The sequence below is a fragment of the Apium graveolens genome, chromosome 2 (genome assembly GCF_009905375.1).
Source record: "Apium graveolens cultivar Ventura chromosome 2, ASM990537v1, whole genome shotgun sequence".
NCBI lineage: Eukaryota > Viridiplantae > Streptophyta > Magnoliopsida > Apiales > Apiaceae > Apium > Apium graveolens.
The window spans coordinates 277,944,954-278,017,042 of record NC_133648.1 but is presented as its reverse complement, the minus strand read 5'-3'; the positions used below and the strand labels follow the sequence as shown (position 1 = coordinate 278,017,042).

At 39.2% G+C, this 72,089-nt stretch overlaps 1 protein-coding gene, 1 long non-coding RNA gene and 1 pseudogene across 5 annotated transcripts; 1 reads left to right on the top strand and 2 right to left on the bottom strand.

Moving 5' to 3' along the window:
* The first annotated feature begins 30,109 nt into the window (after nt 1-30,109).
* Nucleotides 30,110-35,748, top strand: LOC141708519 (uncharacterized). 4 transcript variants are annotated; one of them, XR_012569520.1, is made up of 2 exons: nt 30,110-33,269; nt 34,684-35,748. It is a non-coding gene; the product is annotated as an uncharacterized LOC141708519 (long non-coding RNA). The 4 variants fall into 4 exon arrangements; XR_012569519.1 differs by having other exon boundaries at nt 34,648-35,748; XR_012569517.1 differs by having other exon boundaries at nt 30,110-33,306.
* A 9,904-nt stretch (nt 35,749-45,652) lies between these two features.
* LOC141701219 (uncharacterized) lies at nt 45,653-47,331 on the bottom strand. The gene is made up of 2 exons (XM_074504911.1): nt 46,398-47,331; nt 45,653-46,143 (listed from the first exon to the last, which is right to left on the bottom strand). The coding sequence occupies exons 1-2, from the start codon at nt 47,329-47,331 to the stop codon at nt 45,653-45,655; spliced, it is 1,425 nt and encodes a 474-aa protein (XP_074361012.1).
* A 1,238-nt stretch (nt 47,332-48,569) lies between these two features.
* Nucleotides 48,570-52,134, bottom strand: LOC141701212 (fe(3+)-Zn(2+) purple acid phosphatase 12-like; annotated as a pseudogene).
* Between the last annotated feature and the right edge of the window lie 19,955 nt (nt 52,135-72,089).

Sequence of the window (72,089 nt, the reverse complement as noted above, 5' to 3'; positions counted from 1 at the left end):
TATACATTTAATCTTTTGAGAGTAATGATGTACAATAGTGATTTCAAAGGATTTTACATGAAATAAGAAATCACTAATGTAGAAAGAAGTTTGATTTTGTTTTTTAATATGAATGAGTTTTTGATAAAACATTGATCACTTAGGGTAAAGTCTAAGTAATTCTCATTCATGTCAAAAGCTTACAAATATCTGCAACATAATGTTAACAACATATCATTGACCGATACTTGTCAAGTACTTTAGATACTAATTGTTATGTTGCATAATATTTAAAATAAAATAAAATAAAAATAAAATAAATAAACATAATAATACAATACAAATAATAATAACAAAAACAAATATCAATGAATTAAATACCAAATATCTATCAACAAGATATCAACATTCAATTTCATATATCATACAATATTTATAATTACAGAAAATACAAATAAAAACTTATATAAATATAGCAAAAATATAGAAACTATTTACAAGTTCAATGATAACATTACCAGCTTGCAAACAGCCATATCCCTCAGATAAACCTTTGCTGTTATCTCCAAAGGTAACCAGGGGGCCAGCTTTCTCAATCCACATTTGATAGCAGGGCTCTATCTCCGGTCATATGTCTTGATGATCCACTGTCAAGAATCCACACTACTGGTTTCACCTGATTTAATGCCCTGCAACACAAATGGATTAACCCTTCTTCGGAACCCAAACTTGGTTGGGCCGACATACTTGTAGAACTGTCCTTTGTCAGGCAAAACAACATTTTTAATTTTAATTGTCTCAACTTTCTCAATGACTGAACATTTGACCTTGTAAACAGCCTTAACAAAATTCTGTTTAAGCTTAGGTACAAATGTCTCCTTTCTAGCCTTAGAAGGACTAGCAGTCTTAGACCTATCATGCTTCTTGTTATTCACATGTTGACGAGGAGTAGTCTTGTCATTAGAAACATGCTTACCATTAAAATAAGCATACATCATATTAAAAGCACAAGACATACAATTAGAAACACCACATGCTTTATGAGAGTGATTAATAGCAGGCAATTTATGCATGGCAGACATGGCATTTTTGTTATCCAACTCATGTATGTCTGAGTTAGTCTTAGTTGCTTTCACAACTTTGACTGGAACTTTCGACATACTTGACTTGGAAACAACCTTCTCATTAACATGATCTTCAGCACGTATTTCTTCCTGAATAACAGAAGAGGTCGCATCAAATGGTTCAGCAATTGATGGTTTATAGAGGGGTTCATCAACACCCTTAAGCACATGTGGTAATTCCCTCCCTTTAGCACAGACACGAGGAGGGGAGTTTATGCCTAATTCTCCAATAGCAGCATTATAATCATAACCTATTCCAGATGTTTGATTAACAGCTTGCTTACTGTAGAACTCTTTAGCCTTCGAACAAGAATTGAAGTAGGCTCTAACCTTAGTCTCAAGACCGGTGATCTTGTCTTTGAGAATAGTTTCGAGTTTTCTGTAACAGTCAACTCTATTCTCTAGAAAAGATACTTGTTCTTTTAATTTATCTTGATTAATATGCACAAGTCTTAATTCATTGACCTCTTTCTCAAGGTCTTTGATCTGTAAACTTAACAGTTCATTATCACGACGTGCATTATCTAAGTTGCCTCTTAGATGATAAACCATTTCAGCATCAGAAAGTTTTACCTCTATTCTTGACGATGAAGCATTTCCATCAATAACCATAAGAGTAAGATTTCCTTCTTCTTCATCTTCACTGTCAGTATCATCCCAGCTTCTTCCCTTTGCCAGATAAGCCCTTTCAGAGTTCTTTCTTACTTGCTTTGGCTTCCTACATTCTGTGGTAAAGTGTCCCAACTCATTGCAGTTATAGCATCTAATGGTGCTCCGATCAACCATCCCTGTTTTGTATCCACCACTGCTGGTGTTAGAGGATGAAGATCCACCTTTCTAGAATTTGTTGTAGTTGGACTTGTACTTAAGCTTGGGATTCCTCTTGAATCTGACATGGGAGAATCTCTTGACAATTTGGGCCATTGACTCGTCTTCCAATTTCTCCAGCTCTTCCAAGGAATAAAAATCATCACTTGATTGATTTGTAGTAGGAGGATCATATTCTGCTACTAACATATTTTCCTCAGCCTTGGAACACTGTACCATTCTCTCCAATTGTTGAGATTGCTGTTGTTGTTGACCTTAAGCTACAAGTGCAGTAGATGTGCTGACCATTCTATCCTTCCCGTAGACTTCCTTCTGTTGAATCTGCTCCAACTCATAGGTTTTTAACACTCCATAGAGCCTGTCCAAAGAAATTTCACTCAGATCTCTAGCTTCTCTAATGGCAGTGATTCTATGTTCAAGATGAGTTGGCAGTGTTAAAAGGAACTTTTTGTTTACCTCCCTGATTGAATAAAATTTTCCATTGATGTTCAGGTTGTTGATCAACGCATTGTACCTCTCAAACACTTCAGTAATTCCTTCTCCTGGATTTGATTTGAAATGTTCATACTCAGAGGTTAGGATCTCCAACTTGTTCTCCCTAACTTCCTCTGTGCCTTCATTGATCACCTCAATAGTTTCCCACATGTGTTTGGAATTTTTACAGTTCATCACATGTCTGTTCATCAAGGGATCAAGGGAATCAATTAAAATTAATTGAAGGCTGGCATCCAAGGAGGCTTCTTCCTTTTCATCAGGAGTAAAATCTTCAGGATCTTTAGGATAGGTTCTGGATTGGTGATCACAACATCATCTACTATCACCTCCGGTTCAATAACCATCAGAGTTTTTATCCCCTTCTTTAACAAGTTTGTATATTTGGGATTTGCCACTTGTAAAAACAAGAGCATCTTCTTCTTCCACATAATATAATTCTCTTTATCAAATTGTGGAATTTTAACGGTTCCAACTTTTTGTGAAGTCATTATGAATTTTTGAATGAATAAAAATTCAAGGAGTTGAAAAATCACAAAAGTCTAGGATCTTGATTTGTTCGTTAATCAGAAGGCTCTGATACCAATTGTTAGGTCCCAATGTGTTTGTAGAAGGGGGGGTTGAATACAAACAGTATCGAATAATCGAATTAAATGCGGAATAAAAATATGAAACAAAATTCAAGTTAAATAAGAATATTATTAAACTTGAAAGGTGTTACAACAACTGTATCAATTACAAGGAATTAATCACAAATTAATTATCACAAATTTAGAATAAATTCGACATGAACTTTTTCTATTTTTGCAATAATTAGAATCAAATGCTAAACATGATTTGAGATTAAGTTCTAGGGATTTTGATCCGCTAGATTGTTACACAAGAACAAGATAAAGATTTCTAGTTGATTGGATTTAACTTTACAATCTAGAAATTGATCTTGAAGTTTGCAGATGAGATGAAAATTTTTTCTACTTCTTTTTCTTTTGTTCTCGGGTTCTGTTTTTGTTGGATGATTGAATTGAATGAATGACTTCTGCTTCTATTTAATCCAACAGCCGAATAGAATGAACTGGCATGACAATCTCTTTGGCTCAGCAAGACTATCGGTAGGACTATTGTTTAGAACTGGCAAGACAATCAGAATGAACTAGCAAGACTTTCGGTATGACAATCAATTGTTATACCGATTGTCATAGTAGTTCAAACAGATTGTTTTTACTGAATTAATAAGTGATTTTAATCTAATAATAATTCTGGTATGACAATCAACTGAATTAGCATGACTTTCAGTATGACTATTGATTGTCATACCGATTGTCATACTAATACAATCAGTTGTCTTGTTGAATTAAAACAGATTTTTAAACCAATTTAAATTCTGAAAATTCTTAATATTAATTCAGAATTAATTAATCAATTAATTTAATTAATCAAATAAATTAATCTTTTGCAGATATAATTTATTTTCTTAATTAAATTATATGACTTAATTAATTAATAGAGAATTAATACTAATCTTGAGCAGCATCTATTCTTCTGTATATCTTCTGAAAATCACTGAAATATATGAATCAATTCCACCACTTCAATGTTGACACTCGATGTACTGTCTGGTTCATGAGTGACTAACTTCCGTGACGTTTCTTCATGTCTTAACTTTGACACTTTGATTTTCTTCAGATTAAATCCTTGTAATTAATGATACTCTGACGAGATCTCTGTCACTTGATTAAATCCACGATCTTGATTTATATCACTGAGGCTTGATCAATTTCTTGAACTTCTTCCAGTGAATTAACTCCTCAAGTCTGTAGATGAACCTTGTTTCTGAATCCTCTGACAGATGTTACTTTGCGAGATCTCTCTGACGGTAGATCCACTATTTACTTATTACATTCTTATTTGAGTTGAGTTGAATCCTCGAATATACAAATAGGCTATGACATATGACTTACAACAACCAACTGCTAAACCCAAAGTCGATCAAAAAGTAAACATTTAAGCCAAAACACATTCACCCCCCTGTGTTGTATTCATATCTAACAAGTGGTATCAGAGCCAAATCTGAAAGTAAACATATTAGATCTTAGAAAAATGAATACACAGAAAATCAGTTGTATCAAGATTCCTCCCTTTGATAAGGCCAACTATACTTTATGGAAAAAGAAAATGTTGCTGTTTATAAGAATGGCCAATCACCTTTACATTCAGATCCTCCAGAATGGGCCCTTCACTCCTATGGTTAGAGTTGAGGAAACCGCAGATGGAGACATGGTTATTCCAGCTCATTATGCTCCCAAGGATGCCTCTGAGTATACTGAAACTGAAATAGAGAAAGTTTCCTTAGACAGTGCTTTGCAACTGATACTAATTGAGTCACTTGACAATGTAATGTATAATAACATTGTCAACTGTGACACTGCTAAACAGATCTGGGAAAAGATTGAGATACTCTGTGAAGGAACTGAGGAGGTTAGGTCAAATCAAAGAAGGATATTGATTTCTCAGTATGAGGGTTTTATGGCTAAACCAAAGGAAGGTATTACTGATGTGTTTGAAAGGTTTAATAAGCTGATAAATGACTTGCAGCTTCATGATAAATTTTATGATGTTGAAGAAGTGAATTTGAAGTTCTTGCTTACTCTCCCTGATCATTTGGAACAAAAGATCTCTGCAATCAGAGAAGGAAGGGATTTGAGTAGAATCACACTGAAAGTGCTCTATGGGGTTTTGAAAACTTATGAAATTGAAATGATTCAAAAGAAATCATTATGGGTTGGTCAAGGATATGTAATGGATGGCTTAAGTGCACTGATTGTGAATGATGACAAGACCTCTAATGATGAGCAAAGATCCCAAACTCCAGAAATTTCTACAAGTGAGAAAATAGTCAATGACACTAAAGAGCAAGTCATACTGGAATTGGATGAAGAAGATGAGTTCTACACTCTTGATGAGCTTGATGATCTAGACAAATCAATGGCTTACTTGGCTAGAAAATTCTCTAACATTAGAATGAAGAAACCAAGATTTTTCAAGAGCAAAGGACAGTCCTTCAACAAAGACAGCAGCTGGAAAGGAAAAGGGAAGTACACTCCAGATAGCAAAACTGGCTACAAAACTGGATCTGTTGATAGATCAAACATAAGGTGCTTTAATTGTGATGAGTTGGGCCATTTTGCTACAGAATGTAGGAAACCCAAGAAGGCAAAGAAAGACAAAGCCTATCTTGAATTGGAAGCAAAGTATGATGCTCTTCTAAAGAAGGAACAAGGGAAAACTTATATTGCTGAGGGAAAAAGCTGGGATGATTCAGATAATGATGAAGATGAAGAAGTTGGAAACTATGCACTCATGGCCTTGGAGCAAGGAGATTCTTTATCATCTAAATCACAGGCACCAACTCTTACCACAATTGATTTAAATATGAGTCAATATAAGGAAACTGTTAAAAAGATGAGCACAGAAATGTTCCACATTCATACAAGCATGGTTGCTGCAAATGAGGAAGTTAGCAGATTGAAAAAGATCAATGAAAAACTTGAGATTGAAAAACAAGAGACTGATTTGTTGCTGGTTGAGCTTGATGCTGCTAAGCAAGAAAATGCATACTTAAAGAACAAATTAAAGTGTGCAAGTGAAATTGAAGCAGTATTGAGAGAAAGGCTGGAGAAGAATGAAGTGAAGCTGAAATCCTTCAAAAATGCTTCTGAGTTGATTGGCCTAATATCATGAAAAGAATAAGCCATGTGCAAACATTGCCATTGGTCTTGATTATGAGGGTTTGAACAATAAAAAGAAGTCTGTCAGTGACAAAGGAAAATCAACTGAAACTGAGAATGTTCCAATTATTTTGAAGAAAGTTGAATCACCTTTGTTCAAGGCATGTGAGGTGAACTTTAGTGAAGAAGAGTTGATCATCAAATAGGAGATAGCTGATGAGGACAAGGAAAAGAAAAATGATGAGACAACTCAGTCTTCCATCTCTGTTGAAACACTAAAAGCCAATCAAGAAACTAAGGAGCCCGTGAAGGAGATTAAAGCTGAAGAGGTCAAAAAGAAAAAGAAGAATAAAAATGGAAAGATTGGGATAAAAAAAGCAATAATTTTGCTTATGTTGCAGATGCTCCTAGAAAGAGGTGTGAGAATTGTGGATCAATGAATCACCTAACTCACCTTTGTAAAAAGATTGTTAGCAATCCACCTGAAGGAGTCTGTAAGTACAATGAAGCTAAGGCTAATGACCCCTATTCATTATGTGACAAGTTTGACTGCATTCCCTGCAACATGAAAGTGATGAAGAGTTGCCACAAATTGAGAATTGATCTCATAGAATCAAAAGTTGGTTCTATATCTGAAAGGGAAAATGCTCAACAGTCTATGAATTCCATTTTATCTGAAATTTCTCATTTTACTTCTGTAAAATCAGTTAACAAGAAGAAAGTGCCCAACACAGCTTGGGTAGCTAAACACACTTAATCCTCATTGTGTGCAGGGCAAAGGAAAGAAGGTCATATGGATCATTGATAGTGGATGTTCCAGGCATATGACATGTGATAAGGCCCTGCTATCACAATTTGAGGAGATGGATGGCCCTTTGGTGACCTTTGGAGACAACAGCAAAGGATTCACAATGGGATATGGCAAGATTGTTTCTGGAAATGTTGTCATTGAAGATGTAGCACTAGTTGCTGGATTTGGAGTAAATCTTCTAAGTGTTATTCAATTTGCAGACAGAGGTTTTCAAGTTGTTTTCAACAAAGAAAATTGTGCTTTTATTAGCAAAAAGACTGGTGAAATTGCTCTTAAAGGAGTAAGAAAGGGAAGCTTGTTTGTTGTAGACTTAGACTCAACAAATAAGGATGGAGTGTGTTATTTCTACACCAAGGCATCAGAAGAGCAAAGCAAATTGTGGCATAAGAAGCTATCTCACTTGAATTTCAAAGCAATCAACACCTTAGTCAAGAAGGAGCTTGTGAGAGACATGCCCAGTCTGGAATTTGCTCAACTGGAAGTTTGTGAAGCTTGTCAGAAAGGAAAAATGAAAAGATCAAGTCACAAGTCAAAATCTGTGAATTCTTTAAGTGCACCTCTGCAACTTATTCACATGGACTTGTTTGGGCCAGTAAATGTCTTGTCCATTTCAAGGAACAAATATGCCCTTGTCATGGTTGATGATTTTTCAAGATACACTTGGGTTGAGTTCATGTACTCTAAAGATGAAACTCCAAACATTATAATTGAGCACATCAAGAAAATTGAGAAGCAAGCTGAAGGAAAAGTTAGTGTGAAAAGATTGAGGAGTGATAATGGAACAGAATTCAGAAACTCAACATTAAGTGAATTCTGCAAAAGCAAAGGCAGTGTTCAAGAATTTTCAGCAGCTAGAACACCTCAACAGAATGGAGTAGTTGAGAGGAAAAATAGAACATTGGTTGAAGCTGCTAGAACCTTGCTACAAGATGCTCAGTTGCCAACTAGTTTTTCGGAAGAGGCTGTTAATTCTGCATGCTACACTCAAAACAGATATCTCATCAACAAAGCTCATGGCAAATCACCTTACTCAATCATGTCTAACAGGAAGCCTACAGTGAAGCATCTACATGTGTTTGGAAGCAAGTGTTATATTCTACAAGATAACTCTGAATATGTGGGAAAATTTGACTCTAAAGTTTTTGAAGTAATTTTTCTGGGATATTCATTGGAAAGAACAGCCTACAAAGTTTATGTGATTGATCAAAAGAAAATTATGGAAAGCACATATGTGATTTTTTATGATGACAAGTGTCCAGACTTGGAATGCCTTGATGTAAATGATGTTGAAGCTCTTGCATTTGAGAATCTAACCATTGATAGTGATTCTGATGAGGAAGATGAAGTTTTGGCACAACAAATGACACATGGAGAGACCTCTGAACAAAATCATGGGAATGAAAGCTCTCTTCAGACACCTGAATTTGATGGCACAAACTCAGGGGGAGAAGGAGATAATGAAAATGACAGCCATGGTAATACTGAAGAAAATGATGAAGGCACTAGTCAACAGACACACACTAGAAAGTAGGATATGAGTCATACAGTAGAAGCTATTATTGGTAATCCCTCAGCTGGTGTGAGAACTAGAAGTGCAACCGCTAATGAATGCCTACATGCATGTTTTCTATCTCAAGTAGAGCCCAAGAAAACTGAAGAAGCCCTAGTGGATCCTGATTGGATATGTTCTATGCAGGAGGAGCTGAATCAGTTTAAGAGGAACAAAGTTTGGAAATTAGTCCCTGCACCAAAGAACAGAAGCATAATTGGAACTAAGTGGGTGTACATGAACAAAATGGATGAAAATGGAATTGTTACTAGAAACAAAGCAAGGCTAGTTACTAAAGGCTACTCACAAGAAGAGGGAATTGACTATGATGAGACTTTTGCTCCTGTTACAAGACTAGAAGCAATAAGAATTTTTTTGGCATTTGCTGCACACTCAAATTTCAAGGTGTATCAAATGGATGTCAAGAGTGCTTTTCTTAATGGTGAACTAGAAGAAGAAGTTTATGTGCTACAGCCACCTGGCTTTGAAGATCCAGAATTTCCTAACTTTGTTTACAAATTACTCAAGGCTCTATATGGATTGAAACAGGCACCTAGAGCCTGGTATGACACACTGTCAGAATTTCTACTCAAACATGGTTTTACCAGAGGTACTATTGATAAGACTTTCTTCTACAAGAAGCATGGTGAAGATATGATCCTAGTTCAAATCTATGTGGATGATATCATCTTTGGATCTACAAATGAAAAGCTTTGTCAAAGATTCTCTAGGCTAATGTAGAGTGAGTATGAAATGAGCATGATGGGAGAATTGAGTTACTTCCATGGCCTTCAAGTTAGCCAAAGAAGTGATGGTATTTTCATCAGTCAAACCAAATATGTGAATGACTTATTGAAGAAATTTGGTATGGTGGATAGCTCACCTGCATCTATACCAATGTCTACTGCAACCAGGTTGGATGAAGACAAGAAAGGCAAGAGTGTGGATATTTCAAGCTACAGAGGGATGATTGGATCATTGCTTTATTTGACTGCTAGTAGACCAGACATCATGTTTGCTACTTGTCTATGTGCTAGATTTCAAGCCAATCCAAAGGAATCACATTTGATGGCTGTGAAAAGGATTTTCAAATACTTAAAGGGAACTCCAAACTTGGGATTATGGTATCCTAAGGGAACTGGTTTTGAAGCTGTTGGATACACAGATACAGATTTTGCTGGATGCAGGGTTGATAGGAAAAGTATTAGTGGAAGCTGTCAATTTCTTGGTCAAAGACTTGTATCCTGGTATAGTAAGAAACAACAATCTGTGTCAACTTCCACAGCTGAGGCTGAATATATAGCTGCTGGAAGTTGTTGTGCTCAGGTGCTTTGGATTTGAAATCAGCTAATGGACTATGGTCTAGTGTTACATAAAATTCCTATTATGTGTGACAATACTAGTGCCATATCTATAGTAGCTAATTCAGTTAATCATTCTAGAACAAAGCACATTGATGTTAGGTACCATTTTATCAGGGAACATGCTGCAAATGGTACCATTGAGCTCATTTTTGTTCCAACAGAGAAACAATTAGCTAACATTTTTACTAAACCTTTGGATGAAGCAACCTTCACTAGACTTGTGAGTGAAATTGGAATGCTCAATTCTTCATCCTAAGGCAAGAACTCAGCTAATGTGTTGCAGCAGATTAATTTCTAATAAATCAACCTAGTTTGATTTAATTGGAAATTAACTGAAATATGAATTATAAATATTTCAGAATCTCTGTATATTTATTTTTTTTAAAACTAAAAAATTAACTTAGAATATTTCAAATTCTAAGTAAACTGCTTAGTTGTTAATTTATATCTTAAATGTGTAAAATTAACACAAGGCAGAATAACAGTACTCAAAGGTATAGAGAACTGAGTTCTCGATAAGTCAAAATGACTTATCGACAAGTCATTCTAGAGTTCTCGAGTGAGTCCTCGATAACTCTATTTACAGACTTCTCGAATGACTTCTCGATAAGCTCTATTATGACTTATCGATAAGACCATGTAGAGTTCTCTAATAGTGTTAATTCATAGAGTTCTCGACAAGGATATTTTGAGACTTATCAATAACTCAGAACTAAAATAATTTAATTCAATGAATTATTTTAGACAAATACTTTTGGAAAATTTATTCTGATTTCAATTTGATTCAATTCAAATAAATTAGAATCATTTTAGTCCATTTTCGGAAAAATTGGGCATTTATCAGAGTTCTCGATAAATCATTTATTAGTTCTCGAAAAGAATTAATAAAATGACTTATCGAATGTACCTTTTTCAAATTCAAAATTACTTCTCGATAAGTTTAATATCAAACGTTTATTTGACTTCTCGACAAGTCTTTTACTTTTTCTATAAATACCCAGACTTCTCGATACATACACTGTACTTACACTTTTTCGAGATCTCAAGTGACCTAGCTTTCAGACAAAAGACGATTTCTCTCTCGTTTTTGCTCCTTTCTCAAAACTTTTTCTTAACCACTACTTCTACACACTAAAATGGCACAAAATATTGTTAGAGCTATCATTCCAGAGAAGGGAACCAACTTTATTGCTTTTCTTGATGCTAACCAAGCCCCTGATAGTTTCAAGGGGTTTGTGAAGTTTCTTTCTGAATCCTATATTACAGGTGCTTTAACTGCAACTCCTGTGCTGTATTTGGACTGTTCTTCATGAATTTTGGACATCAGCTATAACTAGGACAATTGTTCTAGAGAATGTCACTTCTATGGTGGTCACCTGCACAATTGGAGGCCAAGAAATTGAGTTTTCAGCTGTTGATGTGAATACAGGCCTGGGATTGCCAACTGAAAACTATGGAGAGATGCCAACTGCAGATGAGCTGAGTGAATTCATGGACTTTATCAACTACAGTGGCTCAATCAACTTGGCAAGCCTGAACAGGACAAGCCTTAGGAAGGAATGGTCCTTTGTGTTTGATTCTGTAGTGAGGGCTTTCACCTACAGAAAAACTGGCTTTGACAACATCTCAAGTGTGATGTAGAAGCTGGTGTTCTCAATAGCTCACAACAGGCATTTGAATGTTGGGGCTCTAATTCTGGAGGAGCTGGCTACCAGGCTTACTATGCCTTTGAAGAATAGAGGTAAAGAAATCTTTTTTCCAAGGTTTATTATGTCTACTTTAGCTCATAAAGTAAATGACATACATTTGTTAGCTGGTATTGATAGTAGTAGAATTGGCAATTGTAAGCAAGTGTCCAAAATAATATTTGGCTCACTTACTACAAAGAATAAGATGAGTGTAAGTCTTAGAATCACTCCATTTATGTTGGAGAGATTCAGGACTTATCCTTACCCTATTCCAGACATGAGGGCTCCTCAATTTGCTAGTTCAGCTATGGTTCCTGAGCCTGTGGAAGTACAAACACAGGCACACCAACAGGGACCGTCCAAAGCTACAACCCCTTCTTCTAAACCACTAGATGTTAGCAAACCAACCACTTTAGTCTCTCAAAAGACTGAAGTGAGTAAAAAGAAGAGAAATGAACCAACCCTTGCTGTTGTAAATGAGAGTGAAACAGTTCAAACTGAACCAGAGTCACCCTTGGTCAAGAGACCAAAGAAGAGTAAGATACCTGAGTTGACCACTTAAAACACCTCCGTGTCCTCCCAAAAGGGCACAGTTGAACAAATGAGGAGTAAACAGTTACTAGATACATCCTCTCAACAAGGTGTAACTATTGAAAAGAGCATTCACCCCAATGCATCATGTACTGAGTCAGCACAACCTGCACCTAGAGTGTATGGTAGAAGAAATAAGGATGGCAAACACATTGAGGGCACATCATTTGAAGCTCCCTCATCCATTCAGGGGGAGCTGCCAACACTCACAACTGAGCAAACTTCTCTAACCTCTCAAATTTCTTCATCATATAGAGCACTTGAATCTGATTCTCAAGTGCACCAACACTCAAGTGACATGGTTCATAAAACTGTGATCACCACCCAGAACCAACATCTAGATGGTGAGAGGCTACTAGCTGGGGCAGACCTTGATGACACCATCAAAAACATGGGGGTTTCATCAGTTTTTACTGAAGACCCCGTGGTCACTCTTGCACCTTCATGTGTACAATCATCTTCACAGATGAATAGGTTTGAGGGTAGTACTCTTGAGGGAGAGCTATCTAAATCCTCTCCAATTCAATTGGAGGTTCCTCTAGAAGGAACAACTCCCCTCAAAATCCTAGCTGAAATTGCCTTGGGAGTTGAAGCTAGGAGTACAATTTCCAACTGTTATGGGAGAGGCAAGTTCATCACATTTATGTGACAGTGCTCTGCAAGGTGCACAAAGGTTTGAGGCTGGTGTACATGACAGTAACCCAGTCAAATCCTCTCCAATTCCAATGGAGGTTCCCACTACATGTGGTGAACAACAAACTGTCAAAACCACAGATTTATCTGTGAGTCAAACTGTGACTTCAGTCACAGGTGGTAATCTAGACATTTCTCAATAGCCATCCACATCTCAATCCAGCCAACCACATGTCATGGCTCAATGGCTACAAGATATAGAAGCTCAGCCTTCTACAATTGATGACATGTTGGTAGATCAAATCTCAGGCTTGGCCAATCTCTCTCATCAATTGCTCACTTCAAACATGGGGAACCAGGACTATCAAGCTATACTGCTATGCTCTAATGAAGAGGTTGAACAACAGAAGGAGAAGATAGTAGATGAGGCTGAAGAGGATGGCAATATAGATGCCTGGTTGTCTGATGACCATGTGGCAGAAATGGATGAAGTTTTGGCTAGATTCAGGAGGGAGTACATAACTATCATGGGAAGCAATGCTAAATCTCTCACTCCTCCTGAAGTCTATGATGCCATCATGGATGTGCACAAAGCTCAACTCAAGGCTTTCCATCTCTTTGGAAAGGCCCTTGAAGTTAAATTGACTGGACATGAAGATAAAATCAGGAAGCTGATCAAGGAAAAGATGGATGACATTGTGCCTTCTCATAAGGACATCAAGAATAAATTCCAGTCTTTCACTGAGTAAATGTCAAGGATGAATCTGGCCTCCATGGAGAAAGAAGTGTCAAATATGAAGAGTTCTTTCAAGGCCCTGTTTGAACAAGTTCAAGCTCATATCACAAATTCAAATGATACCAGGGTCAAGTTAAATCAAATGCATACTGCTAGGTATGAGCCTTCATTTCTTCTCATGGAGGGTGTCAGAAAAGCTGTTGATGAACACTTTGGGTTCTTCTCAGCTACAACAGTCTCCACTACTTCTACTCCTCAAATAAAAGAACTTCAAGATCAAATTTCTTCACTTCAAGCTTCCAACTCAGATTTATCTTCACAAGTCAGAGCTCTAACCACATTGGTTGAGAGTCAACAGCATGATATTCAGGCCCTAGTGGAGTTCCATAAGCATTTACAAATGCAGAATACAGTTGCTTTGGGAGCCATTATGGGAAAACTCAACATACTACTGCCAACATTGCCTGAAGCTGTAAGACCTGAGATTCCTACTCCCCTACTCATGCCTGTCACCAAGACTAAGGGGGAGATATATGCAAGGCTAGCACAATCAAAACTCAAAAGTCAAGTACAAGGTCTAGAACACGAGAGGCTCTTTATGGCTGCCCAAGGTCCAGGAATGACACAAGAGTTTGACAATTTGCTCACTAGACTAAGGAACTCTCTCAACAACAACTTCTTCACTTACAAAAAGACCTTGGAAAAGACTATCAATTACATCAGGGTACTGCAGATCCCAGTCAAGGACCAGTTTTTGGAGAAAAGGATAGTGATCAATCTTAATGATTCTGGTATAGACAGATGTATGCAAGTCAATATCAATTATCTAATTTCTAGAAGAGCATTTGAGGTGGATATTTTGATTAACAATTTCAGGATAATCACCAATGAAGAGAAAATGCTACTAGCAGAGTTGAAGAAGGCTCAAGAAGCTGCATTCCCAGAAGCCTATCTACATCCAAGCAAAGGGGTGCACTATATCTGCTCTACAACCAAGCAACTGAAACATTTCCAAGTACCTAAAAAATGTGTCATGGCCAACAGAAGACTGATAATGGTGCTTGAGTCTGGGCTGAAAAGTAAGAAATTGAAGACTAGTGAAGATGAAGTTATGATCAAGATTCTGAGGAGATACATTGATAAGCCTGAAGCCAATTTGCCTAAAACTAAAATCAACAAAGATGACTTGGGTGATGATGAGCAGAAGAAAGATGGTCAAAACCCTTCTGGCTCAAACTCAAGTCAATCTAGCAAGGAAATTGGTTGCAAAAGTGATAGTGAGAAAGAGAAGGAGAAGAAAAGTGGATCTGAGACTCAAAGGAGGGGTGGAAGGAGACAAAGACAAAAGAATGATACATCACAACCCCTCCAAACCCTAAATATCCAAATACCAATTGCTAAACCTTCACATTCAACTTTATCAAAAACTGCTCAACCTCAAACCTCTAAGTCTAAATATTTCTACAAGCTCACTGCAAACTCTCTCCTCAAAACTCAAATCACTCACAACCAAACTTCTTTGAAAAGACTCAAAACTGTACCTTCATTCAAGCCAACCCATAAAACACACTTCAAAACAGTTGGAATAGGTCCAAAAGAAGCCAAGGTCAAGAGAAGATTCAGAAGACAAAAAAGACAAAGAAGAAGACAACTAATAGCTGAATTTCTCAATGATCATGTATTTGGTGAAAAGGCCATCTGGAACAGATATGATCAAGATGATTCCCAACCTCTAAATGTTGTTGATTCAGATGAAGACTACTTCCAACAGCTAGCTGAAAGAATGGTCAGAGTTTGGGTTGTTAACATCAAAGAAGTTAAAATCTACTACAGTGATGGGTCCTTTGAACAACTTGGAAATAGACTAATGGATTCTCTCTCAATTATTGAACTGAAAAGGGTGCTAAGCTTGATGAATGGTAAAGATTCAGCCACTAAGGCATGGAGAACAATATTAGCAGTGTTTGTGGTTAACAGAGAGGAGATGAGAGATGAGCATAGAGCTTTGCTAGCTGAAAAGAGGAGAAAGTATGAGCATGACATTGATGAGTATATTAGAAGATCAGAAGAGTTGAAGGCAGCAGGCAAGAGCAGAATATCAAAGGATGGAAGATTTCTGAATGTAAAATCTGGCTCTTTGTCAAGATACATGATAGGGATGTTAGCTAGTTATCCTAAGCTAGATTTGCTGAAACTAATAGAGGCTCTAACTGACACCCCCATCCTAGAAGAATTAGAAATACTTGTACAGATTAAGAACATACTTGAGAAAGGATCAGAAAGCTCAGTCTTTACTTAATTATTATAAACTGTCAAATGTTCAATGTACAAGTGTTGTATCAGCTTTTGTATTGTTTTATTTTCATTCTTTAACTTGGGGTTAGTCTTGTTAACATGCATGAATTTGTGATAAGCAATCTTCTCACAAATTGGGGGAGATTGTTGTGCAAGACATGCCTGTAACATAAATAAGACTAAGTCATATTGACAACCCTAAGATTAGTTGTATTGTAACATTAATCTATAATTTATACTTGTAACACTTAATGTCTGTAAAATGTAAATGGAGCAGACTAGAGCATTTTTCCATAAACAGTGTCAAGCCTAAGAATTCTATCTGGAAGAAGATCAAGAAGGTCATGCCTCAGAAGAATTATGAAGAAGCATGGAGTTGAATAATTCTGTTTGGTGAAAAACATTCTAAGTCAAGATCTCTACAAGTCACATAATTAGTGTTATAGAGAAGTCATTCGAGAACTCAGAAAGACCTATCGAGAACTCAGGAATTGTCTATCGAGAACTCAGGAAATGCTATTGGAGATATCGATAAGTCAAATACCCATTCGAGAACTCAGAGATGTCGACAAGTATACATTCATTAGAGAACTCTGAGTTATCGATAAGCCAAAGTCCATTAGAGAACTCTGAGTTATCGATAAACCAAAATTCACTAGAGAACTCAGAGTTGTCGATAAGTCAAGTCAACAATGAAGTTTCAGAGATATCGATAAGCCAACATTCCTATCGAGATGTCGAGTTCTCTATAGCTTAATTGGAGATCTCGAAGTAAAGAAATTTCTCTAAGTACAGAATTGCAGAACAGTTCAATATCCAAGGTTGCAAATCAACAAACAATTCACACAGCTGAATTGACAAGTCTACAAAAAGCAGTTTGAGAGATGTGCAAGATTAATGGTGAAGATTAACTGATAAAGGAGGATCAACCAATACACGGTGGATGAAGATATGCTAATATATATATGGAAATCTCACTTTTCCTTTAAATAGAAGTGATTAGTGACAGGTTAGAAAAGTGATTAGCACTTCTTATTGTTTACTGTGTAAACCAAAGTTAACTATCATATAAAGTTAACTGAGGTCCTTTGTTCAAGACAGGACTGAATAGATTAGAAATTGTATTCTCTCGCAAGAAAGAAGCTAAGTTCTAAACCAAGAACTTAGAGATTTTGTAGCAAAACACTGCTTGATTTTTAATATAAAATTAAGTGAGTTTTGAAGATCTTTGTTTTACATATTTGCATTGTTATTTATGTTTAACATCTATTCTACAAAATCATTGATAATAACCAACTGCTAAACCCAAAGTCGATCAAAAAGTAAACATTTAAGCCAAAACACATTCACCCCCCCCTCTGTGTTGTATTCATATCTAACACGTTTTTGTAACCCTACCCAATTATATTTGTTTAAAAATTTTCATCCCAACTCACAGTATAATTCTGTAACCCAACTCTACCTGTCGTGCATCGGTTTGAATCGAATTGAGTCTGTTTGAACGGGTTAAATTATTTTATAAAAATAAATTCAAGATTATATATAATCACTCATTTCAAAAATTATATAATATAAAATAGGTATAACTTTCAACTATGGTGCAATTATTTAAATTAGATTAACTATAAAATTATGTAATATATATCATATCGCGCACACACTAAATATTGTATAATTGCATATAGTGTGTATAAATTACACTTAAATTATCGAACAACATACTTAATTTCAGGTTGGTTTGGTTCGTTTCAAAAAATCTAAAACCTGTACCTAGCTTATTTAATTTGGTTTGAGGTTTTCCTTAACCCATATAAGGATCGGGTTTTTTAATCGGTATAAACAATAAAAAAAAGGATCGGATTGAATCGGTTTAATGGGTTTGATAAATCCATGAACCCTCCTAGTACTTGGAAAAAATATTTGGTAACCGACAAGTAGATATGTCAATCCGTTCACATTGTGTACTTTTTCGTATCGGGCACTCAAAGATAAAATACAAAACTGACCCAATTATGATTCGTGTATTTTCGTGTTCGTGTACCTTCATTTTATTGTTGATCTCGTGTCGTGTTTCGTATAAAATTTAATATATATATATAAATAATTATAAATACTGAATTTTTAGGTAAAAAATTTACAAAATTATACAAAATATACACCTTTAAATCATTTACACTCACTATAGTATAAAACGATGCAATATTTTAAAAATATTTATTATAAATAAACATATTCATATTTATATATATTTATTATAAATATATGTATATAAAATAAATATTAATATTAAATTATAAATATATTTATTTCGTATATCCCGTGTCGTGTCGTGTCGTGTACTCAGAGAATAAATACAAAACTAACACGACATCCCAGTATACCAAAACTGACACAACATCTCGATCGTATATTTCGTGTTCATATATCTTTCAGTTCGTGGTTCGTGTACTCAAAATACAAACACAAATATTATTTGCGTCCCAATGAATTCTTAACATTTGAAATTGAGTGTTCGATATGCATTTTACGACTTTTCTCTACTACAGTTACATAAATTATTTTAAAAAAAAATTTGGGAATAAAAGTTAAATGTTAAAATTATTATTCAAAAAAAAATCTTAAATATAAGTTATAAAATTATACTAGGTATGATTCCTAGAATATGTGTCGAACTCTTCAACCTAGTTTACCTAGGAACAGACGGAGTATTAAATTTTCGTCTGGCGTGAAAAATTGCCGGTAGTACCGCCCACCATTTTAACATTCAATAGTAAAACAAAAATAAAATGTACTATATTACGTGGGAGAGAGCGCGCGCAGATAATGTGCTCGGCGTAATACCTCACCGGGAAACTCATCTCTCCGGCGGTCACAATCTCTGGAATTATAACGTTTTACCATTCTTTCCCCAAATAAAGGTATCTACTTTTCTTTTTCACTTTTTCCTTATTTTTATTTAATTTTATCTACATTGTTTTAATTCCATTTGGCTTTACAAGTACATGCTGCTTCCCATACATATGATTAAGGTGTAAAATTTGATTTCGAAGTACTAGACTACATTGCTATACCAATTATACGTGTGCTGCTGTGCACCTGTCATGGTGTTAGCTTGGCAAGTTCCTAAAGGCGTATGGATGTGTGTCGCTAATGATGCAGTAAAGGCATAATTTTCTTGAACATTTAGATTTTTTAGCATACTGCTTCTTGGGTGTTGTTTCTACATATAATATTGGTTATAATCAAGGTATGTGTTAGTCATTATTGATGCAGTAAAGGAATAAGTATCTGTTGGACCAAGACAAGATGGCCCAAAGGAATCATAGTTAGGATAATTATGAAACATTATGTAAAGCCCAAGAAGGCCCAATTTATAAGATAAAGCCCATTTGGGACTTGGTATAAATAAAGGACAATAACCCCATTGAAGGAGGTTGGCTCATTAATCAAAGAAGATCATCTCCTAAAATTATAGTCTAATAATAATAATAATATTATTGGCACATCATTTGGCGCTAGAAGGAGCTTTACTTTAACAAGATCCAACCAGAAGATGATTGTAGAAGAGCTTGATCCGGGAACCGCCGGACCAACTCAGGTAAAGGAGTTGACGGCAGAAGTTGCCGCCGACCCCTCGACCCACGGCGATCGCGAGCTTCCTAAACAACCGGCATTGAAGCCGAAGTGTTTGTTCCCTCCACCTGAGGCTCCTCCAGAAGATCAATTTCTGGGCTTGAAGGACTCACTCCAAAGGGACAGAAAAAGAAAAACTGTGTCAGATCAGCGTTTTAGAGTTCAAACATCTAAAGGGAAGAAAGTCCTCTCGAGCGACATCCGACTGCGTTTGGAAAAGAAAGAAAGGCTAAAAGCCCAAAACCAAGAAAATCCAGAAGACCCACTTGATTCAGATGAAGAACTCGAGTTTCTAGAACACGAAACTCGGAGATTGCAGGCTAAACTTGAGCGAAAACGCGAGATTCACCGTCTCCGTCGAGAACTCCAACAAACTACAGTTCAAAATGAAGAACAAGATGATGAATTTTATGACGAGGACGATGCTGAGTACGAATATGAACCATTGGCAGAGTCGACATATTCACAACCACGCGAGCGTCAACAGAGGACATTGTCATCTACCGATGTCTCGCGTCAGACAGAATCCACAGAATCTATATCTCACGAGGAGTTCGCTAAAATGCAGGAGGAAATCACCCAGATGCGTACCTTGATGAGAAATCAAGCAGGGTTTGAAACCATTTCCGAGAGTCCCCTATCATTAGTGCTTGAGAAGGCGCGCATCGACAGGACGTTGAAAACGCCTGCTCTCGATCATTTCGATGGATCCTCGGACCCGTTAGCATTTCTAAACACATTTGATGGTCGCATGGCTTTCTTCGGCCACTCGGAGATCGCTAGGTGTCAGTTCTTCTCCACTTGCCTTCAAGGCACGGCTCTCCGATGGTACAGTAACTTGCCACCTCGGTCAATCGACTCGTGGAGAACTCTGAAAAGCAAGTTTCAAGCCCGGTTCTCCAGCAACTACAAAGGAATCAAAGTTACAGCATCCTTGATGACAATGCACCAACGCTCCGGCGAAAGTCTCAGGAGTTTCCTAACCCGGTTCAGAGAAGAGATAGCAGAAATTCCAGACTTAATAGAATAGATGGCTGTCAATTTCCTGACAGCGGGCATCGATAAGTCTAGGCATGGCCTTCTTTTAGAAGAGATCTTTGAAAAAAGGCCGAAAACCCTACAGGCCGCATTCCAGATTATAGAACACCGCATGATGCTTCAAGAAGCGGTAAGCTGTATACAATCTCCACGGAGGTCGTTAAAATATGAACGACGCTGAAGCTACAGTCCACGATCCCCTGCGAGGGAAAGGCGCCGAGAGCACCGTAGGTCGCCCCCGCCATGCACATCGGACCTTCCTCCGAGGGATAGAAGAGAAAGAGATTGGCAGCCCCACAATCGATCTGAAAAAGAGTTCACTAAACTCAACACCGAGAAAATGACAATTTTGGCGGTGTTAAAAACAGAACCGGATTATCGCCCTCCAAGACCCATGAAACCAGGAAGACCCCCAAGCTCCAGATATTGTGAATATCATGAAGATACTGGCCATACAACAGAGCAATGTTTTCAACTTAGCAATCTCATCGAAGGAAAAATTCGTCGAGGACAACTAGTCCACTATGTGTAGCACGATGATGAACCCAGACGTCACCATCGAGGCGAGGACAATCGGGTAATCGACGTTATTTTTGGTGGTATAGCCACCGGGGGCCTCTCCCACAACTCTTGCAAGATTTATGCTCGAGAAGTCTTTAATATCAATCCCTCGGCAGCTAAACGCCCTTGAGCGAATCCCTCCCCAGTCATCTCTTTCTCCGATGATGATTATCGTTCCGGTCTCATCGAAGGCCATCAAGATGCTCTCGTCATCACAACATGTGTGGGTAACAACACGGTTAAGAAAATGTTGGTCGATAATGGTAGCTCCATCGACATGTTATATCATCATGCTTTTTCCCGAATGGACATAGGAGATCGAAGACTCGAGTACTCCCGAACCCCGTTATACGGGTTTACAGGCAATGAGGTTCATGTGGTAGGAACCATCGACATGCCAGTGCTTTTCGGTTCCCCACCTTGTCAGATTTGGAAAATGGTCAAATTCCATGTGATTAGTGCTTCCTCAAGCTTCAATGCCATTTTGGGACGAACAACGATCACCGCACTCCGAGCTATAACATCCATCTCCCACTTAAAAATAAAATTTCCCACAGATTTCGGCGTGGGAGAAATGATTGGTGATCAAGTAACAGCAAGACAATGCTACCTAACCACTGTGTCTCCAAGAAAAAAGATTGACGAAGAGTTTGATGTTAATCAAGTGCTTGACATCGACCCCAGGGACCTGGTGGAACCACCCACTAGCAACTCTTGCTCTCCCACCGAAGAAACTGAAGAAATAGAAGTGATCGAAGGAAATCCTGAGAAAACCACAAGGCTCGGCAAGAATCTCCCTGATCAATTAAAGAAAGATAACACGTGCCTTATCCGTGAGTTTTATGATATTTTCGCCTGGGATCCAAAAGATATGCCCAGGATTCCCGAGGTTGTCGCTCGACACTCTTTGCACATCAGTAAAAACATCAAGCCGGTGAGGCAAAAACATCATACATTCTCTGCTGAAAAAAGGGCAGCCATCGACCTAGAGATCAATAGATTGCTCGAGGCCGGTTTCATCGAACCAGTACAATTCCCCACTTGGATCTCAAATGTGGTCCTAGTCAAGAAAAGTAACGGGAAGTGGAGAATGTGCATCGATAACTCAGATGTTAACAAGGCATGCCCCAAAGACTTTTATCCACTCCCGAACATCGATCAACTTATTGATGCAACAGCGGGAAACGAACTTCTCTCTTTCATGGATGCCTTTTCGGGGTACAATCAGATTAAAATGGACTCGCAAGACTGGCAACAAACTGCATTCATCACACACCGGGGAGTCTTCGGATACCGAGTGATGCCTTTTGGTTTAATCAACGCTGGAGCTACTTTTCAACAAATGATGGATAAAATATTCGGCACACAAATTGGGAGAAACATGCTGATATATGTCGACGACATGATCACGAAGTCGAAGGTTGCCTCTGACCATGTCATAGACCTCCGCGAAACGTTTGAAAACGCGAGAAAAAATAACATGCGGTTAAACCCAGCTAAATGCTCGTTCGGTCTTACTGCCGGAAAATTCCTCGGGTTTCTGGTTACACAAAGAGGTATCGAGGCAGATCCATCCCAAACAAGAGCGATCTTAGAAATGGAAAATCCAAAATCAGTAAAAGATTTGCAAAAGTTAACCGGTTGTATTGCCACACTTCGAAGGTTTATCCCCCAATCATCAAAAAGATGCCTCCCCTTTTTCTCAGCAATAAAGGCAGCTTCCAAATCATCACACTTTGAGTGGAATGAGGAGTGCGAGAAAAATTTCTCCGAGCTAAAGGTATTCCTTACAAATCCTCCCATCCTCACTCGGCCCTTGCCAAATGAGCCTCTGAAAGTATATGTCTCTGCATCCGATGAAACGGTCGCGACCGTACTGATTCAAGTCAATGAAGGAAAAGAAATCTCGGTGTATTACATTAGCCACTCTCTTCGAGATGCCGAAGTCAGATACCCGCAAGTAGAAAAATTGGTCTATGCCTTAGTTGTCGCAAGCCGAAAGCTTAGAAATTATTTCCAGGGAAGGGAGATGCATGTGCTTACAAATCAACCCCTGAAGAGGATTCTACACAAACCCGACATGACGGGTAGACTTGCCGCATGGACGATAGAGTTAAGTCAGTTCTATATTGAGTATAAGCCTTGAACTGCGATAAAGACCCAGGTTCTTTCAGACTTTGTTGCTGAGTGTCAGTTTCAGGCCAAAGCCCAGAGTTTCGACGAAAATCACTTAAGACCATGGTTGCTATTTATCGACGGATCCTCGATGGCTGACTCCGCAGGAGCAGGAATTATTTTAATAAGTCCGGGGGGATTTAAAATCCAGAAAGCTCTAAAGTTTGAATTTCTGGCAACAAACAATGTCGCCGAGTACGAGGCACTCATCGCAGGCTTAAAACTGGCTATGGATCTTGAAGCTGAAAATATTGACATATTCGGAGATTCTCAGTTAGTCTCCAAGCAAATAAGCGGGGAATTCAAGGCACATAATGAGAAAATGGCTCAATACCTGGCAAAAACACAAGAACTACTCAAGAAATTCTCCTCATGGAAGCTTTCCAATGTCGACAGAGAAGAGAACCAATGGGCTGATCATTTGGCCAAGTTAGCCTCCTCGAGTCTTCCAATCAATCCCAATCCAGTGTACGTCGATGTCCTAGTTACTCCCGCCATCGATGAGCTTTCTATCAACCAAATCCAGAATAACTCTGACTGGCGAAAACCGTTTCTAGAGTACATTATCGACAACAAACTCCCGAACGAGAAATGCGAAGCTCGCTCACTTATGTTCAAGGCAAGAAATTACTGTGTAATTGGTTCGTCGCTGTACCGGTACGCCCTATCTGAACCATTACTCCGATGTCTGACGTTAGAAGAAGCCCATCTAGCGATGATCGAGGTTCACACAGGAATCTGTGGAGACCATCTCGGAGGAAAGAACTTGGCTCTCAAAATAATCAGGCAAGGTTTATATTGGCCCACAATTCGGAAAGACTGCGAAGAATATGTCAGAAAATGCCAAGCATGCCAGCTACATGGAAATGTGGATCACCGACCCACGACCAATCTCAATTCTGTCCGCGCACCATGCCCTTTCTTCGAATGGGGCATCGATATCGTAGGACCCTTTCCAAAATCTAAGAACCAGTGCCAATACATAGTGGTAGCGGTGGATTACGCTACGAAATGGGTCGAGGCGAAACCACTTTCAAAGATCAGAGAGAAAGAAATGATTGAATTCTTCATGGAATATGTGATATTTCTCTTTGGAGTCCTGCGAATCCTAGTTTCAGATAATGGAACGCAGTTTGTGGGGGCTCAATTTGAGAAAACTTTAGAGGAGCTAAAAATCCAACACATCAAGGCATCAGTGGCATATCCACAAGCCAATGGGCTAGCAAAAGTAACAAATAGAACCATCCTACAAGGGTTAAAGAAGAGAATTGAAGAGATCCCCCGCTGCTGGGTCGATGAACTGCCAAATGTGCTGTGGTCATACAGGACGACCCCTCGCAGCTCGACAGGAGAGACCCTTTTTCGCCTGGCGTATGGCGTCGAAGCGGTCTTACCAGTTGAAATAAGCCTAATTTCCCCAAGGGTCGAAGTTTTCAATCCCTCCCTCGCTCTCGAGGGTGTGCGGTTTCACAATGACTTGCTAGAAGAAACAAGAGAAGAATCCCGTTTACGCATGATCGCGCAGCAAGAGAAAACTGCAAATTATTTTAACAAGAAGGTCAGGAACAAACTCTTCAAAGTGGGAGACCTCGTCCTCCGGGACTCCGCGGCATCCCAGCCCACTATCACTGGAAAGCTCAAACCAACGTGAGAAGGTCCGTACAGAGTTTCGAAGGTCGTTAGCACGGGAACCTATGAGCTCTCGTACCTCGAAGGTCAACCTATCAAGAACGCCTGGAACGACATTCACCTCAAAAAATTTTATCAGTAACACGCTCTTATGTGTAAATTGTTGAAACTCCAAAGCTATAACTACGCTACAAAAGTTAACCCTCGATGCAATGAGGGTCATTATGAGATCCCCATCGAGGGAATTTAAGTTATGAAAACTTTAACTTATTTTGATATCTTGCCTGTACCTTAAAAAAAAAGAGAAAGAGAGACGAGCAACGACAGTCGACATGCCAAGAGCTAACCCTCATCGAGGGGCTTTAAATTATAACAATTTTAACTTCCCAAGAGCTTATCTACATAAGACAAACAACACAACACAATTCTTTCAAGTATGAGCACTAAGAGACATGGAATTTGTTAAACACATTCTCAATGATTTCAAAACAGATATACAAAACAACTAAAAACGGGAAATTAAGGCGATAACGAGGAACAAAAAGCATAAATATAATAAATAAAAATACTTCAAGGAAAAAATCCCAAGAAAAACCAGATCGTTGTAGGATCCAAACAAAGCATGGAGAATATAGGTAGTCAGCAACAAATAGGAAACACAAGTCTTCGAGAATAAATTAAAAAATACATCACTTACGGGGCATTCCCCGCCTTCAAGAGCCTCCAGCTGGATCATCAGGTTGCGAGGCAGCAAGATCGCGAATATAGTCCTCGAAGGAATGTCCCGTCGTGTCGAGCCCTGCATTTTTCATGCGGACAACACACCACCCGTAGCCATCCTCAAGAGTACTAGCGATGTCCTCCACAGCCTTCTCCACTTCCGTCTTTAGACTGGTATTCTTCTCAACAATTAAACGATAAGAAGAATTCATCCCCTCAACGTGACGCTCCAAGCCCTCGCACTTGCCCTTCAGCTCATCTCGCTCCTTCTCCACTTCAGAAAACCTCCTCTCGAGCTCCGAGACTGTGGCATTCAGCGACTGCTTCTTAACTTCCATCTCACCCACCTTCTTCGACAATGCGGTATTATTCGCCGTCAAATCTGACGATTTCTTTTCCAATTCCGAATAACCTGCCATGAGTTTCTTTCTCTCGACCCTGAGAGAACTCACCTCCGCTTCTAATCTCTTACAAGCAGCATCATTGCCGTCAGTGCGAAATTCCTCTACAATATGCATAAAATCTGCGAGGAACTGCCACAAACTACAATTCAAAGTAAAAAATATAATAAAAAAAACAAACAACAAACAACAACAAAAATTTTATAGCATACCCTTCCAGCACGGCTCTTACAACGATCCGCTAAATCCTCTCGATGACGCCCATCGAAAGCAATCGCATCTTGAGGGAGATGAAAAAGATCAAAAACCCTCAACGGCACAGTTGTTCCACCTGTCCAGCGTTTATGGGGCTGAATATCGACCCTTACAACTCCTTTTTTCTGTCGGGGGTCGATGGTAGGGGCCATTGTCGCCCTGTTACCAACCAGTGTAAGGGTCCTATTCACCCCACCAACCGATGCATCCCCTTCAACAGTCCCACCATCTCCACAATTCTCCCCTTCGACCTCTCGACGACCCCTCTTGCGAGGATTCAAATCAGCTGGCTCCACATCTGGCATAACCTTCTCAACATCTTCCACGATTCTATTTCCTTGGTCATCCAGGAGCTCAATTTATACAGAATGCCCAACCCTCGAGGGACCAGAGGGGGCTCCATCATCACCTTTCTTCGAGGCTCTCATAATAAGTAGCATCATTGCCTTGTCCATCTCTCCTTTGACCCCGCTATTCAATATCTTCTCTAAAGAGGCTCCAGCCACTGATGCAAAACAAGCCAAAACAAAAATTTAGCACGAGTAATATTAACACAAGAAATAACGGTAAAAAGAAAAAGGGAGAGAGAAGAAAGAGCGAGCAAATATTACAATCATGCATTTCTAAAAAATCGGGTTCCTTTAACTGAAGGTGAGTGTACACCGAGGCTACCCCATGAAACCCGTTCAGATACTTAGCATCGTACTTCTCGAGATTATTCAAGTAGTCGATGGTAAGCTGACTCACTTTCCCACACGACTTTACGAACTCTAAATCCGGCCCCCCAAAATACAGCCACTTAGAGTGATACCCCGAGTTAGAAGACCTAACGCGGACAATCTTAACCTTTTTGTAAGGAGAGTCAAAGTAAACCTGCCCGTCGTGATACCTAACTGCGTAAATCGAGAAGAAAAGCTTAAATGAAGGAATCAAGTTCCTATCACAACAAAGAGCAACAAACCCACTAAGCTGTGCAAGGGAATTGGGCGTCAATTGACTAACCCCGCATCCGATAGCCTCGAACATCGTCAAGAAAAATGGGTGCATAGGTAACCGAAGCCCGAAGTGAAAAAGGATTAGCGAAATCCCGTGCATCCCGTACTCCGGCATCATCCATACCCTTTCATCGGCCGTCGGTACTCAATAGCGATAACCATTTGCCAAATCCACGTATAATTCCAACTTACTCACTGGTGGGTCCTTGGTAATATAATAACTCAAATAATTCAAACTTGATCTGTCCCCGAACTCTTCCATACCAACACGAAGACTATCCTCAACAATTCGACGCTTTCTATCTAAGGTTCGAGGGCTCAAAGGAGGCGAAGGAAGAGGCCCGATAGGGACACTCCCCAAGAGCTCGTCCTCGTTCATGAAATCGAAGGACCCACACTGCTCTAGGTCTGGAATCTCTAGGTTATTTAAGTTTAGAAAGGACTCGTGATCACCCTCCTCGAGAGGTCGCTTACCAGGATCCCGATCAGATACAGTACGGATAGATGATGAACTAGACTGATCCATTAAATGATTATAATTGAATAAACTAAATCAAGAGAGGCAAGATACAAAGGAGAAAGTAGCAAAAGTTAATGTAGAGGATGGAAAATAACTTACAGGAAGTTATAGCAGAGGTCGAGGGTTTAGGACGAGATAAGTGCTGATCCGGCCAGCCACCTCCCCCTTTTTGTTAACAGAAGCAGAAGTCGAACAGCCAAGCTCCAATGTCCAAGCAGTAATCCCCAGAAAATAAAAACGAAAATACTTATACGTTTCAAAAAAAACAAGAGAGAAAGGGGAGAGAGAGTAGAAAAGAAATAATATTCAGATATAACGATATACACAACACACGCACTCCTATCTCAATATTCTTGTCTTTTTATTCTTATTTTTTTTTATTTCACTAACATTTAATCAGCCCACTGTCTTATTTTGCTCTATTTTCTTTTTATCGCATCTTCCACATCTCAGTAATTCTCAGGTCCCGAAGTAAAAAGCGCAAATCTAAAGATAATTGCTTACACTAGGAGGGGGACAAATGTTGGACCAAGACAAGATGGCCCAAAGGAATCATAGTTAGGATAATTATGAAATATTATGTAAAGCCCAAGAAGGCCCAATTTGTAAGATAAAACCCATTTGGGACTTGGTATAAATAAAGGACAACAACCCCATTGAAGGAGGTTAGCTCATTAAGCAAAGAAGATCATCTCCTAAAATTATAGTCTAATAATAATAATAATAATAATATTGGCATATCAGTATCTTAAATAACACTCGTAATTCAGATTTTTTGATATCTATATTAAGTTTTCGTAAATGGCAATTTGGTTCCAAGTTATATCCAAGTAAAGAAGGTCTTAAGGTTCCAGTAAGAAATAAATTAGTATAGTTTCTGAATCAGCTCGCCAAGATTTTATTATTTTAATTTATTAAATGCCTGAAAAATGCTAATTATAAGACATAGTATACAATAATCTTTTGGAAATTCTACTTCTAGGTAAGCCTGAGAGGAGGTTAGTTTGCAGTTAATACTAAGGGGAGTAGCTGATGCCGGGCTTGTAGTAAGTCACTAAGTACCCATGTTTTCCTTGTTTTCCCACTCTTATGCATATGTTCGCGGAGCCACGGACAATTTTTATTGTTTGGACACCTTCACGCAAGCTTATGCACAAATATGCATGCACATACATGTGCTGCACAAGCTGGTGACTTTGTGCTTGTTTATATTTATATCCAGATCATGAGAAGACATGTGTCAATGGTGAATATATTTTTTTCACAAATTACTGGTGGATATAGCCGTGGTTTAAGCTTTAAGGAGCATACAATTAGCTCTAGTTCAATCCACCTGCGCCTCATTGAATCATATTATTATTTTTCATTTAAAAATTTTAAAGAGTTGACGGTATAAAATGTATTGGTGTTTGTAAATACTAATCCCTTCTCTTTGTTATCATATACTTTATAATTATGATCTGACATGAGTCCTCTGCAGTTTTAGCTGAAAAATTAATTATCTTGCATAAATAAAGCTAGAGCAAACTCCAGTCAAATAATGATGAAGTAGGAAGTACTTGTCTATTTGGGTATCGTCATTATGAATTTTAGTTTGGGACTTTGGGTCCAATGTTCCCAATTAATTACATGTTACTTAAATTATCAATCCTGGATAGCTGGAAGATTTTGATATCAATTTTACTAAAGTATTAACGTTATATGGCACACTGGCATTGCGGTTGTTGATATCTTAGATGTGCTTCTTTTTTGTGCCTGGGCTTCCGCTTCAATATATCGGAAAGTCTTCATTATTGGCAGCCACACTTTACAAACCTGATTTCTGTTGATTATATCCGTTCTAGGAAGCACCGACACTCCAAAAAGGCTGCCGTATGCGTGTCGGACACGGACGAGACCGAGACGGCGACTTGGCACCGACACGGCTGAGTACGTGTCCGACACATCGACACACCATGTGGCGTGTTGGCAGAAAAAGGCGACCGACACGGGTCAACACGTGACTGATACAGCCCACCTACTCGGCCCATATAGAAAAGCCCAGAATCATCTTAAAAAGCCCAAACCATCTTATATTACCCTAATTTCACGTCTCTCTGTCTTTTATAACATCCCTCTTCATCTTTAATTCGATAGAATACAGAACCATATATATTTACAATCAAATATACATACATCTATATATATATAAAACATATATCTGTATTGATCATTCTTGTTATTTGAAGGAAAGTTATCACAAGATGATCATTTGAATATATTTGAATTAAAATGTAGAATAGATCTTACAGTAGTTTATCACTTATTATGAAAGAAACTCTATTATCATTATGAATGAAGTTGTTCAATATTTGATATATACAAATTTTATATTTTATATTTTTTATTACTTTTTTTTGTTGTGTCGCGTATCCAGGACACTTTGATAATCGACGAATCCCTGTGTCCCGTGTCGCCGTATCAGTGTCGGTGCTTCCTAGTATCCGTTTCACAACCTTGATGCCAAATCTTTGACGCCTCAATGGTGACCCTAGTTTGGGTGCAGGATAACATTATCTCAAGCAACATTCGCTGATATGCCTGGTCTTAGGAGCACATCTGGGGAAGGTATGGTGCTGGTTCTTCATTTTTTGTAAACTCCAACAACCGTACTTAACCTTGTCTTTAACAGCGTATTGGTCACAACCTTGGGAGAACTCGATTACTACTCCATGTAATTGATACTGCTACAGAGGATCCTGAAAATGACTATTGGATTGTCCGAAATATGTAGTCAGGAAATATTTGTAGTTTCTTTGTTTTTCTTAGTAAATTGCACTTAGGTTGTGTAAAAAGTTATTTTCTTGCATTTTGATTTCCACACTGTAAAAGTGAACATTTTGGGGACCAGAAATATATTTTAAAAGCATAAAGGTATCTTCGTAAGAAACTATAGAGCATAAAGGTAATTTCGTTAGAAACGTTAGAGTTTAGACGGTCTTTCACTATACTTAAATATTGGGTAGGCATTAGGGATAAATTGAGCAACCGTCAACGCTCAACCATTCTTCATCTGTCTTCAAAAACTTTAATAACCGATCAATTGAATTTCCTTCAGATCTACTCTAAAGTCCTTTATGATGGACAGATTTCTTCATTCGAGCTATTCAAAATTTCCAACTCTCTCTACAGAATCTCGTAATTCCTAGAATTTCGTTATTCACTATGTTCTTGTTCATTGATTTCCAACATATTTCTGGTAAACTAGCCACTCCTTTGACTACCAAAATCTTCCACCACGGTTTCTTATATAACCGGATCCCAAGAAGATCCTATTAATGGCCTCTTTCCAATTACAAACGAAGTCGCATATCCCACTGCCTGAGTTGGGTTGGTCAGAAAATCTTCACCTCCGGCTACTGTTTCATCAACCCATCAATTAGCTAATTCGTTAATTTATGTTTGTCTACTTACTTTCTCTCCCTTGATTTTACACAGACCTTCTTTGTTTTGGTTTTAAAAAATTTTCTATGATTCCCATACAAGTTTACCTGGTCTAGCTGTCAATTCTAATAACCCACTTGTGATCTGGTGTGGATCCGAATCCATAGCCTATTTGAATGACTCTCCCTACTTTCAACCTTTATAAACCATGCTGTTTTTTGTTTGCCAAGTGCCAACCTAATTAAATCCACCGATAGCTAACTAAACTATTTTAACAAATATATATGGTTTATGATACTCGCAAGCCAACTTAAAGTTTCATTACTCGTCTAAGCCTAAATATCTAACAGATTTCTGAGATTTTGGCCTGTCGTTAAATTCTAATGTTTCACTGCTAGTTTTTGCCATGAAACGGGACCTTCTTTTAATCTTGTTGTTGCAGGAGCTCTGTGCACTAGGTATGGACTTTTTCTTTTGTTAAGTAGGGTGTTGGCCTTTCTGTCTTGCTCAGGACAAAATTACCCCCTTAAAAGTTAAGTTTGTTGGTCGATTGAAGTCCCTTTTCTGCTTTGAAAATTATTTGCAGTCACCAAAATATTCACACGTAACATGCTGCCATCAAACAGCAGAGAAATAACTTTACAGGCCACATAGTGCAATTTATTCGATGAAATGGTTATTTTCGCTTATGTGATGGGTTGACGTAGTTTTTACCAATGGCCACTTGGCCAGATCATAAGGCTTTTGAGTTTGGGGTTTGAAAAAACAAACCTGAACATCTCTTAACTAACATATAGTGTTTATCCGGAGCTAATCGCTTAAGCATATATATCTTGCTTAAATCCTAATGATACTAAATGCAGGCTGCAGATAGTTTGCATTATTGTCAGTATGATTGTTTCGTTTTTTGAAACATTCAAATAATAAGGCTGATATGTAACCTAAAATTTTTATTTTGTTCTCTCCATTTCTGATTTATCGATTTTGTACTACTATGATATTTTTCATATTTTTTTCCAGGCATGTATCACCCCTCTTTATTCAAGGATGGAATAATGAAATATGTAGTATGTTTGTGTACTTGCCTTGCTAAATACTCTAGGGATATTTTGTCTAGAAATAATTATGTTAATCATATCCCCCATCGAGTTAATCGGTTTTAACACATGACATGAAGCAATTATATTGTCACTTTCCTCATCTGAGATGGAACAAAAAAAAAATTCTTCAGAGATGTCTAGCAAGGCTAGAAAAATCAAAGAAATTGAGAATTATCTTCGGGCCTTTCCAGTTGTGGGGGTGGTGTTCAGTAAGTTTCTAATGTAGTTTTATCATTACAAGAGCCACTCGTGTTCTGCTCTTCTGGTCTGTTTCATTGCATTAATTCCTAAATGAGCATTTCTCTATATCAGCTTTCTAAAGTGAAAATTTGAAATTTAATTTAAAAGAATAAATTATGTAATGTATATTTTTTTAAAAAATATCTAGTAATTGCACAATCACATTCCTTTTGTGATTGGGATATATATTGTACAACATAGTGTTTGCTCTTTCTTTATACAAATGAAATCTTTGATTTATTTGATGGAATAAGACATTTGTATATGAATCTGCACTGGTGAATTTAAATTTTATATGTTTAAGGCCTAACTAGAAACTCTCCTGTAAATCCTTCCTTTTTTAGGAATGATTTCTGTACTTCTTTCCAACACAATGTTTTTTGTTTGCGTAGACTCAAAATTTCTGTGCCAAGTTTTCTTGTCATTTTTTTTTGTTTTAAGTCAAGTTGGAAGCTATTTAGTTTTACCCTTCCATGATAGCTGTTTTGTACTGCATAGAGAAGTAGTTTATTTCATATTCAACATTATAGATCGGCTTTTTTGCTTAATAATGATAGTATAATTTACAATATGCTCTTACAAGCAGAAAGGGAAATGATTTCAACTAAATGTTGAAGAAGATATGAACATCCTTGCGCCACTGCGGAGATCACAATGAAGTTTTGGATACGTAGAGCATGCTTAAATGAGCATCTGTGCATGTAATATCTCGGAGATCACTCATATGAGCAGAGAAATGGTTTTTACAATAGAAGCTAAATATGGTACGCTTTCACGAGATTTAGTAAATGTAAAGAAAAGGTACACAAATACTATCTATTATTGCTTAGAAGATCGTGCAATATAATATAATATTATATTTGATTTTGTTTGAAGAACTGAATTATTAATTACACCTCAACTACATAATAGATCAATATTTTAAAGGAATATCTAAAATATATTCTTAATGAATTACGTGACTGCAATATTATAGTGCTATTCATTGTTATGCGGCTATTCAAGAAAACAGATAGACTCTGAGATAATAATTCCACAACTTAGAACTAGACAATATCAAGCAGTAACAGTTCTACTTTGTTTTTTGACAGCAGTATCAGTTCTACTTTATTACTAGTATTGTAATATATTTTGGTAATAAATCATAGTGTCACAATATGTTATTGCTTAGAACTTAGAAGATCGTGCATTATAATATCGTAGTGGATTTTGTTTGAAGAACTGATATTATTAGTTACACCTCAACTACTGTCGTAAATTTTATAGATAAATTTTTAAAAAGAATATCTAAAATACATTTTTAATGAATTACGTGACTGGAATAATATAGTGCTATTTATTGAGGGGCTTGCAATTGTAACTGCTTATGAAAATGAAAAACTGATAGGTTGTGCCAAACTTCTAATTTCCCTCCACTTAACTAGTAATAAAGTTGAATTGTTACTGCTCATTGTCTACTTCTAAGTTGTGGAACTATTTTTCTCAGAGCTTATCTGTTTTCTTGAATAGTCACATAACAATGACATCACTATCCACGTCATCTTCTAAATTCTACTTGCATGCATCTCAAATTGTCAAAGATCTATCTCTACCTTTATTTCTCTTCAGAAGCGTTCACAGAATTTACACTACTCTCTGGCACGTGTGGTTTCACACACACACACACATGTTTAGTTACCAATCCTCCAAAATCCGTTGAGAGAATGATGCACTAGTCAAATGGGGTGAATCACGCAACAATTCTCCTCAATTAATTGTTGGGGAAGCTTGCACACGATTCATACCAAACCTGCATTTCTTTCTACTACTTAAGATGTATATCATGATTATGTAATTGTTGGTAAAAAAAAGAGCCTTTGGTAGATCAGTAAGTTAACTATTTCTTCCAAAATACTAAAGTATTTGGAGAATTATTTAATATGTATATTATATATCAGCATGCTTGAGAGTTAAAAATGATGATCGTTGAGTGACACTACTAGATAAATTGGCATTGCCAAGTATTACTTACCCCCCTCTGTTTGCGGACACGTAGCATCACTTCCTCGCTATATATACCCTCTTCAAGATCAACTCCTTATTAAGCTTTCATATGTATTATTTAAATAACTAATATAATAAGGCATTCCCCACATGTCAAAGACACTTAGCTCAAAATCTGAAAAATCGGTGATGAAGGCAACTCAACCGAGGTCAAGGAAGGGCAGCATGAGAAGAAGAGGTGGACCGGATAATGCATCTTGCAAGTTCAAAGGTGTGAGGTAGCGGACTTGGGGCTCATGGGTGTCGGAGATACGCGAGCTTAATCATGGAAAACGCACTTGGATAGGAACTTTTAAAGATCCTGAGGCTGCAGTTATGGCCTATGATGAGGCCGCTATCAAGCTTTTTGGTACCAATGCCATGCTCAATTTTCCTGAGAGGCTACCACAGGTATCATGACCAATCCATGCCACAGTCGCCACTAGCAAGGACACCCTCGTTGATCGGAAAGAAATTGGAATTCCAGAAGAAAGAATCATAGAAGAGCAACATCGTAAATGTCCACCAGCTGAGGCCCATGATAAGCCTGCTGGTAGTCTATTTGGTGCTTATGCTGTGCTCAATTTTTCCAAGAGCGTACCTCAGGTGTCATGTCCAGTCCATGCCACTAGCAAGGATGCCCTTGTAAATTCAAATGGAGTCAAAGTTCCTGAAGAACAAATTATATAAATGGAGCAGGTTAAATATCCACCAGGTCATGAATTTTCTCCAACTACCAATCCGTATGACTACCTGATAAACAATCAGTTGATTAATGATGATTACAATTCTGTATTGAAAGGGAAACAATGCCATGTAGGTCCGATTGTTAATCATGATGAAGTCCAAGGCGATAATGCTGGGAAGAATGGAGAGAACTTGGAAGAAAGGTGCAACAATATCAAAGAAAACCTGATGATGGAATTGCCAGAATTTGACAATTCTTCCTTGTGGGATGAAGTCATGGGAACAACTGATTTGGAGACGATCGAGAACCCGGGGGATCTTAATGCTGATGTCTGTGACGAGATTTTCAAAGATATTTTGGAAGATGATTTAGGCTTGGACAATTTTTGGCTCTGAATAATGCCTGCCTGCTCACACCCAACCTTGCCTATTATAAATTTAATACTGTCACTCTATGTCTCTGCTGTTTTAGATATCGGGAGCAAAGAATTATGTTTCAAGGTCACATGATCTAATTAAACTTTTGAAGTTGCATACTTTTTGCTATATGCTAATGTGTAAAACTAATAAGTTTAAATGAATAAAGTGTTTGCTTCTGTTGGCTTTATATATAATTAGGGCTGTAAACGAACCGAGCTGATCGTTATGCTCGACTCGACTCGTTAAGTAATCGAGCTCGAGTTCGAATAAGAAAATATGTTCGTTTAACTTATCGAGTCGATCCGAGTTTTACAAGTGGTCGACTCGAACTCGACTCGAGATTGACTCGAGATCGACTTGACTCGTTAAACTCGACTCGAACTCGACTCGATAAGCAATATGTATAAAAAAATCTAAATATATATATATGAACATGTTCTATCTCTACCCGTATCTTCCTAATTGGACTGGGCTTAAATTTTATTTTATTTGGGTTGGGTCTTATTTGGACTCTAATTGGAAAAAAAGATAAAAAAAATTAAAAAATTAATGACTAACTTGAACTCGACTCGAGTTCGACTCGACTCGAAAAGTTCGTGAACAACTCGAACTCGACTCGGTTGTTAACGAACTCGAGTTCGAACATGAAAATCTGATCATTAAACTTTTCGAACTCGACTCGACTCGTTAAGAAAAAACTCGAACTCGAACTCGTTAAGGAAAAACTCGACTCGACTCGGTTCGTTTACAGCCCTATATGTAATTGCCCAAACATGACATTCATGCCTAAATGAAGTTGTATGCGTCCACATTTGGTATAATTTTTAGAAAGAATTGGAGTACTTTTGTGCTTGTATATAATCCAGTTCTTACATTGACCTTAACTGGACGTATTCTTTTTTTTATCAGGCTCTTTAAGGTTAGAAAATCTGCACTTGTGATCATTTTTCTAGGTCTATAACTGAAGCTTATTCCATCAACGTTCACAAACTCGGTTGGCAAAACAAAAAAAAAACCCCTTAAAATTAAAGTATATTAACATGGCCTCAGTCCCTTCCAATTTGTTTACATTTTTGAGGAAGTGTTCGGCACGCATTTTAAGGTGCATAAAAAGTATAGTTATGTAACTTATTTTTACAATTTTCTTTTTCTGAATAAAAGTTGAATGTTTTAATTTTTATTCAGAAAAAAAAATTGTAAAAAAAATTACAAAACTATACTTTATATGCACCTTAAAATGCGTGTCAGATACTCTCCAAAATATATAAATAATTGAAAGGGACGGAGGGAGTACATGATTCCGAAAGTTTTATAGTAACCAGTGAGTAATTCTATACCCCTGTGGATAACTCGGTTTCTTCCCAGGTCTTCTCCTTTCTCACACGCGCTGGGACCCGACTTTTATAGCGGTTGGAGTGTGGTTAACCTACTAAGTAGGGGTCTCTGCAAAACAGAACCGGAGGGGGGTTGTATCCCGTGGCAACTCCGGTGTAAGAATGAGAAATGGGCTTTCCTTAAGAAGAAGAAGAAGGAAGAAGGAGCTATTCAAAAAATATGTGAGGGTGTGTGTATAGGTGTGTAGTAGTCGAATGTTTTTCAACCCCTAAAACCCTCTTTTTGGGGCCTTTTATAGGTCCCAAGATTTAGGGTTTTTGGGGTTTGTACCTCTTCATCTTGGCCTTTGATCATTCTTGGTTGGTGATCGGTTGGACGGTCCAGATGGGCTGTGTGGTCAGGTGTCCTTTCTCCATCAGAGTTGTCTTGGGATGATTACCCGTGAACGGATGGGATGCAATTGTTCCATTTTGGGTAACATGAGACAGTTGACTCTTTTGTCATGTGCCACGTGGCACCGGGGACCACCTGGGCTTAGGAATGGGGTGTTATCACTATTGGGCCTCTGTTCTTTTATCTGGGCCTGATTACTTGTAGCCCATCATTTGCCTCCCACTCCCTTATGCGGTTTTCCCGGATGGGGAAGTAGTTGTTTTGGAAATTTACTTCTTTGATTTGTCCCCTGACCCCGGGATGTCGTTGGGTACAAGTCCCCGGGGTGGTGTTTGGGTATGCCCTTTGGTTTTTGGCCCTTTGGAAAAATTTTGTCATTTTTCCTTTAATTTGTGGCCCCTAACCCCGGGGTGTTGTTGGGTACAAGTCCCCGGGGTTGTGTTTGGGTAGGCCTTTTGGTTCCTGGCACTTTGGAAAAATTTTATCATTTTTCCTTTGATTTGTGGCCCCTACCCCCGGGGTGTTGTTGGGTACAAGTCCCCGGGGTTGTGTGGGTGGGCCTTTTGGTTTTTGGCACTTTAAATTTTTTTTGACATTTTTCCTTAGATTTGTGGCCCCTAACCCCGGGGTGTTGTTGGGTACAAGTCCCCGGGGTTGTGTTTGGGTAGGCCATTTGGTTCTTGGCACTTGGAAAAATTTTGTCATTGTTCCTTTGATTTGTGGCCTCTAACCCCGGGGTGTTGTTGGGTACAGGTCCCCGGGGTTGAGTTTGTGTAGGCCTGGGTGCAGATGTGACAGGTGGGTAGTATTTTAGCGCTTTTCCCGGAGTGTCAGACGGCGGTTGAGCTTCTTGTACGAATATATGTGTAAGTATATGCATATGCACGAAACGTTGCAGTTTCCCCCCCCCCCTTTTTTGCCTCAAAAGTCGCACCTGTTAAATAATTACAGCGATGTAATCATTAACTGCAACAGTTATTCTCTGGATGCTCAGGATTGTGCCACGTGTCTTCGATCAACGGACCGGATTGTGAGGCAGTTGAATGGGTTACCTCTCCCTTTGCGCCTATAAATACTCCACATGTCTCATTTCTTTTCACTTTACGCAACTGCAAACATGAAAATTTTCTGCAATTTTTCTCTAAGTCAGATTTGGGAGTTTTTTCTTCGAAGCCGCCTTATTCTCCTACTTTCTTGTAAGTTTCTAAATTTTTCTTCGTTCTATTCTTTGTTTCTTCATGATTGTTTGGAGAATATTTGTAGGCTGAGTTTTTAGAATGCATGTGTGCCCAAGTATCTGAATCAGTTTATTTTCTTTATGTCGAGTTTTGGTGAGTCAAACAGATTGTTTGTTGTTTAGATTTATAGCTTTTGTTTGCGAAGAAAAAGTTGATGTTTGTAGTGAATCTGGGCTTGTGTTTTGGTATGCACATATGTGCGAATAAGGGTTTTAATCTATGTAAAACTGGGTTTGATCTTTTCTTTTATGACTGTTCATAACATGTGTTATAGGCGTATATATGTATGTATAGGTTGTTTGATATAATTTGGTGTTTTGATTTTAAGGTTAACTGTTTCTGAGTAGCTTTTGTGTTTCTTTCTTTTCTTTTTCTTCCCGAAATGGCATAGACTCCGGGGTTATATGATTAGGAGGGGTAGAAAGAAACAATTAGCTAACCTGAAACATAGACCTGACCATCCCCACTTTGGATTTCCCGAACATTCTTCGAGTGACTCTTCCCCGGAACCAGAAAATATGCCTCCTCGTCGCCAAGCCATAGTTGAGGAGTTGGTTACCTTCCTGTTAAACCCCGGGCAGACTTTGGGTAGGAGAGACAGGTCCTGGATAGACATAGACCATTATTTTGTTCAGACCCGTGAGAATAGTCCTCCCCACGATTACTACTTCAGGGACCTTACTACTGCTTATAGGCCCGGGGGCCTAGAACCTTATGATGGGGCTCGTATGGATCAACTTTTTTATAATGCCCCCGGAACTAGGTATGTTCCTGCTCCCCGTCATCCCGACCTCTCTGAGTACACCTTTGAGCAGTTAGATGACCTGGTGAAGGCCGTTTTTCACTTCGGGGATGATATGGAGTGGAGGTGGCCCGAGCCTCACGAGAGGGTTTATCACCGCCCTGTTGGTGGTTGGGTAGGAATTCTTTTAGAGCATCTGCGTAGCATGAGGCCTAACCTTCATCAGTTTACCAAGTCCCTGTGCCGTGACGTGTACTGAATACCCTTCACCCAACTAGCTCCGAACTCTGTTAAGTGGGTTTCCTGGTTCTTGGCCTGCTGCCATGTAAATAAGTATCTTCCCACGTTTAAGCTTTTTCACTACCTCTTTAAAATCAAAAGGTCCACCTTGCCTCCCCTTTTTGAGTTTACCTTTAATATAGATGGTTGTGGGCTCCCTTCTGATGCCAAAAAGGCTCCCGTCTTTATGTTGAACTCGCTCCGGGGCTGGCACCAGGAGTTCATCTTCGTCCGGGGCTGGGACCTGGAGTTTATGCCTTTGTACAAAACTACTTTGAAAAATAACAGGTTCCCATCCGAGAGGCTCGGTGGAGATGCCTTGGCGAAGATGTACAACTTTGTGGTTGCTCTTGGTGCCTAGTGGACCCGGGATACCTTTTTAGATAATCAAACATTGTTTAATGTTGGCTGTAAGTGTTTTACATTAGTAGTTTTTCCCTTGTATTTTTCTTGATGTATATCTTTGCCCTGTTCCTCTTTTTAACTGTTGTTCCCTATGCAGGTCTTCATTTCCTTAATCCTTTCCATTACGCCATGTCGCAGCAATTCAAAGATTTGGCCGGGAGGTTCAAGAAGATTGGTGGTGCTGTTCACTTGGACTCGGGGAAGAAAGCAGCTGGTGGAGGTAGTGGTTCTCAAACCTAGGATGCTGGTTCCTCGGGGAATAGTATAAGGCAAAGCGCTCTGGTGGTTACTGCGCCTGTTGTCTCGGTGCCCGAGGAGGTTGAGGTAGTTGAGCTGGAAGAGGTGGAAGTTGGGTCGTTGAACCCTCCTAAGAGGAAGGCTACAGCTGAGGATGCTGGTGGTTCCAGAACTCCCCAGCGTAGGAGGGTTTTTGGGTCAGGTCCTTCTGAGGAGGAGAGCCAAAGGTTGGTAGAGGAAGATGCACTGAAGAACCTCTTGGCCCAGATGATCTTGGATGATCGCCGGAATGAAATGTTTGACAATTATGCTACCCCTGCTGACTTTGACTGCTATGCCACAGAGGATCCGGATACTTTTCTTGATCATCTTGTCCGGGACATTTCGGAGGTAAGACTGTTCCTTATCTTTTTCTTTTCTGCCCTTGTGTTAGTACTTAGTCGTTTTGCTTTCAGGCCAATGCCCGGATCAGCGGTTGTTCCACCATTCTCCACAACTTCCGCATAAGGGAGACCAAGAATAAGGCTGCTCTGAAGGAGCTAAGTAAGGAGAAGGAGAGCTTCGCCAAGTATCGGGAGGTAAAAGAAAAGGAGTCTCGGGAACATAAGCAAGCTGTTGCTGAGGCGGTGAAGTCTCGAGAGGCTGCGGAGCAGTTGGTTGGATCCCTTCGGGCGGAGGTGGAGAACTTGAAAAGGGAGCTTGCTGCTAGGCCCCTGGCACTGGAGTCCTTCCGGGGTACCCCTTCTTACTACGAGGAGCTTAACAACAAGATCTTTGAGAAGGTCAACATCTGATGGGACGTTGTTTCTGCTTATCTGGCTGAGAATCCAGGTGGTGACATGGACGGATTCATAGAGCTGTACCTTGCCGAAGAGCTCCGCCGTGAAGAAGACCGAGCTGCTGAGGCGGGTACTTCCGGGACACAGCCGCCTCCGCCTCCCGAAGATGGCCGCGAAAAGACTCCTCCTCATCCCGAGAACTGAGGAATGAAGACCCAGGCTTTGTGCCTTGTAATTTTATTTTCGTAACTTGTAGTTGCTTTAGACTTAGCCCTTGTGGCTTTTAGACTTCGTTTATTTGGTTTCGTTATGACTTTGATTTGGATTTGCTCCGGGGCTTGGTTTGCCTCGGGAATGTATGTAAATATATTTCCCTTTCGTATTTGGTTTTGTTTCCTTTGCTCGAAATTCTTCTAAGTACACGTGGTTCGCGTTGTAGTCCCCGGGAAAGGGTTTAGTTTTAATTTTTAACTGAATAAAATTTTCTAAGTACACATGGGTTGTGTAATGGTCCCCGGGAAGGGGTTTAAAATTTTAATTGAATAAAATTTTCTAAGTACACATGGGTTGTGCAATGGTCCCCGGGAAGGGGTTTAGAATTTTAATTGAATAAAATTTTCTAAGTACACATGGGTTGCGTAATGGTCCCCGGGAAGGGGTTTAGAATTTTAATTGAATAAAATTTTCTAAGTACACATGGGTTGTGTAATGGTCCCCGAGAAGGGGTTTAGAATTTTAATTGAATAAAATTTTCTAAGTACAATGGGTTGTGTAATGGTCCCCGGGAAGGGGTTTAGAATTTTAATTGAATAAAATTTTTTAAGTACACATGGGTTGTGTAATGGTCCCCGTGAAGGGGTTTAGAATTTTAATTGAATAAAATTTTCTAAGTACACATGGGTTGTGTAATGGTCCCCGGGAAGGGGTTTAAAATTTTAATTGAATAAAATTTTCTAGGTACACATGGGTTGTGTAATGGTCCCCGGGAAAGGGTTTAGAATTTTAACTAAATAAAATTTTCTAAGTAATGAGGCGACAGTGATCGGGTGATAGTAGAATAACCTTGAGCTGTGGGGTGCCCAATGTGGAGTTTTCATTTAAATCATAATAAAGCAAAAATACATTCCAGGGAAAACGTTAAAAATTACATTAAGCTTCTATAGCCTAAAAGTAGAGGAGATCCCGGAATGTGCGCCCTACCTTTACTAGTAGAATTTCCTTAGGCGGGCACCGTGCCAAGTGTTTGGGACTTCGGTCCCCCCAAGGTAGCTTAGCTTGTAAGTTCCTGGTCGTAGTACTTCTTTAACCCTGTAGGGGCCTTCCCAGTTGGGTTGGAGTTTTCCCTGTTTGGTTGGGTCCGAGGCCTCGATGTGCCGGAGTACCAAGTCTCATGCTTCATACTCTCTGATTTTTGCCTTCTTCCCAAAGTAGAGACTTGTCTTTTCTTTGTGATCTTCCATCCTTTTTACCGCCTTGTCTCTTACCTCATCTAGGAGCTCCAGGTTGGTCTTAAGTCCCTCAATGTTTGAGATCTCGTCAAAGTTAATGATCCTGTGGGAAGGGGACCCGGTTTCGATTGGTATGCGGGCTTTAGTACCGTACGCAAGCTTGAAGGGGGTCTCATTCGTTCCTGTCCTGGGGGTGGTTCTGTAGGACCATAGGACTTTTGGAAGCTCATCAGGCCATATTTTCTTGGACTCCTCCAGCCTTTTTTCCAGGCCCCGAAGTATGGTTCTGTTAGTTACTTCGGCCTGTCCATTCCCCTGAGGGTGTGCAACCGATGCTCTTTTATGCTTGATTCCGAGCTCTTTCAGATATGCCTCGAATTCGGACCCAACGAACTGTGGGCCATTGTCGGAGATGAGAACTACCGGGATTTCAAATCTCATGACGATTGAATTCATAAACTTGATGCAATCTTGTTGATTGATTGTTCTCATAGCCTTGGCTTCTGCCCACTTTGTCATGTAATCGATGGCTACCAGGACGTAGCGGAGGTCACCTCTTGCTCGGGGAAAGGGGCCCATGATGTCTATGCCCCAAACGGAAAACGGGATCGGAGATAATACCGATGCTGGCAGGCTGGGGCTTTGCCTGGGAATGTTGCTGAATTTCTGGCATTGGGGGCATTTCTTAACATAAGCGATGGAGTCGGAGTGGATTGTGGGCCAATAATATCCTTGTCTGATGACTTTGTAAGCTAGAGCTTTGGCCGCCAGGTGGTCTCCGCAAATGCCTTCATGAACCTCTCGGAGGCAATAATCGGCCTCATCTGGGTCCACGTATTTCAGGGTGGGTGCTGAGAAGGTTCTTCTGTATAACTGACCGTCCTCTAGGAAGAAACGAACAATTTTGTGCTTCAAGTACCTGGCCTTGTTCTGATCTTCCGGGAGCGTCCCATCTCTTAAGTAAGCTATGTAGGGAATCATCCAATTGTCTGGGCTCCCGATGCACAGGACTTCAGCTCGCTCTGTGCTGGGTACTCTGAGTTCTTCGAAGTATACTGAACCGGCGAGGTCCGAAGTATTCTACACGAGCTTAGACAGCTCATCTGCTTTGGAGTTATCTTCTCTGTTGATCTGAAGTATGGTAATGTCGGAAGTGGCTTCCAAGATGTTCCGTACCATTGCCTGGTACTGTGCCAGTGTTGAATCTTTCGCGATATATTCTCCACTGGTTTGCTTGACCACAATCTGAGAATCACTGTAGACGGTCATCTTTGAAATACCAAGAGATTTTGCCAATTTGAGCCCGGAGATGAGTGCCTCATATTCAGCCTGATTATTCATTGCCTTGAAAGCAAAAGTTATTTCCTGTTGAATGGTAAAGCCCTCGGGGCTAATAAGGATGAGGCCCACCCCGGATCTTTCGGCCGTGGATGATCCATCAACATAGAGCTTCCAGCAATCTGTTTCTGGGTTGGTTCCTCCTGGGACTATCTCTTGGGGGGAGGGTAGATGCCGCTCCGGGAAGGTGCATTCGATGACGAATTCGGCTAAGGCCTGGGCCTTTATCGCCGTGCGTGGCACGAATTTGATGTTAAATTGACTTAATTCGATGGCCCAGTTAACTAACCTTCCGGAGGCATCCGGCTTGTGGATGATTTTCCTAAGCGGCTGGTCTGTGACCACTCTGATCTCTCGGTCGTGGAAGTATTGCCTCAGCTTCCTGCTGGAGTGTACAAGGGCCAAGGCGAATTTTTCCAAGTTTGGGTACCGAGTATCGGCGTCCTTGAGGACTTGGCTGACATAGTAGATGGGGTTCTGCATTCCTCCTTCCTCCCGGACTAGTGCCGAAGAGACAACCTTGGGGCCAGCAGCGATGTAGAGAGATAAAGGCTCTCCGGGTTTGGCTTTGGAAAGCACCGGGGGGTTCATCAGGTGCCTCTTGATCTCCTCGAAAGCTGTGTGACATTCTGGAGTCCAATCCATTAACTTCTTGTTTCGGGCGCCTTTTAACAACTCGAAGAATGGGAGACATCTCTCCGCCAGCTTCGGGATAAACCTTCGCAGGGCCGCTAGGCATCCTGCGAACTTCTGGATGTCCTTCTGTGTTTGAGGTATCTTCATTTCTATTATGGCGTTGATTTTCTTCGGGTTTGCTTCTATTCCTCTTTCGCTGACCAAGAATCCCAGGAATTTGCCTGAAGGTACCCCGAATGCACATTTTTCCGGATTCAGCTTCATGTTGTATCTTCTCAGGTTGTCAAAACACTCCTTGAGGTCTTTTATGTGATCTGGGGTGGTGAGTGACTTGGAGATCATGTCGTCTACATAAGATTCCATGTTCCTCCCTAACTGGCTCTTGAAAATTGTGTTCATCATTTTCTGGTAGGTGGCTCCGGCGTTGATGAGCCCGAAAGGCATCATGATGAAGGCATAGACAGCTCTATGAGTGATGAAGGCCGTTTTGGCGATGTCTTCGGGATTCATGCGAACTTGGTTGTATCCCGAAAAGGCGTCCATGAAGCTGAGCAAGGTGTGGCCCGAAGTTGCGTTGATTAGCCGGTCAATATTTGGGAGGGGATAGGAATCTTTAGGACATGCAGCGTTGAGGCTCGTGTAGTCGACACACATTCTCCACTTTCTATTCGGCTTCTTGACTAGCACCACATTGGCGAGCCAGTCGGGATACTTGATCTCGCAGATGATGTCGGCCCTGAGCAGCTTCTCTATCTCTTCATCTATTGCTTGCTGTCGTTCAGGAGCAAAGTTTCTCCTTTTCTGTTTGATCGGCTTTTTCCTCGGGTCTACATCCAGACTGTCCATTGCCACAGACTGATCGATCCCGGGCATATCTTCCGGTGCCCATGCGAATACATCCGCATATTCTCTTAATAGCGAGATGAGCTCTTCTTGGAAGGATGTCTCCAGGCCTTTTCCAATTTTCAACTTCCGGGTGGGGTTCCTGGGGTCCAATTCTATCTCCACCGTCTGGGCAGCAGGTTCTACCTTGGTTTTCTCTCTTACTTCCACAAATTTCTGTATCCAGGCGTCGGCATTGGTCACGCTGTATCCTGAATCCTCTATCATGTTGACGTCCAACTTTAGCCTTTTGCTGAAATGTTCACGATGTTTCTTGCGGCTTTGGCCTTTAGGTAAGGCCATTGCCTACTTTCTGTTTTCTGGATCAGTTTCGGCCGTGACCAGTGCCTGTCCATAGCATTTTCCCGAAGTGCCCCGGTCCCCCCTAAGTTCTCCGATGCCTCCCAGGGTGGGAAACTTCAGCTTCAGGTGAATTGTAGACGGGATGGCCCGAAGCTTGGTGATGGCAGGTCTTCCCAGGATCATGTTATAAGAGGATACGACACTTATCACGTAGAACTTCATGATATGAGATACCTGCCGGGGTGCGGTACCAAAGACCATGGGGAGGTATATTACCCCGCAGATCGGGATCATATTGTTCCCTAATCCATAGAGAGGGTCTTCGAGGCATGGATCCATGCGAAGGTGTCCCAACTTCATCCTGTTAAGGGTATGCTCGAAAACAATGTTAGCTGAGGAACCATTATCAACCAAAATTCTTTGTACCTCATTGTCGGCGATGTCAAGAGTCACGACCAGGGCTTGGTTGTGCTCGGGATCCAGGCCTTCATAATCTGCATTGGAGAAATATATGCGCTCATCTTCATAATCAAGACATCGTTGCCCTCGTCTGGACTCCGGGGTGGGGAAGAGGCTCCCCCAAAAATCATTTTGACCACATGTTTCCCGCCACCAAAGGGTTTATCTCTGTCATCAAGTCTTCTCTATAGGTACTGGTTCATGTTGCCCTTTTTGATCTGGTCTTCAATGAATATCTTTAAAGAGAAGCAGTTCTCCGTGGTGTGGCCATGATCTTTGTGGTACTCACAATGCTTGTCCCGGGCCCTATTCCCGCGGGGTGCTAACAGCGGCTTCGGGGGGTAATAAAAGGGCTTTCCCTTGACTTCTCTCAAGATGTCGGCCCGGGGCCGGTTGAGCGGAGTCCATTCGGGCTCCGGTTTTGGTTCCCTTTTAGGCTTGGGCTTCCTTTCACTCTTCTGGGGTCTAGAGTAGTCATCCCGGGGTGGGGTCCCCCTGGATTGCTGTACATAATTGGTCTGTCTGTCTGTCCTGTGTCTCTTTTCTTTTCCGTAGGCGCGGCGGTGTTCCGGGGACTCATCATCATCCCGGATCCTCCTATTCATCTTCATTGAGGTGTGGAAGTCATTTTCTTTGATAAACTTGGACACCATTGCATAGGCCGAAGCAAGACTTTGGGGTTCCCTATGGATTAGGTCCTTCACGTAGCCTTCACATGAAATTGGGTGGAGATTACGCCGGAAAATATTCACGGCTTCCTTTTCTTCAAGATTGGAGAGCTGGTTGACTGATTCTTGAAATCTTTTGATGAACTCCGGAAGGGTTTCTCTGCTTCTTTGTTGTATAGTTTCCAAGTGGCACATCTGGAGCTCGTTCATACGGTTCGCCCTGAACCTCTTGAGAAATACCTCCCGGAAGTCCTTCCAAGAGTCGATGCTCCGGGAGGAGATTCGACTGAACCATTTTTGTGCTCCACCCTTTAGTGTTGAGGCGAAGAAACGACATTTGGTGAGGTCATTGTAGTCGTATATATTCGAGATCTGTTCAAAGTAGTTGAGATGTTCTTTAGGGTCGGTAAGCCCGTCAAAAGAGTCGAAGTTGAAGTGCTTGAGTGTTGATTCCCTGGGGGTGGATTCCAGTTGTTTGGTGAAAGGCGTGGCCGCTGCCCCGACTTCCACATCTCCTTCCATTTTTCTTTTGAGATCCCGGAGAGCCCGGGCCATTTGCTCCTGCTTAGATTCCTTTTCAGGTTCAGAATCTGAAGAGACATGGATCCGGCGTGCCTTCTTCTTTAGTTTGGCTTCTTCCTCTTGGACTCTCTTTTCAATGTTGGCCTTGGCCTCTTCCTCCTTTCGGATGCGGTCCCGGAGCGTGGCTCTCTTGATCTCGTCCCGGGCGTCCTCTGACGGCCTCTTAGTTTTGCCAATTCGATCCAAGACTGAGCCCCGGGATTCTTCCGAGTGCTCTTCCTGTCCCCAGGACGGGTTTCAGGAGCCTTGTTCTTTTCTTTCCACAGGTCCATAGCCGCTTGAATCTGCTCCGGGGTCATATTTCCCCAAGGGTTTGTAGATGTTTCAGCATACTTGTGGGCTGCTTTCTCTATGGTTAACCTCTGGTCTCCGGGCTGAAGCTGAGACGAAGCACGAGCTGTGGGGGGCTCTTCATCTATATCCTCCATCTCGCCGTTCCTGGGCGGGGCAACGGTGGGCTGAATGGTTCCGGAGATCGGGGTTTTGCTTTTTCGCGGGGTCATTAGCTTCAGAACAGATTATGGGTGATGGTACCAGGATGTGTGACTGTTCTGGAGGAAAAAATAAGAAAAGTAAGCTGTAAAGAGAGTGAGGGTTTTTGTTCTTACCAGAGAGAAGGTATCTTTGGTTTTGTAGTTGTGTAATGTAGCTGGAGATGACACCACATCACCGGAGGTTCCCCCTCCTAGCGCCAATGATAACTCGGTTTCTTCCCAGGTCTTCTCCTTTCTCATATGCGCTGGGACCCGACTTCTGTAGCGGTTGGAGTGTGGTTAACCTGCTAAGTAGGGGTCTCTGCAAAACAGAACCGGAGGGGGGTTGTATTCCGCGGCCACTCCGGTGTAAGAATGAGAAAAGGGCTTTCTTTAAGAAGAAGAAGGAGCTATTCAAAAAATATGTGAGGGTGTGTGTATAGGTGTGTAGCAGTCAAATGTTTTTCAACCCCTAAAACCCTCTTTTTGGGGCCTTTTATAGGTCCCAAGATTTAGGGTTTTTGGGGTTTGTACCTCTTCATCTTGGTCTTTGATCATTCTTGGTTGGTGATCAGTTGGACGGTCCAGATGGGCTGTGTGATCAGGTGTTCTTTCTCCATCAGAGTTGTCTTGGGATGATTACCCGTGAACGGCTGGGATGCAATTGTTCCATTTTGAGTAACATGAGACAGTTGACTCTTTTGTCCTGTGCCACATGGCACCGGGGACCACCTCGGCTTAGGCCCGGGGTGTTATCTCTTTTGGGCCTCTGTTCTTTTATCTGGGTCTGATTACTTGTGGCCCATCACCTGTAGCTGGTAGCCTGATACCCGAACATGAAAAGGATACCCAAGCATGAAAAGGAGATGAATCCTTAACGAGATGAAGCAACGACTTGCTGTTCTGATGATTTCCAGTATCTATTATGAAACCATAAGGAGTCTGCTTCAATAGCATGATCATCTTGGTTACGATGCCAAGTGAAATATGCATGTGTTTTGTTCTTTATCTCAAAAGTTCCGTGACCAAACCTTGCTTCACGATAAGCTGAATAACTTGGCCGTGGTTCTGTCATTCTGTACTCACACACATTTTGTGCATATAAAATTATTAAATTTTGCTAAACTTGATATAGCAAGAGTAAAAAGATACTGGTGTGTTTTAACTAAAGTTAAATTTCATATATGAAAGACGTACTCTGTCACTAATCCTTCTTGATTTCCTCCATCTCCGATGGTAATGTAAACAGGAGCAGACTGGTCACTCATGGGAGTGCATTTCCCGTTGACAACATTGTAGCGAAAATTGGATATTTGTTCCTGTGGTAAATGCATATACATTACCTAGGTATCAGTAAAAACAGGTTCGGCTAAAAGTAGCAAAAAAGTATCACCTGCTAGTAGAACAACTATTACATTACTAATGCTAATCACTACTATATTCAGTTCATAAATTTGAAGAACCAGAAGCATAAAGAAGCTATCTATGGAACTACTAATGTAGTAATCTGCTACCAATTCAAGATTGGGCGTATACTTACGGATCTTTCGTAGGCATGTACATGACCTGAGAAAACAACATCAACTTTGTACTCCACAAACCATGATTCATACATTACTCTCATGGTTTCTCCTTCCATGTAGTGATGTGCGTAGCTGTTGTACATTGGAGAATGCATAAGTACAATCAGCCATGGTGTCTCACTCCTGTTTACTTTTGGTAGCTCATTTGTTAGCCACTTGTACTGAGGAGTGTATTTTCCTACATATTTAGAGCTTAGTTCATGTTAGTTCATACAGGCATATCACTAATGGTTTACATACAAAATATTTGGAAATCAAATATTAAGAAAATAATCATCTGTGAGTGCAGTACAGAAGAAAAACAATGCAACACTCTTTTTCAGAGTTGGATGAATCATAAAATGGCACTCTCACTTTTCAGTCTGAGTTTGAAACTCTGGGTCACTTGTAAATCTACGTGTGATAAGCAAAATGGTTCTCACAACAATGGGATAGGTACGATGACTTTGTTTAAATTTTCTTCCTATGCTTACCAGGTTTTTCACAAACCACAATTGTTGCTTTTAAATTAGCATATTTGTGTGATCTATTTATAGCTGATGGTGAAGCTACTGAATCCTGTTCAGATATAAAATCTCACCATAGGCAGAATAGGAAGACATGACGATGATGTACGCTGAAGCTCTCTTGATCGAGTACCAGAGAGGAGATGTACTATTTGCTGCTCTGTAGGGCACAAAGTAACGATTTTTGTAAGGCTTGAAAGGTTCATATTCACCCTGAGATAAACGTTCAAACCAGCAAATTTAAAAGCAATTAGTATAATTAGTCATATCAATGTCGTAGTGGTATTCAAAAGCAGCTCAAACGTGGTTTTGAAAGAAAATATTGCCTTGACCCAGCTCAATGGTGAACCTCAAGAATTAGCAAAAAAATGGTGAACCTTAAGACATGTATCCAATCATTAAGAATACTACATGTTCATAATATATCAATATAAATTTTAACAAGAGAGGTTACATTTGAGACACATACAATTTCAGGAACAAAATCAATTTCATGATTCCCGGCTGTCCAAATCCAAGGTTGATAAGCTGCATTTCTCTCTATAAACCTTCCCCAAGTATCCCACATGTTGTTATCATGATTTGGATAACAATCAGCATAAGAAAGGTCCCCAACAAACAACATTGTCTGTCCTTTCGCTGGGTTCAACTCATAGTGAGCAAGTGTCTTATTAGAGTCGAAAGTTTGACCAAGATCCCCTGTTAAAACAAGTTCCACTAGTGTAAGTTCACCAACAAAACCATGTGAATTGTGATTGATGCCTTATGAAGCATTTTTCGAGATCACACACCAAATAAGCTTGTTACCTAATGAGAAGAATTAGCAGTGCGAACAGAAAGATACTTGAGGCTTACCTATAAGGCCAAAGTATAAGGAACGTCAGGGCCAACTTTAGGTGGGGTTAAAAACCAAAACCGACGTGCATAACTTCCATGGCCAATTTCATAAATGTATTTAGTATCATACTGCAGAAGTAAAAAAAAAATTCATGTTATTGCAATCTTTAGGAAATGCAAATTTAGTTGAACCACAAGCAAAATTCACATACATATAAGATGAATATAACCCGAACTATAATCGTAGTACTTGTAGGTAACAACAGTGCTATTGGCACTTTTCTTCACCTTGCTATCATCAGCCCAATAAAGAAGCATACTTGAACCAACTTCATTGGGAGTGATCCAAGAGATAATCACACCCTTCCCCTCATGATCACCTTGGGTGATATGAACCTTTTAACATCAATACTACCTCATATCAAAAATTAAGCAGACACCCAACGCATTCAACTTACCACAACAGCAAATAAAAAATTACAGAAACACTTATACATTTGGTTAAGAGCCTTATCCCGCCATCTGAAAGAACCATCGAAACCAAAAATAAGTATTTAAAGGTGTTTTCAATCAAAATTTCCAAATTTTAGATGACTTTGATACATTAGCCTTTGTATCCTTTCCCTACAAAATTATACTTGACACATTGTGCGTTAATCAACAATTTTTTTAACCAACTCCAATATAGTTTTTTGGCAAGTCTAATGGTACAATAGCTACAAGTACAACTATTACTATATTTTGGCACCAAAAATCATTTTTTATTGTTAAACAATAACTAGGAAGTCCAATGATCGTGTTAAAAATGACGTCATTTCTATAATATAGCACCCAACAAAAAATTTTATTCTAAAGGGACAATAAACAATATTAACACTTTCCACTTCTGAATGTCCCATCCAATAATTTTTTGACATCAAAATAGTTCTCGTTTTCGGTTGCTAAAATATAGATACAAGTCAGAATTGGTTTTCCAGTTGCTAAAATAGTAGTCGTATGCCATTTCTTCCATTTTCTCGAACAAAACCAAGTTTCATATAAATTTGGCCGTGCACTTAAGTCATCAGTTCTAATTTCTAAAGCTAGTCCCAAAATTAAGCAGTAGGAGCACCAACTGAAATGAAACTTGTAATATAAATCCATATCATGATCAAAAGCACATAAGAAAGTAAAAGGTTGCTCAATGATGAGTTGCAGGTAACAAAAACAAGGGAGAAATACATAGAAATTGCTAAAAGGGAAAAAAGGGAACCTGTTGGGGGGCATTATAACCAGCAGGAACAGTGAAAACATCACTGTAATGGCATGTCAAGACTCAAATTTTTATCTCACATAACTACTTGTTATTCCACCATAACACAACTCTAAACCATTCATCATTATTGACGGAGGAATTTGGTATCAACAAAGTTTGAGGTTCGTCGCCGGAATCAAGATCTACGATGGTGGTTCTTCGCCTGAAAAGTGAGCGGAGTGTGGTGGTGGTGATAAATTGGGGGCTGAGATTGCTTAGGATTGGTGGTGGCTCCTTATGGCTCTCGCTTCCGACCCTTTACAATTTGTCTACGTCTCCCTATTTATAGGGAATCAAGCCCACGTAGTTCTTGGTGAACAAGAAATCTAATGGGTTTAGACTTCTTATTCCTAGACCCGGTCCAGAATCCATCTTCCGCTAGCTTTAGTAATGTCCAACTATAATGTCCAACCGCGAAGGCCCAAGGCTCGTTTGTAATCGCAGAACTTCACGGATAATGCATCTCCCTGAGCAAGGATAACATTCCGCTACAGCTATCTCCCTTGAATTACGAACGCAAGTATAACCACGGTTCACCCAAATACCAGACGCGTCCCTGTCCCCCGAATGAGGATAACCCACAAGATAGCATGACAGGTGATCCCAAGCTCTTGGGTGCAAAGTGCAGGATGACTCCAAAGTTCTCCAACGAGGACACCCGTTGAATACAAGAACAGAGTTCCCAAAGCACACACCAAAGTTAACCCCGCATCCCCAACGAGGACACCCGTTGAATACAAGAGGAGACCTTCAATCATCAGGCATACCCCTGGAGGCCTTCAAGCTTTTCACGGACATCCCCCTCCTTGACCGTCTCAAGAAGGGAATTCTTCAAAGAGCTACCTGCAACAAATACGTTAGTGATAATAATCCTCCATTGCTCCTTCCACACTTGCCTTGCTTTAAACTTACTCTTGATCATGCATTCTTCACACATAGGACGCGTCCTGAACGATTGGGCGCGTCCTAACCCTACGAACTCCACATATTGCTATATCTTCCAAGTATCTCTATTTGCTTTGTCTTGAATGAGAACAAGCTCAACCATCCCAAAATGTGCATCTCCAGGAGGCAAGACGCGTCCTCCCCTTGTAAAATACACATATTCTCCTTGCATGACAACCTTTTTACCTGTACAACTCATCCCATTATTTTTACTTATCAGGGCGCGTCCTGCGCCTTGGGCACGTCATCCTCCTTTCAATATCTTCCTCCCCATCTCTTAACATGACAACCCAAAGTACAGCCTACACAATCATGGACGCATCCTACATATACAGGGCGCATCTTCGCTTCATACAATGCAGACCAAAACCTAATTATTCATCTTCTTGCCCCAATTCGATTCCAATTGACCCGTATTTGACCCGAGATGATCCAATACCAAATTTTGGCTATAACAACTACCCCCCGAATTCCATATGAAGTTGGAAACAAAATTGGAATTCTAATATCTACATCCAAGCAAAAATTTGTGTCATCCTCCACTCGTATGAGTATGCGTCTTCTGCATCTTCCTCTATGAGGGCACATTCTCAATTAAGGCCGTGTCTTCGGAATCCTATCCTCCTTGTTGACCATGACGGTGTGCCCTCACTCTTTGCCGCGTTCACAAGTGTCATTCACATATCTTTCCGCCTTTACCTATAAATACTCCTTCTCTTCTTGACAACTTTAACCTTGATTTTTCCAGAGAGGCTTACCACTTATGCACCACAGCTCTAAGCTTACATGAGCTAACTCGGCGTAAGAAACAAGAGATATTATAAAGTGTGCACGTCGCATACCTTGAAAAAGCATAATCCATTAACAAAGATTTGAGAGTTTTCTCTAGCTTTTTCATCCCAATATTGGTCTCCTATGGACGCGCCTTAAACTGAAAAGGTCATCATAGGAAGGCTCTCTATAAGGGAAGGCACAACTAGAATAAAAGACTAGCTCTCTGATCTTCAAGTAATAAATAATCTTTGACGCAAGGAGGACGTGCCTTGTTGGTGATAGTGATCCTTCCACCGATGACACAATACCATTCTATATTTGATTTTTTGCTTCTTTCCAAATCATGACTCCAAACCGATGATCTCATCTTTTCCATAAATAGTGTGATTCATTTATTCAAATCAAAGTCAAAACCTTTACGATCTTCTTCAATCATCTATTTTTAGAGGGCGCGCCCTTTAAAGTGGCGACGTCTTCCTCGATAATTAACATCATTAGAGGGCGCGTCCTCTTTACGAGGAGCGTCTTGCTCGAAAAAATTAACATTCTTAGAAGACGCATCCTCAATGAGAGGAGCGTCCACGTCGACAAGGGGAGCATCTTGCTCGAAAAATTTAACATTCTTAGAGGACGCATCCTTAATGAGAGGAGCGTCCACGTCGACAAGGGTATCATTCTTGGAGGGCGCGTCCTCTATGACAGGAGCGTCCACCTCCATAAGGGGAATCATCCTTGGAAGGCGCGTCTTCTCTAAGAGGAACGTCTACCTCGACAAGCTAACATCCTTGGAGGGCACGTCCTCTCTAAGAGGAGCGGCTTATCTCGACAAGGTAACATCCTTGGAGGGCGCGTCCTCTGTTAGAGACGCACCCACCTCGACAAGGGAAATCACCTTTGGAGGGCGCGTCCTCTGTCAGAGACACATCCATCTCGACAAGGGAAATCATCCTTGGAGGGCGCGTCCTCTGTCAGAGACGCATCCACCTCGATAAGGGTATTCATCCTTGGAGGGCGCGTATTCTGTCAGAGACGCATCCACCTCGACAAGGGAAATCATTCTTTGAGGGAGCTACCTCTGTAAGAGGCGCGTCTACCTCGACAAGCTAACATCCTTGGAGGGCGCGTCCTCTCTAAGATGAGCGTCTTATCTCGACAAGGGTATTCATCCTTGGAGGGCGCGTCCTCTGTCAGAGACGCATCCACCTCGACAAGGGAAACCATCCTTGGAGGGTGCGTCCTCTGTCAAAGATGCATCCACCTCGATAAGGGAAATCATCCTTGGAGGGCGCGTCCTCAGTAAGAGATGCATCCACCTCGGCAAGATAAATCATCCTTGGAGGGCGCGTACTCTGTAAGAGGAGCATCTACCTCGACAAGGGTCTTCTACAGAATCTTCATGTAACAAAACTAAATCAAAGATCAATATTTTTAGAAGGCTTTTATCTTCAACAAAGCTCAAGCGATGCATAAACTATCTCTTGTTGAAACATCTCCCAACGAGGCATCTCACGAAGTGGCATCTGATAAAGGGCATCTCATTCTCAGAGATATTTTCTTGAAGTTGAGCGTTTCCTTAAACATGAGTATTTTTCTGACCTTAAGCATCTCTCTTATTTTTAGGAAAAGCCATGTACCTTACTCATGTGGCAATATGTAACACCACATAACTAATGAGAGGTAACCTACCCCCCGAGCGTGCACCTTGTCAAAAGTACTTTGTAGCCTCATCTTCCTCATCTGAACTAATGCAACTCCCACATTCCCTTTTTGCTAAAGATAACCAGATGACCTTGGTAATCATATCGAAAGAAGAATCCTTAATATATGAGCCAGATATGCTCAGGGCACGTCCTAAAAACTCACTCAGATTATTGAGGATGTGAGGGCGCGTTCTCTGAAACTAAACTCTCGGCATACTAGGAAGATCATTGTACTTCATTTGCTTCTTTATAAATCATGTATATAATATCGAGGAAGATCATATGGGTATTTCAATGAAGGCGCGCCTTGAGAGAGATAGCCTTGAAGAGTTTACTTATAACTGTTGAGGATATAACATTACATCCTTAGATGGAGGAGTTCATTCATGTCTTGGGGCCTCACCTTGACAATCAAGGGGCACGTCCTAGGATTCATGGTACCTCTACTCTGATAGATTCTTTTCTCTTGAAGTTCCAATATTAAGATTCTCCTTGTGGTCAATAAAGTTCACATCACCATTAATATTATTTTGAGGGCGCGCCTTAAGGAAATGGAGCGTCTTAAAAGACGAGGAAGTGGTTCCAGCCGAGCCATTCTTGAAGCAGTGACTATAACTCATATGATCGTCAAGGCATATTTATTGAAAACTTTCATAGGCTTTCTCTTGTGGGGGCGCGCCCTGGGAGGGCAATTCTCCACCGAATGTTTCACATGCAGAGGGCGCGCCTTAATATATTGTGATGCAGCGCTTGGTAACTCATGAGATTTTTTCCTGATAAGATTTCCTACCAGCAATAAACACAATTAATATGGAACTTGGAATGTTACCTGGAGGACGCGTCCTAGAGGGACGGACGTGTCCAGTCGGTGAATTCTCCTGGAATTTGCTGGAAGTCATCTGGGCCCCAAATTTCTTAATCAAGGCGCGTCCTAAGAGTTTGTGGGGATTTTCTCCATGCCAAGTCTACTTCCCAATCCTCTTCCTGCACAAGTCCCAGAAATGAGTAACGGAAAATACAATGAAACTAGTTGAGTGTTTCCTTAAGGGATCATCTTAAAGGCGATGACTAGCTCATGATAGTAATGCCTTCTTCTCGGAGTTTTCTCCTCCCGATCGTCCTCAGATTTGCGCCTGATTAAGTCTTCTGATCTGAATAGTGTTCTTAAATCTTCTAAATCAAATAGGATTGTTCAGTCTTCTTATTGGAATAGGATTCTCCAATCTTCTAAATGGAATAGGATTCTCCAATCTTCTAATTAGAATAAGATTCTCCAATCTTCTAATTAGAACAGGATTCTCCCATCTTCCAGATCGAATAGAATTCTTCAATCTTCTAATTAGAATAGGATTCTTCAATCTTCTATACCAAATAGGTTTCTCCCAGTCTTTAATGGAATGGGTTTCTTGCAATCTTCTAAACCAAATAGGATTTTTTGGTAAAAATTCGCAGCTGCTGTTTTCCTCTATTTCCGGGCTTCTCAACTTGGATTCTCGTAGCCATATCATCTCTGAATTAAAGAGAATTCAATAAGCTTCACATAGGCTGTAAGATCGCCCAAATCTGACTTACGGAACTCAAGATAAGTCCCAAACAGTGTAAGTAAATCTCTTAACCCATCAAATCCGAATTTCGCATCCAACTTCTCCTTCGTGGCCATGGCTGAAAACTTCAACCCCCATGGCTGGAAATCATCATCCATGAATCTCCGTCGTAGTCTCAGATACTACATTCAAATCTCCTTCGACCCCCTAGCCGAAAATAGTTATTCACGGATCTCCTTCGTGACCATTGTTTGCAAACTCCTCCGTGGCTTTCCTTCAATTCTTGCGTAAAGAACCTTCATTGTGATGAGACATCTCTTCCTCATGAGATTAGGATATTGATCAGCAGCCCTCCTTCTAGTGCCAATTTGTTGACGGAGGAATTTGGTATCAACAAAGTTTGAGGTTCGTCGCCGGAATCAAGATCTACGATGGTGGTTCTTTGCTTGAAAAGTGAGCGGAGTGTGGTGGTTATGATGAATTGGGGGCTGAGATTACTTAGGGTTGGTGGTGGCTCCTTATGGCTCTCACTTCCGACCCCTTACAATTTGCCTACGTATCCCTATTTATAGGGAATCAAGCCCACGTAGTTCTTGGGTAACAAGAAATCTAATGGGCTTAGACTTCTTATTCCCAGGCCCGGTCCAGAATCCATCTTCCGCTAGCTTTAGGAATGTCCAACTATGAGGCCCAACCGTGAAGGCCCAAGGCTCGTTTATAATCGCATGACTTCACGGATAATGCATCTCCCAGCGTAAGGATAACATTCCGCTATAGCTATCTCCCTTGAATTACGAACCCAGGTATAGCCACGGTTCACCCCAAATGCCAGACGCGTCCCTGTCCCCCGAATGAGGATAACCCACCAGATAGCAGGACAGGTGATCCCAAGCTCTTGGGTGCAAAGTGCAGGATGACTCCAAAGTTCTCCAACGAGGACACCCGTTGAATAAAAGAACAGAGTTCCCAAAGCACACACCAAAGTTAACCCCGCATCCCCAACGAGGACACCCGTTGAATACAGGAGGAGGCCTTCAATCATCAGGCATACCCCTGGAGGCCTTCAAGCTTTTCACGGACATCCCCCTCATTGACCGTCTCAAGAAGGGAATTCTTCAAAGAGTACCTGCAACAAATACGTTAGTGAAAATAATCCTCCATTTCTCCTTCCACGCTTGCCTTGCTTTAAGCTTACTCTTGATCATGCATTCTTCATACATAGGACGCGTCCTGAACGATTGGGCGCGTCCTGACCCTACGAACTCCACATATTGCTATATCTTCTAAGTGTCTCTATTTGCTTTGTCTTGAATGAGAACAAGCTCAACCATCCCAAAGTGTGCATCTCCTGGAGGCAGGACGCGTCCTCCCCTTGTAAAATACACATATTCTCCTTGCATGGCAACCTTATTACCTGTACAGCTCATCCCATTATTTTTACTTATTAGGGCGCGTCCTGCGCCTTGGGCGCGTCCTCCTCCTTTCAATATCTTCCTCCCCATCTCTTAACATGTCAACCTAAAGTACAACCTACACAATCATGGACGCATCCTACATATACAGGGCGCGTCTTCGCTTCATACAATGTGTACCAAAACCTAATTATTCATCTTCTTGCCCCAATTCAATTCCAATTAACCCGTATTTGACCCGAGATGATCCAATACCAAATTTTGGCTATAACAATCATCATCATCAAACATGCAGGAAGAAGAAGAAATCTTGCACAACCCCATTTAATATCCATCTAGTAATATTATTATTTTTGTGAACAAGACAGTTGAATATGTACCAGAGTTGATCGTGTTCGTGGATACTTCTGTTAACTTGATCTCCCGTTTTTGACTTTTTATTAAAATTAAATTGAAAATATAAATATAAATATTAATTAATTAAAATGTTAAAATTTAGATTAATTTATAAATACGACATTATTATTCTTAAAAAAACGACATTAATAATAATGTATAATTATATAAATATTAATTGTTTTTAAGAAAAAAATATTTATGTAGTGTTATTCGTGTCATATAATTTGATATTCACGTACTTGGACATTAAGTTTTCAAATAATTTTATATAAGTTAAATTAAAAATACCATCCTGGTTTAAGGAAGGCATATTCCAAGTGTTGATACGAATATATTTAGGATGGAGACGAGCCTCAATTGAATGCAAAAGTGATCAAGTTGGAGTGTACAATTCACAGTTTTCCCTTGGCGTTCCGTGAGTGTGCTTGTTTTGTCCGCTGTTGCGATAAATCCATCAACTAATCATCATGCCATGCCACGTATAAACATGCGAATTTGTTCTATATACTAATTTTTTATTCTTATTTCTATTTTTACTATCACAATTAATGTGCTTTTTATCATTATTACTTTTCTTACACGCACAAGTTTTTATTACTGTACATACGGTCCACTAGGTTTCGTTTTTTAAAAATACGGTAGTGGAGTTAGAGTACTGGAGTTTAGAGTAGTGGTTGGGAGTTGAGGTGCTCAGACTCACTATTTCATTACTTGCAACCAAACCTCTCATCAGCGAAGCTCTCATTAGCGAAACTCATCAGCGAATCTCTCTCTCTAGCGAAGCTCTCTCTAGCGAAGCTCTCTTGTTCTCACTCCTGCTCTGTTTTGCTGGTTAATCAGGTGAAGTGTTATGAATCCCTAAATACCTCTGATTTGTTCGATTTTTGTTTTTTAAAACCCAAAATACCTTAATTTCGGATAATATGTTGCTTTATAGCTTGTTAGGTTTAAATGAAGTTGCATGTGTATACCTTAATTTCTAATTTTGCTTTTTAGGTTTTGTTGATTTGGAATTGTAGAATGGGTAGTATATTAAATAACAGATCTGTTTATATATCATGTGATGTTGCATATGAGGTTTGTAAGTTGCAGAGGAAGTTGCATTTTAGTGAATATTTCTAGTGTTGAGGCTACTGATTTAGGATTTAATTGCTTTTGGTTAAGTGACCCCGCAGGGGCATTCATTGAAGTTGCAATCAGGATTTAGAAATATTTTAGGAGGATTTTAGAAGGATTATTGTTAAAATGGATTAAGTTGATCATAAGGTTGCATATTAGAATGTTAAGTTACATATAATATTGCTAAAGTTTAAGCCACATATAATGTAACTTAAACAACTGTTTGTCATAAGTTATTTATGCACACACGAGACCATTCTGAAATATGTGAATGATATGTTTAGGATCTATAGTCAGTTGGTGTATAAAAGTTGTGATACATTGCAGGGCACATTGAAAAAATGGATGAAAGAACCCTGGAAGAATTGACTGTCTCTCAGTGCATTACAGGGATATTTATTTGGGATGTTGCAAACCCTCTATATTTCAGGGTAGTAAGGCATCTACAAAGACAATTTAACATGAATTTGGATATTATAGAAATCCAGATTTGTTTTAACAATAGTCAGCGAAGAGCTCTAAGAATCCACAAATGCTGGATCAATTTCACCTTCTGAACGACTTTGACACCTTCGGTTGAGGGATTTAGATCTAGATTTAGGTTTCATGTAATGGATCATCTAGATCAATTAGGAGTTATTTCAATTAACAATATAGTTAGGACAACTCGATATTTTTATGTTAGATATGAAAGACATATTGTACAAGTTGTGCAAAAAGAATCAATACAATTTATGCTTGTTAGGTCACACAACACTGTATAAGGGGGTTGAATACAATGTTTATACAATCAAATCGATTTGAACACAAGTATGTAACAAAGATCAAGTATATTCAATAAACTCTGATACAATATAAACTGTTGTTCTCTCTCAGTGATGAACAAATATCACTAAGAGCTGCTAGGTTACAATGAATAATGTTTCCCGATAATGATAACACATATAGTGTAAACCCTAAGCTGTGTTTATATAGTACACAGTTACAAAATATATTCTAATTGATATGGAATATAATTCTGTCTCCTAAATTATATCAATCAGATATCTTCTACAAGTCTTCTAGTCCTCTAACTCTTCATACATATCTTCTTTCATCTTAGTCCAGATCTTCTCCTTTAAATCAGCCGCATTCCTTATCTGAAAGTCTTCCCGCACTTAAGTACTGATATGTATCTTCTGACACCTTAAGTTCTGATATTAAGTTATGACATCAATAAGTTCTGATTTCAGTAAATCCTGATATTCCCGTTGTTAAGTTCTGAAAACTAAACACAAATTATATTAGACATGACATCTCAAATATATCTAACAATCTCCCCCAACTTGTAAGTTATGTAAAATATACAAGTTAATCACTACTAGAAATATTGCCTACGACATCACCCCTTAGACATCGGTTAGAAATGTCACTGATGTTAAAAGCTATTTTAACATCGGTTACTTCAAAACCGATGTTAAAGGTGTTGTAAGACATTAGTATCTTAACCAACCGATGTCTATAATCGTTTTTTAAAAAAAAATTAAAAAACGCCCGCTTCTTTCTTTCCCCCGTTAATAGACCAAAAAAATTCCCCCCTTAACCAAAAATTTTTTTTCCCCCTTCCTTAGGCAAACAAATTCCCCTTTTCCCTCTACCTTTTTCATCGACTACTCTCTCTCCCTCTACTCTCTTATTTTTCATTCTCTTCATCTCCATCTCTTTCTCTCTCTCTCTCTCTCTCCCCATCTCTCACTCACCTCGCGTCTCTAAAACTATTACAAACCCTAATTTCTTGAACCCATCCCAAATCAAGCTTGTAATTGTTCCAATTTTTGCTAAGCCCAGATCTTCTCAATAACTATATATTAATATATGTGTGAAATAACTATAGCTCAGTGTCCCATTTTCTATGAAAATCAAAAACTCCCATCATCTCTTCGCGCTTTGAGATTTGTTAAGCTCAAGTAATGTTCTATTTTCCTTTCTTTGTTTCTTGTTATTTCTATTACTTGCGTTTATGTATATCATGTGTATGTATTTTCATTATTACACTCACTCGAATTTATGGGTCGATTGAGATTGAACTTTGCCTTTTGATTTATGTAGCTATTTGATGATGATATTTTCAATCTTATCATACCCTTTTTAACTTTTCATTATTTATTGGATTTTAGTTGGGCTTTTGTTTAGTGGATGTTATGTATTTGACAAAAGTCCCCTGATAAATGTTTCGTAAGTATGTCATGTACACTTAGGTATTTTTTTATAATTATACTTAAATGTAACTTGGAATGCAAAACTATTGAATTTTAGTTTATGTGTGTACTAACTTTCATTTGTTTCATCTTTGTTGACAGATCTTGGAATCCAATTTTTTCAATTATGCTTTGATTCTGACTCTTCGATTTGTTGAACTCCGATTCATTCGTTTTATATTAATCCTGATAAGTGAGCTTTTCCCTCAAATTATGCGTGTTTACAACCTTTTTATATGTAATTATGTGATTGATAATCTGATGTATTTGTAAAGCAATCAAGTCCAAGGATGCCAAGTCACCTATCCCTATTTCTGCTACTTCTCAGAGGTTTTCTCTCTTCTATTACTACTTTTTTTATTCTGTGTTTATGTTCGGACTAATTTTTACCAGCATTGACATTGACATGTGTATACCATTTATTTAGTATTAGATGCACAATATTGCCCCCAGAGGACAAAATTCCAGCTGTGGTTAATCGGTTAGCAGAATTTCATAAGGCATTTATGGACGAATTTCGTGACTGAGGCATGAAAGTATGTGGATTATTTGATCACATTGATGTTGCTAGTCAGATTTGTTCACATCATTTACCCCTTCGTTATGTTATATACTTATATGTAGCATGGTCTACTGTACCCAAGAGCATCTCAGACTTCAGTACTTATACTTTATAAATAATAATAAATTAGCCATTAGCCCTTACAAAGTTCTTATTTTATTATTATTATTTTATAATTTGAAGCATATTTTCTTGACACGCATATAGGGCATAACAATTGATTAGGTCCAGTTCCGGATAGAACTTATAAGTTTATTTTATAAAATATTTCAACTTCTAATTTACTTACAAAAACCCAAAAGCAAGCCTAAAACACTGTGTTTCAGTCTTCCTATTGGCTAGGCGAGATGTAAAATCTATAGCTAGCGAGCAAAGGCTTTGTTAGTTGTCACTATATGCATGGCGTATTGTTGTTATGGAAAGTTGCTCTATTTATCTTGGATCTCTGTTTCATTAGGTTTACCCTCACCAACAATATGAAAGAATGCAAAAAGAACGGGCAGTAGCACCTTACTTTACTTTCCCTCCTCCGATCAGGAAGCCGTTTTTATAGAAAGTTGAGTTTTCGAACCTTGTTGGGTGGGTGACTGTGTTAACTCTGAAAAAAGTCATCTTATAATAAAATTTAATCTTCGTTTGACTATTTGTAGTTTTATGTGTACTAGAGTTTTTCAAAAAGAAACGAAAGGAAAGAAATAATTTACAGGTGAAATTTTATTACTTTAAGAATTGTTTCTTTGTTACATTTCCTAATAATTTAACTAGATATCAAACCTAACATCTTAGGAGGATATGTTTCATTTTTCAATTAACTTTCATCTTAAAGATTTGATCTGCTAACTTGCATCTCACGATATGTTGATTTGCAGGTTTCTGGTAATAACTTATTTCCAGATTAATTGTAATAACCCCAAATTTTTGGAAATTTTTGAAACCCTTATGAATAGTGTTTTTGCTGAATGAGAAAATTTTTCATGCCACACTATGTAGGGGTTCTGATATGGATATTCTGAGATTTTATTAGTACTCTATATGGTATATAAGTGTATGCAAAGATCGTCAGAATCCAATTCCGAACACTTTGATTTTTCCCGGAAATCCAATAGATACGGAAAGAATTGAGTATAAGGTAACAGGATAAAAAGGATTTAAATTAAAGGATTATAATAGAGGATCATAAAAAGGAATATAATGTATTGAGAAAGGTTAAGGGAACCTAAGTAATAAGATCCCGGGTATGATCCCTCAAACGATAAACGAAAATGAAAGTTAAGCGAACCGTATAACAGATCAGCGGTCATTAGGCAAACAATTAGGAAGTTAATCAAAGGGATTAGAGAGGATGATGTCACCCAACCAATGAGAAGAGGACAAGGAGGGGAGGATGACATCATGAGGATGACACAAGCATGATATGGGAAGGAAAGAGGTGTGGTTGAATGAGAACCACACAAAGTCCAAGGTTAATTAGGTAATTAACTAAAACAAAAACAAAACCAAATCAACCAAGCCAAGCAAATCATTTTCATCAAAACACAAAAAAATCTCTCTTTCTTCTTCATGCTCTCGGCTTCTTTTCTTAAAAATTGAAGATCCAAGCTCCACCACTTACTATTTAGCAAGGTAATTATCTAAGCTTCCCCATGGATAGTTACATACTTCCTATAAGTTTAAGCTTCTAATTCCAAGCCAATCTTTTTCTATAAATCATGGAAGAAGATGGTGAATAGTGTTTTTCAAGAACTAAAATTTGTGTTCTTGAAGTTTTGTTTAGATTAAGCTTGGATAAGGACTTTAAGGGTGATTCCAAGCCATTCTCTTGATTCTCCACTCTCCAAGGAAGGTATAAACTACAAACCCTAGCTTTAGTTTTGAGTAATTAGGAATGAATATATTTGATATATTATATGTGAAGCATGATGCTTGATTGTTTGAAGTTTGGTTGAGTTGTAGAGATTAGTTGGTTTTGTGGTATTGTTGGAGTTGTAAATCTTGATAATTAGTTAAAGAACCTAAGTAAAGCTTTTAGTTCATGTGGGGAATAAGTATAAATGGTTAATGTGGATTTGTTGGGGCTGTTATGATGTGGTTTGGAGGGATGTTGGTTGTATGATTGATTTGGGGTTGAATTGTGGTTGGTTTTGAATGGTTTAAATTTGGGAAATCACGTAAACATAGCCGTCGTAACGTCCGGTTTTCTTTAGACTGTTTTTGTGCATAACATTAGGACCCGAGAACCCCCTGCTAGATTATGACCATTGCCATATCTAGATAGCTCGTGTTACGAGCTTCGTTTTGATATATAGTTCGTTCGATTCCGATGCACGTTTAGGAGAAACGACCGTTTCAAGTAACGGCGTTTCGCGAACGAAACTTTTCCCCTCGCCTTACTTTGAAACATAGGTTAAAGACCAAAAAGGGTTAATTAATGTATGAAACAATTATGGTAAGAGTGTTAGGCAGTTGGTAAGACACTCGCGAAGGAATCGCCTTAAAACTCGTAATGGTTAAATTATTAAAAATGGTGGAGCCGAGGGTACTCGAGTGACTTAAGAGAATCAGTAAGCGCAAAACAAGCGTTGGAGTCTAAGTTAGTTAAAGTATAGATTTACAAGTGACTTTGGTTTAATTCCAACTTACTTATTGTTTATAGGTTACCAGACTCGTCCTGAGCCATTCGTAACCCCCAGTCGCTCAGGCAAGTTTTCTACCCGATATACTATTGTTGTGATGTAAATATATGTATATGCATTATCTTGTGATAGTGCATGATTGTTATTAGCAAATTTTGCGATATATTGGAGCATGCAGATATGGTATATATGCATGTCTGTTTCATAATCTGGTTATCTATCTGTTGATTTCAATGCTTATAGTTGCATAATACCTATGCTAGAAATAAGCAAGTAGTTGCGTATACCCTTAGTATAGGGGATAAAAGGTGAACATATTTCTAAACCGGGAGTCGATGTTCCCGAGTATATTATATATATATATATATTTATTTATTTATATATATATGGATATAGTTTTTAAAACTATTGATCGAATAAGGTTTATTCGATACCTTTATTTTACTTAATTGAATATTAATTTGAGTATTCATACGAGGGCTTATGACTCAGTTTATTTTATTATTTGAATATTATTTGAATATTCATTCGAGGGCTTATGACTCAGTTTATATTATTATTGAATATTACTTGGATATTCATTTGAGGATGTATGACTCCTTTATTTTATGAATATTATTTATAGTATTCATTCGAGGTATTATGACTCCGCTTATTACTTAATAATATTCTTTATTGTATTAAAGAATAAGGTGTCGATAATCAAACTTATTTTTGATTATTCAAATAAAGATATTACTTTCGTATAAGTATATCTTTGATTATTTGCTATTCTTTCAAGTATAAGTTTTCCAACTTCTACCTCAATTATTCTTATGGGAATATTATTTAAATAATAATATTCAGATATTTCTTTCATATCGGGACTGATTTATTTTAATAAATCAGTATTACTCCAAACATTCTTAAAAATGTTTTCGAGTCTTCAAAATGAATTTAAAAGGTAGAGCGGATCCCAAAACTTATTTTCAAATTCAAGATCTTCCATTTTAAGGTGACTTGAATACTCGCTCAAAAATCTAAGGGATCCGGCTCTGTGGTGTATTTTATATTCGCAACAAGGTTGCAGTTTTGGTAAATGAATTGATTACTTACCCAACGTTCGGGAAGTAAGTCCATCTATCGAGTCGGCATAAGCAACATGGGCTCAGTGGGCGTCCATGATAGTGTAAGTGGCTCAGTGGGAGTCCATCAAATGCATAAGTGGCTGAGTGGCAGTCCAGCATAAGGTCCTATTGCGACCAGGGTGATGACCAGTGGGGAATTCGTCCATCTACTAGTAGAAAAGGTTACTTATTGGTATCCTTTCCTGATCAGCAAGATATCAGGTTTATGCCAAAATTCTTTCCTTTCCAAATTTATTGGATATTGCAATTCTGTTCATACTTTACATGACAGAGGTTTTCAGGAAACGTATATATATATATATAGGTGTACATATATATATCGGGACTTAATGAAGTATATCATAACTTCATTTCCTTCAAAATATTTCAAAGATTGAATCTATTCAAGTCTTATCTTGTAGTCTCATCAGTGTGATGAACTTTTGAAATTAATTATAACTTGAACGGTGGTAGTTCAAGTAGTATTTGGAAAAGATACAAGTATATTTACTTGTAACTTCATCTTTTAAACTTATATCTAGTAAATGATTATCTTATGAATGACAAAGATTTTCAGAAAAATGTTGAGACAAGGTTAGATATATTAGATCACCTTGCAACGATATTTTTATACAGTTATAAACTGGAACTTTGTGTATATTATGCATGGAAGAGGACTTCCAAGATTTTGAAAAGTATATATGTATATATACTGAATATTTTGCGACTTCATCGCATTAAGATATTAAACTTGGTTCATTTCTTTTGACCAAGACTTTCATGAATACTATGAGAAGGCTCATATACTGTAAATCATTATACATATTATTTTGGTGGGCTTGCTGCTCACCCTTGCTTTATTCTTCCATCACACAACATCAGATAGACAAGATGAACATGACCAAGCTCCCAATTCGCGAGCGGATAGGAAACGTTCCACAGCTTCCTATGGGCATTGATGTCGCTGTAGCTGAGGTAGGAACTACCAATAGGCTAGGCTTCAACTTTTGATGTACCAGATTTATGTATATTTATGAATTGTAATAATGGCAAAGAAATGTAAATTTATTCAGAAACCTTTTCAAGGTGTATTGACATATAATTGTGGAATAAAACGACTTGTGATTATTTTTTTGGATGTTCGTCTCTGAGACTATAACGTGTGGTGTGTGTGTTTATTGTGGGGTCACAGTACAGAGTAGTTGATTTATTATTAAGATTGGGTGTTATTAAGGGAAATGGAACTCGTGACAACCCGGATCCCCGACCCCGGATTTGGGGGTGTTACAGAAGTGGTATCAGAGCTAAGCGTTATAAACCTCAGAGATGATGTGACGTTAAGATAATAAGTTCACTAAGATAATAAGAACTCTTGCCAAGTTCATAGTCGGGCTACCTAACGTAGCACTGACAGTTAAAACCCTTATGGGAACCCTTATAAATATCGTGATAGAAGCGTAGTTCGTTATCGTAGATGGTAGCGGGACTCCGAACCCTAAGGTTGAGGAGCAACAGCGCGATGATGTTTATTACTAATTGGAGATCGGATTGTGGATCCGATAGAGTGTCCTAATGCAGGACCGGATGATGTTGATATTGAGGATGTAGCGGTTGAGGATGTTGTCCTAGAAGGGATAGTTGCTGAGGAGGATCCCATGGAGGATCCTGACAAGAATGAATAAAGGACCACTGATGAATTGATGACCATGGTTAGGTCGACTACCAAAGGTAGGATTGGTCGGTCACTACCGGAGGTTCGTTCAAGTTTGTAAAGATAGTAGCCCCTTTAACGCGGCTTACTCATAAGACTGAGAAGTTCGAATAGACAGAGAAATGCGAGAACAGCTTTTAAGAACTGAAGCAAAGGTTGGTGATGACCCCTATGTTGGCGTTGCCGGATGGAAAAAGGAGATTTTGTGATTTGTAAGTGACGCTTCGCATAAGGAATTAGGGTGCTTATTATATAGCCCAGCAAGATAATCGCGTCTGCGTCAAGACAATTAAGGGAATTTAAAATTCGATATCCCCACCCATGAGCTTGGGCTCGTGGCAATAGTTTTGCCCTAAAGATTGGAGGCAATATTTGTATGGAGAGGAGTGCGAGATTTACCTAAGCCATAAGTACTCTAGTACATTTTCCCGTAGAAAGAGCTTAACATACGCCATAGGAGGCGGTTAGAGCTAATCAAGAATTATGAGTGGGAGATTCTTTATCATTCGGGGAAAGCCAATGTGGTGGCTGATGCCCTTAGTAAAAAGGAGAGACTCAAGATGATAATGTCTTTGGGAGAGTTGATAAGAGATTTTGAGAAAATGGAAATAGTAGTGAAGGTAACCGGAGCCGGTACCGAAAAGCTGTGTGAGATTGCAATAGAGACCGAATTATTGGAAAAGAGCATATTGTGCCAGAAAAAGGTGATGAATGAAGGCAGAGAGCCAACAAATAAATATGAGATTAATACTGAGAAAGATGATAAGGGAATAATGAGGTATTCCTATAGAATTTGGGTTCCGAAAGTTCAAGAGCTTAAGGATGAGAACTTAGATGAGAGCCATAGTTTGAGGAATAGGATTTAGGGCAAACCCAGAATGTGATAGTCAGGGAGGTTGCCATCAAGAAAGAAAGAATCCATAACATAATAGAGTGGAAAACAAGGTTTTTAATGTATAAGATAACCCCGATTATGGGAGAAGGTTGAAACATTTTATAATAAGAAAACAGAAAGTCGAGTAAGGAAAGGAGACCCGAGACGGTACTCCTATACGGCAATTTATGGACCTGTCTAGACAGAACTTAGACTATTATCCCCAACCACCACCTTGAGGAAACAATGCGATAGGAAATTCTTTCAGGACCTTTAAGTCTCTAAGCTCTCAGAGTTCCAAGGAACAGGTTGACCTAGTCGAGGCAAGAGCCTGGCTAAGGGAAATAGAGGAATCATTTGAGATTCTGAATGATTGACGAACCACAAAAGACTGTTTTTGTCACTTACCCTCCTAAGAGAGAGACCACCCGCTGGTGAAAGACCAAGGAAGGCACGGAGCAAGAGATTATAATAAACTGATTTAAGTTCAGTCAATTGTTTTCGGGAAAGTAATTCCCAAAGATAAGGAGATAGTGTAAAAGCTTTAGAGCCAGAACAAAGGTAGACGAGTATGATGAATTATGAATCTAAGATGTAAAAGTTGTCAAGATTCGTTCTGAAGATACGAATCCAGAATGACGGGATGTTTGAAATCAATGCTTATGTTGTGTTGGTTCATGAAATAATGATAAGAGAAAGGAAAATAAAAAGAAATTGAAGTGGAAAGGAATATAACGGCTATAGAGTTTGAGGAATGATAAGGGAGTTGGGTATGAGGAAACCCTAAAGACTCGTAGAAATAGAAATAGAAGAGTATGTAATCGTCAGGATGAGGGTGATTCACCATGAGTTAAAAAAATTGATGGTTGAAGGCAGAAGAGATACATATATTTTATCCATTGTAAGTTGGGAGGATTCGAGGAAACCTTGAGATAGTTCGAAGGATAAATAATGAGACGCAGATAGACTGAGGAGACAAGAAAGTAAGAAATTAGGAAAATTGGATGAAGGAAGTGACCTTCAAGGAGGTGAAGTGTAAGACCGGTGGCATGATACCCAGAAAGGGAGACGCCAGGTATGAGAGATATCCCAACATTGAAATGACTGTTGGGATAAACAACAAAAGTAAATAAGGAATTATTAAGAAGAAGTTCACGTTGAACATGACCAATATCTTCCAGAACATCCTTGTTATCATTACCAAATTAGGCAAGAAAAGCGGGTAACCATTGTTATCTTTTGAAGGCCATATGGGTTGACCTCAGTTTGAATAAGGATGCTATCGTGAAATTGGTATAAACTATCGAGGTGGGAATGATTGAATAAGATAATCTATCAAGGATATAAGACTTGATTTATCCATGGAAGGATGCAAGTACCTTTTTAAAGGTGGAATTAAGGATAGAACATCGGTAACTTAAAATGAATCCTAGGGGAATGCATAAAGGTTGGAATTTCACCCTTAATAAAGATAGTATGAGTCTTGACAGTATGAATTGGAAAGGATTAAGGTAATAACAACCTTTAAGAATCAGTGGAGAAATTTTTCAGAAGTATATAGACAATGGTTCTAGTATTAGTAAATGATATTTTGATATGCCCTGTATCTAGGGGATACAGGAGGAACGATTCAAGGATAACTTTATAGGTTTTTACAAGGAGAAAGGTAATATTCAAAGTTCTCGAGAATAGAAATTTTGATAAAGGAAATATGGCATAATTATAATAATGCCAGGTGGGCACATGTTAAACCACGAGAAAGTATGGATCGAACCAGTAATGGTCGAAATTGTTCAGGGCAATTAGGACTTAAGATAAAAGATGTTCTAAGTATAATTGAGAGTCAGTCGTGACAGTGATTAACCTCTAAAGACTGAGGCAATAACTTATGAAAAAAAAATGGTGATTTTTTTACTCATCAGATTTTAAGGAAAACATCTTCACATAAGCTGTGATTGAAATAAGGTAGAAAATTTATTTGAAGGTGGTTAAAATGACATTGACTGTAAGGAAATTTTACTATCAGGAAAGGCCAAAGAGGTGGCCGACACTTTAAAGGTAAGAGGATAATTATAGGCGCTTGTGCCAAAGGAATACAGTGATGATGGTTGAAGCCGTAAAGGTTGTATTATGGTTTGGAAGATTGACATTCCTTCTGATGACTGTGCAATACCCAACCGTAATAGTAGTTGGTAAAGGTTTAATTCGTGTAATCGTCATGAGCGGGCTATCTATATCAGAAGATACTATCTTGAGATAAGCCAGGACCATGTTTCAAAAAGGACTAGACGAACCTTTGAGTTAAGTCTTCTATTTAAGGCATATGATTTAGGATGGTATTAACCTGCTATCGTTGCTTTGATTGAAACTCTTCTGCAATTTTATCTGCTTCATGTCATGTATGTATGTCAGGATCAGGAGTGTTCTTCATGAATCAGAAATGGTGATTATGTTACCTCCTTAGAAGGATTTGATACGACATGTATGGACTCCGTATGGTTAGATATTAAGATTTCATGGAACGTGAATGACGACAGTAGGTCAGTAGTGGACCATAGTAATGCAGCAATGATTCTGAGAGTAATGAGCTGATTACAACCGTGAGAGTTGTAATGGAATGGATGTTGAGATTGAGTACCACTAAACGGGTCGTGGTAGTGTATAAGTTATCATTGATAGACTAATTAAGTAGAGAATCTACCTATTGAATATTTATTCTTTCTTATCAATAGAGAGTCGTATTATTATACGAGGAAGGTTACGGTGCAAGCATAGAATTCAAGTAACGATGATGTCTAGAATGAGATCCTAGGTTTGATTTTCGGTATCGAAGGAGTTTCAAAGGTGATTGTGTATAAGCTCGAGGAAGAGCATGGGTCCATAGAATGATGGACGGAATAGCAAAAATATTTAGGCATGTGAAATACGATGCTATAATACTTGATGTTGATATAAATACATATATGTTTTGTTCTCCTATGACAAACCTCTATAGTTTAGAGGTAGGTTCCAAGCCAGATAT

Coding starts and splice junctions, on each gene's coding strand:
- LOC141701219 (XM_074504911.1), bottom strand. CDS start 47,331: ATGGCCCGGGCTCTCCGGGATCTCAAAAGAAAAATGGAAGGAGATGTG. Junction 46,144..46,397: donor TAGGGCCCGGGACAAGCATT/GTGAGTACCACA, acceptor TCTCCAATGCAG/ATTATGAAGGCCTGGATCCC.